Consider the following 61,815-nt stretch of genomic DNA (forward strand, 5'->3'; position numbering starts at 1 on the left):
TAAAATGAAACAGAGCAGAGGGGCCAATTCTGCTGGTCTCTCCATGGAAAGGCTTTGTTTCAGTTTTCAGTTCTGGGAAGCTCCCCTTCCAAGCACTAGAGGGTCACAGGACTTCCTTAGGCTCTGTTTAGGTCAAATGCACACAGGAATCCAACACGTTCACAGTGACTGCCTCAGACATATGTGAACCAAGCCAGCAAGGCATTTTCTAAACTATGTTGGAATTTTCCCTGATCATCGAAGCAACATTTGTTCTCTGTAAAAAATTTAAAAATTCTGGAAAGTATGGAGAGAATATAAAAAGAATTCATAACTTCTCCCTTGTTGATAAACTATATAGTTCTTTTTAAAAAATATGTATTTATTTATTTGACTGCAGTACGTCTTAATTGGGGGCTTCCCAAATGGGATAGTGGTAAAGAATCTGCTTGCCAATGCAGGAGACCCAAGAGATGTAGGTTCATTCCCTGGGTGGGGAAGATCCCCTGGAGGAGGAAATGGCAACCCACTCCAATATTCTTGCCTGGAAAATTCCATGGACAGAAGAGCCTGGCAGGCTACAGGCCATGGGGTCGCAAATAGCCAGACACAACTGGGGGGCGGCACTGAGACTGCAGTTGCGGCACCAGGTATCTAGTTCCCTCACCAGGAATCAAACCCAGGACCCCTGCATTGGGAGCACAGAGTCTTACCCGCTGGGCCATCAGGGAAGTCCCTATACATTTCTTACACAAGAATAATCTGAAGTACCTTCTTCTCTTCCACAAAAGATATATGTAAATAATTATTTTCATTGACTGCCACCAGAAAGACATTTCTGTATGCATGCTAAGTTGCTTCAGTCATGTCCAACTCTTTGCAACCTTATGGACTGTAACCTGCCAGGCTCCTCTGTCTACAGAATTCTCCAGGAAAGAATACTGGAGTGGGTTGCCATGCCCTCCTCCAGGGATCTTCTCATCCGAGGAATTGAACCTGCATTTCCTGTGGCTCTTGCATTGCAGGCAAGTTCTTTACCACTGAGTCACTGGAGAACCCCAAAGACATTTCTATTTGTTCTTTATATGTTAGAGCTAAACCTGTAAAACTCTTAGAAGAAAATACAGGCATGCATTGTCATGACCTTGGGTTTGGTAAAAGTTATCTTGGGTATGACACCAGATATGATCCTCTCCAGCAGCACCAGCTGTCCAGGTATAGGAGAAACAAAGGAAAGTGATCATGTTAAACAGAGACTGAGGCTTTGCTGAATAAGCGTTGAGATAATTGGTAAAGAACCTGTCTGCAATGCAAGAGCCACAGGAGATGCAGTTTCAATTCCTGGGATAGGAAGATCCCTGGAGGAGGGAATGGCAGCCCATTCCAGTATTCTTGCCTGGAGAATTCTGTGGACAGAGGATCCTGGTGGGTTACAGTCCATAGGGTCACAATTGTGGGATGCAAAAGGGGAAGAGGTAGGGAAAGAAGATAAATAAGAAATGGACTGATATCTGAGAGAATGTGGGTAGATCTAGGATTAGAAGTCTCCATGAGGTAGAATGATAAGCGCAGCATGTGGCAGCTGAATAGAAAGGAGATAATGACAAGAGAGCGCATATGGGAATTCAAGACTTTTGACTAGAAAAATTTCAGGTATAAAGAGGATTATGATATAAACAAGAGAGTAGACAGCTGTGGAGAACTGCAAATGTAGATAGATAATTTTTGTGAGTTCAAGGAAGTGTGGGACTAGGATATTGAACGCTAAAGGCACCCCAAAAGATGCAGAACTTAGGATGGAGAGGAAGACTAGGAGACTTAGGATGAAAGAGACAGGGGCACAGTATAAAACTCACAGAGGAACAAACAGTGTTATTGTCTGATGATGTGCACCTCAAAGAAGTAGGGATTTTTACAGATAAAAGGATGAATAAAACCCTCTTTTCTTGAGGGCAGAAACTGAATTTTTAATACTTTTTTAATCTTTTTGACTGTACTGTGTGGCTTGTAGGATCTTTGTTGCCCAACCAGGGATTAAACCTGAGCCACATCAGTTGAGAGCCTAGAATCCTAACCACTAGGCCACTAAGAAACTCCTGGAACTGAATTTTTCATCTTTTATCTCCAGTCTCAACCACAGCATTCACAGACCCAAAGACAATTGAATCATATGAACAAGTAATAGACACATTTAAAATTGTGGTATATACACACATATATATGTATATATAAACATGCTATGCATGCATACATGTATATGTTATGTATGTGTATATATGTACGTGTATGTGTGTGTGTGTGTGTATATATATATAGTTTATATTGTTATTAATCTGTAGATCCATTTTAAGTCTTTTTGTTTAAAATACAGGCACCTAATTCTATAATTCAAACCAGATAAACAGAATAACATTGCATTCACTAAATGCAAGTAAAATATGGTCATTTAAAGCCTGAAGGATTTTTAAAAGGGAAAAGAAAAGTATTATTGCTCAGAACTTTCTACTTCCTTCACCAAACAGTCCTTTCTTTCTTCAACTTTTCTTCTGCGAACAGTCCTTTCTAGAGATAATTAACTAGGTTAAAGTCAGGGAAGTGGCAATATTGCTATTCACTGAACCTAAACCAATCAATATTGCTGTTGAGTGAACCTAAACCAGTGACAAATGAACTCAATCAGTAAGTGAGTTTGATGAGAGACATAATTTCATTTTACTGACTGCAGAGCAGCAGTGGGGGATCATTACCAGGCTTCGTTGACACTCCACCTCTCAGTATCTCAAGTCCTCAGGACAAATATTTAAGCATTTTGCCCTTTAACCAGGTGTCTTGCTTGAATTCTGAGACCTGACAGGCATTAGGCACTACTGGATTAGAAGAGGAAAGTAAACAGATGACGACTAGGCAGTGGTGCTTATTGAACCTCGAAATAAATACCATGCCACATATTTCAAACTCCCAGGGTTTGTGTGCACCTACATTAAAATTTCTTGACCAAATAAAACAGGGGGACAGGGAGGTGTCTCTGTTTGAAGGAAAAGTACATTCCCTTGCTGAGTCTCTGCATCTGGATCATACACAGGTATTTCCTTATCTTAAGGTTTGGATTGATGAGGGGGAAGCAGTGACCAGAGAGTCATAGAATTTTCCATTTAGAAAATTCCTGGGATCCCCAATCTAATCCAGCCTTCTCATGTCATAAAAGTAACAAATAAGGTCCAGAGATTTTTTTTTTTTTAACTGCTTGCCTAAGGTAATTCTATCGCTAGTGAGAAAACTAAAATGAGAACTCTAGTCTCTTGATACCTTTCAAAATACCAAAGGTCAAAAACAAGTTTCTTCATGTTATACAAGTCAGACAGATCTATAGCACTCTTTTCAAGTGCCCTCTGAATAGGAAAGCATGAAAATAAACGCCATAATTAAAAGCACATAGATCAACTAAAAATAAATAAATTAAAAAATAAAAGCACATAGAATGAGAATTTCAGTAATGTGGCAAAACAAAAACGTGTATTTCTTCTGTATAAGTTTCCATAAAGATATTAATGCCTGGCTGGTTTGTAGGGTTTGTATGAATAATTCTCACATGCTGTGTTTATCTTGATAGCCTTATAATGTTATAAGTATCATCTGCCTTCTATGGCATAAACAAAAGTATGTTTTTTCGCCCAAATTCTTTTTAAAATGGGGACACGAAGAAACCAATGCTCTCAAACTCTTTTTGTTAAGAATCATTACTCTACTTTAACTCTGCAACAACATAATTAAAATTTTAAAAAACTAAAACAAAATATTATTTTATTATTGGGGGGGCTCCTTAACTAAAATGAAATATCCAGAGGCACATACCCATCTCACTACACAGAGCAAACAGGTAGCTAGTACTGCAACACAATTTCATAATCATCGCTTTTAAGTTTTGATTATTTACATTAAGTTTAACAACCCCACAGTCACCCCTTCACCCTGTCTCACAAAATAAAGTTGCAGGAGAATGAGTGATTACCTGAAGGTGTTGAATTTTGCTATGGCTGATGTAGAGCTTCTTGGTGGTGGAAGGAATGCCCGATGGCACCTCTGTTAGCCTGTAGCATTGCACCGACTGCTCTGAGTCACAGCTGCATCGTCCAGGACAGTGAGGATCGAGACCATAGCAGAGAGAGAGCAGAGCAAGGAAAGCGTAGAGCAGACACATCTCCCAAAACAGGGCCTCTCACGTAGCAGGCGAGTGTTCAGGCGATGCCTCACTTTTTATACCGTGAAATCTGATCATAGAACCTTATGAATGTGTACTCTGTCAATGTAAGAAGACAGGAGAGAAAAAATTCCCAATTTGCCTGGGTTAAAATGTTAGCAACTATTACAGAGAGGAAGGCACTTAAACATTGATAAGCTGCCTTAATATTTGTAGGTGAGCAAAACCCTATGTTATTTATGGCTTGAAAGGCTAATCTGCAAACACCTCTATTATCTGTAGTTTCCTTTTTTTGTTAAATGTGACACTCGGGAATTAGGGGGAAAAGACAAAGGGCTGTTTTATAGTGGGCTATAAAACCATTGAATTTTCTGTGACCCTGTATTAAAACCATTTTTGTGGGATTGCAATGGGCAGGTGTTTTCTCCTCACATTAACCAGTATGGGAAAATAGACAGGTTTTCTATTTATTATTGTTGTTTTAGTATTTTATTGCTAGTGAAACAATGGGGGTACAATGGAGAGATGTTTAGAGCCACAGGTAACTTATTTGATTCATCTGTCACTTGATCACCCTCATATCACATATAGAAAATATTTTTGTTGTTCAAAAATGTTACTGACTCGGATGAATATAACATCACACTAGGTCTATTATCTTTGTTTGTTTGTAATAATGGAAGAAAAGTTCTTTCGTTTTCAGAGGAACTTGGTCGTGAATTCCTACCAGTGAGGGAAAGCTTCCTATGTCCTGGGGGCCCCACAGTTGTGACTTCGTGTCTTGCTGTGTTCATCCCTGCTGAAGGAATTTGAAAGCGTTTTAAGCAAAAGATTATATAGAGAAACTCTTTCCCCCAAAATTGAAGACCTAAATTTCCCCATGTGGCTTCAGCAGATTGCTCTTAGAAACTCTTCCTAATATTGAAAATCTTCTCTGATCGCCTCTTCAACCTTACTTTGCTACAATTGTCACTTCGAAGGCAAAAGTTTCTTGGCTGTAATAATCAATTCATTCTATTTCCAAAGGATTTTGTGTGCTTTTCCCAAAAGACTTTTTCTTCTCCTCTTTTCTAATTGTTTGTCCTCTGTTTTCTTTTACTATCAGAGACAGGAAGTGATAAGAGATTTCTGTCAATATTCTGATTTTCAAGAAGCTTTATTATTTATTTCTCTTGTCCAGTAATAGAATTTTTAGAATAGAATAGAATTTTTTTTTAATTTTTAGAATTTTCGAATAGCAAAGCAATGCTCAGTAAAAGAAAATTTGGAAAAAGAAGCAAGGAGGAGGAAAAAAGAAACTTTAGTCCTATCTCCAAAACAAACCTTTTTTCCATTTTTTTTTCCTCTGCCTAGGCTTTGAAATGGCAAAAAGAGGGTCTTAATAAATGACAGTTGTAGGAATTCCTTGGCAGTCCAGTGGTTAGAACTCTGTGATTCCACTGCAGAGGGCATGGGTTCCACCACTGGTTGGGGAACTAAAATTCCAAAAGCTGCGTGTGGCCAAAGAAAAGAAATAATTATATCTCTTTAGGTTATTAGTTGCAAGCAATGGAAACAAATTCTGACCAATTTAAGAAGAAAAGGAATTATTGAAAGGAAGTTGTGTAGCACACAGAACTGTAGGAAAACCTGGAGAACCAGATTTTAAAGTGGACAAGAATAAAGGAAGGCTACATACCCAGAGGGCTTCCCAGGTAGTATTAGTGGTAAAGAACCCACCTGCCAAAGTAGGAGATGCAAGAGACCCAAGTTCAATCCCTGGAATCCTGGATCAGGAAGATCCCTTGGAGGAGGGCATGGCACTGGGTCGCAAAAGTCAGATACAACTGAAACGACTTCGCATGCATGCATGTATTCAGCCAGAATCACACACTTCAGTGTGGTGTCCACACAACATAGATGCCCTTGCTTCCACCACTGAACAGGAAATTGGATATGCTTGCTGACACTGTGGCTACTGCAAAAGGATGCTGCTACACTCACCTTATCCTCCCTATCAGCAAGAATTCTGTCCATCCCTGCCTCACAATCTGCATGTTAAAAATTTCAGGTGGATGATTTTTCGGTTAGGTGAACCTGGGTCATATGCCTATGCTCTAGCTGTCACAGAGCTGGGAAAGTGTTATCTGATGTTTTCAGTTCATTATGGAAGGAGGACTAAATTTCCAGTATTCTAGTCACATAAGGAGACAATTCCCTAACCAAAGGAAACTGTTAGTCACTCAGTCGTGTCTGACTCTTCGTGACCGCATGGATTGTAGCCCACCAGGCTCCTCCATCCATAGAATTCTCCAGGCAAGAATACTGGAGTGGGTTGCCATTCCCTTCTCCCAGGGGATCTTCCCAACCCAGGCATCAAACCTGGGTTTGATCTGCATTGTAAGCAGATTCTTTACCATCTGAGCCACCAGGGAAGTCCTGGGGTTCAAATATGGACAGCCCCCCATTTTTTAGTGACAAATGTCCACACTAGAAGTCTTTTCACCTTCATTTTTGCTCATCATGACCACAAAAGTCAAAAGAGTTTTGAGTGAGTTGCAACCACCTGAGGGTCATAGAAATTATACTTTTAACAATGGTTGTGACATGGCTTTTTGAGTAACTGTTTACTATACCTTTTTGACCTGTTCATTTAGAAGGCTAGAAAAATTCTAATGAGATCATTTTAAAAAAAGTTTGTACTTTTAAATATACATTATAAAAAAGATAATTAACGTTAAATGGTGTTCAGAATCCAGTTGTTTTGGGTCCCTTTTGGAACGAATCCAAAAGAAATATAAAGGACAGGCTGATGAGGGGGTAGTCTGTCTGATCTGTGAAGTCTGACCACCTGAGATGTAAACAGTAACTTGCCAGTGGATGAATGAGGAAGAATCAATGATTAGTAAACTCTGATAGCATTGTTGATAAATGGCAGTTTTAGATAGTGCTCACCCAAACCTGGAGCTGTGGTAGAGGGTAAATGAAGAATGTAGATCAGGTAACAGTGGGAAAGCAATTATAGCGAGTCTTCGAGTATGTAAGGGAATAGAAATATAGTAATATGGATTTTTGTAAACTTTATTGAAATATAGTTTATTTACAATGTTGTGTTAATTTCTGCTGTACAACAAACTGATTCAGTTATACCTACATATATTCTTTTTCATATCCTTTTCCATTATGGCTTAGCATAGGATATTAAACATAATTCCCTGTGCTCTACAGTAAGAGCTTGTTACTTATTCATCCTATAAATAATAGTTTGCATCTGCTAATCCCAGACTCCCAGTCTTTCCCTCCTCCATTTCCCTTTGCCCTTGGCAACTACAGGTCTGCTCTCTGTGTCTGTAGGTCTGCTTCTCTTTCCTAGGTATGTTCATTTGTCTCATTTATTTTTAGATTCCACATGTAAGTGATATATGATATTTATCTTTCTCTGACTTACTTCACTTAATATGATAATCTCTAGGTCCATCCATGTTGCTATAAGTGGCACTACTTCATTCTTTTTAGGGAGAAGTAGTATTCCATCGTATGTATCTGTACATGCATGTGTGCTGAGTTGCTTCATTCATGTCTGACTCTTTGCAACTCTATGGACTGTAGCCCACCAGGCTTCTTTGTCTACAGGATTTTCCAGGCAAGAATACTGGAGTCGGTTGCCATTTCCTTCTCCAGGGGATGTTCTTGACCCAGTGATTGAAACTGTCTTTCACATCTCCTGCACTGGCATTGGCAGGCAGGTTCTTTACCACTAGTGCCACCTGGGAAGCCACGTATGTGTGTGAGTGTGTGTATGTGTGTATATATATGATATATGTATTACATATATCAAATTTGGAGATGTATCACATCTTCTTTATTCATTTATCTGTAGATGGACATTTAGGTTATTTCCATGCCTTGACTATTATAAATAGAGCTGCTATGAAAATAAGGGTACATGTATCTTTTCAAGTAATAGTTTTGTCTGGCTATATGCCCAGGAGTGGGATTGCTGGTCATATGGCAACTCTATTTTTAGTTTTTTAAGAGGCCTCCATACTGTTTGCATAGTAGCTGCACCAATTTACATTTCCACCAACAATGTAAGTGGGTTGCCTTTTCTCCACACCCTCTCCATCATTTATTATTATAGACTTTTTAATGATGGCCATTCTGATTCACATGAGGTGGTACCTGATTGTAGCTTTGATTTACATTACTCTATTAATTAGCAATGATGAGCATCTTTTCATGTGCCTATCGCTATCTGTATGTCTTCTTTGGAGAAATGTCTATTTAGATCTTCCAGTCTAAATAGATGGCATCTATTTAGGTTGGATGGCATCACCAACTTGGTGGACATGAGTTTGACAAGCTTTCGGGAGGTGGTGATGGACAGGGAAGCCTGGTGTGCGGCAGTCCATGGGGTCGCAAAGTGTCGGACACGACTGAATGAACTGAACTGAGTCATTTTTTGATTGAACTGTTTTTTTTGTTATTGAATTGTATGAGCTATTTGTGAATTTTGAAAATTAATCCCTTGTCATTTGCATCATTTGCAAGTAGTTTCTCCCAGTCTGTCAGTTGTTTTGTTTCACTTAACCGTTTCTTTTGCTGTGCAAAAGCTTCTAAGTTCGATTCAGTCCCATTGTTTTTTTTTTCTTTACATTTTCTTTTATTTCTATTGCCCCTTAGGAGACTGACCTAAGAAAACATTGCTAAAATTTATGTCAGAGAATGTTTTCCTTATGTTCTGTTCTGGGAGTTTTATGGGGTCAAGTCTTTTATTTAAGTATTTAAGCCATTTTGAGTTTATTTTTGTGTGTGGTGTGAGGGTATGTTCTAATTCCATTGATTTGCATCTGGCTGTGCAACTTTCCCAACACCACTTGCTGAAGAGACTGTCTTTTCCCTCTTGTGTATTTTTCCCTCCTTTGTTGAAGATTAATTTACCATAGGTATGTGGGTTTATTTCTGGGTTCTCTATTCTGTTCCATTGATCCATATTTCTGCTTTTGTGCAGATACCATGCTGTTTTGATTACTGTAGCTTTGTAGTATTGTCTGACATCTGGGAGGATTGTGCCTCCTGCTTTGTTCTTTTTCCTCAGGATTGCTTTGGCAATAATGGGGCTTTCATGGTTCCACATAAATTATCAAATTATTTGTTCTAGTTATGTGAAAAATGTCATGGGTAATTTCATAGGGATCACATTAAATCTTTAGGTTGTTTTGGGTAGTACGACAACATTAAAAATAATAGGCATTTTTAAAATTACTTTTTGCTATGTTTTGTTTTAGATTTGGGTACACAATGCAAAATTAGTATCTTATAAATTTAAACTATAGAGTAAGTAAAATAATTCTTGGGTTTATTAGTGAAATCATCCATCACTGTTAAATGAACTTTTCTCTTTAGCTTGGGAAAAATATTCCTTGGATTTTAAAGGAACATATATTTTATAGATATTCCTAACTGTTGAGCTAATATGAAAATATATTTAGTTTTACTCTCTAGCAGGTGTTAAAGGTATGTCTTAAAAAGTGACTGTCTTTAGAATTTTCTAAGTAGACTATTGTAACGTCTCAATTTTTGAACTGATCACACATATTTTCAGCATTCCTACTAGGTTCAAGGCCCTGTGTTAGGATCTGGGATTCAAAAATAAGCAAGATACCATTACTGTTGCCAAAAAATGTATGGTAAATGCTGTAACAGGTATTTGCAGGAAACTAGACAGGGAACACGTCCACAGCCCCACATGAGAAAAAAAAAAAGAAGGTTCTTCTTGGGAGAGGTTTCTGAGCTAATCCTACATCACTACACCAAAATTCTCAAGTTTTAAAAACAAGAGGGCAAACAGTTGTTCCATTTGTGTATGAAAGAGAAATAACCAGGAGGATGAGGTTAATAAGTCACTTTGGAATGCCCAAACTTCTTCAGCATGTGTATCAGAGAGTTTCAGATTATTAGTAAATATGTATAAATAGTACATATGAGTATGTATGTACTTTCCTCCCACTGCTCAAGTAAAATGCTAGTGGATTTTCCCCCTTATTCATTATACAACTGTTTCCAGTGACCAATGGTGCTTAATACCTTTTTCTTTTCCTGGTAGGATTACTGGAGAATAACTGAAACATGTGAAGCTTAGTACAGGGCCTGGCACACAGAAGCATTCAATAAATGGTAGTCTCCCTCTACAGTTCAAGGTAGGTTTCTAAGTCCATTCAACTACAGTGCCTTTGCAATTAATGATGTGCTAATTAACGTTTGGGCTTCCCTGGTGGCTCAAATGCTAAAGAATCTGCCTGTTGAAATCTATACTAACCGTACAGCTAATTACCATTACCCACCAAAGAAATCTTTAACATCTTCCCTTTTTTCCCAGTTTCTTCAGTCCCCCACTGTATTCTTAGTAACACCTTATGGTAAAACTCTGTAGGGATAAGTTCTTAAAACAAGATTGTCACATTTAAGTTATATAAGAAATTTTTTTTATAACATAAACATGATTCATGAAACAGTTTTTAGAACTTTCTGCCAATGCAATTGCAAATAGAAGTATGAAGATTTTATTATCCCAGGAAATTCAGTCCCACAAATACTGAGATTCTATACAATTCCAAAGACCAACACAAAGCAACGCATGTAGATGGAGCACACTGACAACAGATGGCAGCACTACAACATCAAACCAGGCCTTTCACGTCCGTGGTCGGCTTTGACTTGCCAAAGTGCAGAACCCCAATCAAGGTGGGCAAAAGATAACGTCTACCAAAAGGGTGCTCATGAGCATTTGAAATAGTCACGTAGCACCAAGGAGCAGCACATAGGGATGAGGAAGCTGCTACACAGCATCGTAATGAGAAGGGACAATATGAGATGACAGCGTTCTGAGTCACAAGGGTGTGACTTGTTGGAGTGGTTGTAAAAACTGTACACAGAAGTGGAGTCGGGTTCTTCAGTCCTGAAAATGGAGGTATTCACCAAGGATCAGAGCACTGGATACATATTAATACTTAAAATTCATTTTGGTTGTACCCATACAATATGAAGCTAAATTTTTTTTAAAATTTATTTTCAGGTGTAGTTTATATAAACTAAAGAAAGTGGTAAGCAATAGAATGGGCTTCCCAGGTGATGCAGTGGTAAAGAATCTGCCTGACAATGCAGGAGACACGGATTCAATTCCTGGGTCGGGAAGATCCCCTGGAGAAGGAAATAGCAACCTACTCCATATTCTTTCCTGGGAAATTCCAGGGACAGAGGAGCCTGATGGGCTACAGTCCATGGGGTCATAAGAGAGTCAGACATGACTTAGTGACTGAACAACAACAACAAAAAGCAATAGAAAATGAGTATTACACTTAATTTTGGGGAATAGTTCTTATATATTAATGTTTGTATATGGCTTATAACTGGGAAGGAATTTTTTTTTTTTTAAGAAGCTTTGGGATTGATTTGCCAACTTATTAACTTATACATGAAGAGATGGATTTCTGCATCCTTCTATACCCCATGATTAACAGCTAAGACTTTGGAGAAAAAGACATCTAGATTGAAATCTCACCTCAGTGGATTTTTTAGGTATATACCAAGATACTTAAATTCTCTGTGACTCATTTATAAAAAACTGAGAACAGCTAACTCCCAGGATTTCGTGAGAGTCAAAGAAGCAAAGCAAATAACAAAATGCTTAACACATAGTATGTATTCAATAACTAAAATCTATTATTGTGATTTCATGTGTACGTGGCCCCTCAACTCCAACTTAACGTTAAATTTCTGGAAATGGGATTGCTAACTGTACTATGAATAGGGAAAGTGGCTGGGAACTTGGTGGCTGTAGTAATGATGTTCTTGCAAATTTTGCAGATAAAAATTAAGTTAATTTGGGAGCAGAGATTGGAGGGTGGGAAATGCAAATCTTAGTTTCATATTATTTCTGGGTAAAACCTGTGTGAATGTGCCTAGTTAAGCTCAAGAAAAGGATCTGAGTAGTTTTGCTTAGCCAAGTTTGTTGAAGCCAAAAAACTTTATTGACTGATATGTTGAACAGTCTGCCCTGACCCAGATGGCAAACTAAAGCTATGATTTTTTATTCCTCACTGGCATTAGTGAGGGACCCACAGCGCAGATTTTGATGGAGATTAACTGGGAGAGTCTGTAGTTAGCCAGTGAAATATTCCCTTAGGCAATATCTTGTATGAGAGACAGTTCTCACCAGCCTACCGTATCAGACTACTTTCGCCTTCCTTTTCAAGACTGGGCTGGAAGGGGGTTGAGAGTGAGTAAGTGGAATGGTAAAGAACAGCTGCTCAACACTCCCAAAATTCACATTAAAGTTGTAGCTATGTGCTCTGCTAATGGGAGGGTCACGTCTCATTCACTTTTGTGTCCCTGATGCCTCAACAAGGCTCTGCATTCAATCTGCCTGCTGCTGCTGCTAAGTCACTTCAGTCGTGTCCGACTCCTAGCGACCCCATGGACTGTAGCCTACCAGGCTCCTCCGTCCATGGGATTTTCCAGGCAAGAGTACTGGAGTGGGGTGCCATTGCCTTCGTCAATCTGCCTATGAATATGTAAATCTTCATAATTTTGTTTCACTGCAATGTCACGTGTACGAACACTATCCAAGTTTTTTTGTTTTTTAATAACATCTTTTTAGGTAGTTGCTTTGGAAATGTATAACCTGTGGTGTGATAATAAGGAATATCAAGTGCCAAGCACTGAAGCTAAGCATTTTACCTTATTACTGAGCGAAATAAAATTTGGAAACTGAGGCTTTGAGGTTAAAAAATACAACAAAGATGGTACAGGGAATAGGGGATAGGACTTAAAACTTGAATCCAAGGCTGCCTGACTTTTAATCACAAGAGGAAAGGACTCCTCTTAATTAAGCAACACCTGGTGAGCCGCTGTCCTTCAACTAGCAGTTCTAGGCAGTTTCCGTCCGGAATTTAAGGCTTGGGCTAGTGTGTCCACCCACCCCACCCATATCACCCGTAACAGGAATTGGACTGCAAAAGGTAAAACGTGGCCACTGCGCATGCTCACACGGCCCTTTCTCACTCTTCCCTGCCACAGAATGTTACCGCGGCAACTTTGTCGGACTACTTTAGAACGGTTCCTGCCCACTATGAAGTCAAAGGGGTGGAAGCTGTTCCCCTCTGCGACGTGGACACCTTCTCTTCTCCGGGCCTTTCCAACTTGGAACCCCACACCATGCGTCTCCATGCCTCGGGGATTCAAGCTGGAGTATGCCAGTTCTCAATATGGCCGTTGACAGGCAGGTCTCAAACGGAGGCTTTTCATAGGCCAAGGTCGCACCCTAGCCCCGCCTATTTCGTCCCTCCGGGCTGCGTCTGCTTAGGTCTTTTCTACGCATGCGCGGCGGGGGCGGGCCGAGAGGTGGGACGGCCCGCGTCTTCCGTGTGCCACCGCTGCCGCCTCTGCTCTGCTGCTCTTGCCCCTCTGGGGCTTCGTTGCCGGCGTTAGCCACGCGAGGGGAAGAGAGGGGACGGACGGAGCGTGCGTGCGCGGGGCTTCCCGCAGTCCCAGCAGTTCCTCTCGCGGGGTGGACGACGGGGTCAGCAGCAGTCGGGGGAGGCCCTAGACGGCGCCATGTCGGCGGGCGGTCCATGCCCGGCAGGGGCCGGAGGGGGCTCAGGGGGAGCCTCTTGCGCCGTGGGGGTCTCCCCTGGCGGAGTATCTATGTTCCGGTGGCTGGAGGTGCTGGAGAAGGAGTTCGACAAGGCCTTCGTGGATGTGGATCTGCTCCTGGGCGAGATTGATCCGGACCAGGCGGACATCACTTATGAGGGGAGACAGAAGATGACCAGCCTGAGCTCCTGCTTTGCGCAGCTTTGCCACAAAGCCCAGACTGTGTCCCAAATCAACCACAAGCTAGAGGTGAGCCTTGAGCCCTGGAGGCGGTGGCATTCAGCTCCAGCCATCAGACTTCATTTAACACACCGGTGAAAACTGCCAACTGGGGCACCTGGGCTTCATATGTGACGAGAGAGTGAGTGTGTGTGAAGGAAGAGAGTGACGTTAGGTGAGAGCAGGAATAGGTGTGTAGGTTGACATGTAGGTCTCCTGGGGCCCTGAAAGCCACCTTCCTGGTATCTTTATGAGGAGGAAACAGGAACTAATTACACCTGTCTACTTGTGCCTTTTCGTTAAGAAGCCTAAGACTTAACACAAGCTCAAAGGTGCTCTGTCATAAGAATATTTTAGCTCACCTTTTAACATTTGAGTTTTTAGATCTACTTTCACATTGCAGGTTTGTATATCACCAGTCCTGATTATTTTGGACTATTTCAGGTCAGTTTTCATTGTTGCACACAGACAGCGCTATTACTTGCCTACATGAACTATTTAGGGGAGTTTGATCAAAGCTCTTAGGAAAAAGGGAAAAACAAGATAGGATCAATGTCTGTCTCAGTTTACAGTTAGTCCTTAAATTACAGGCAGATACCTCCAGAGCGCCCTACAGTTATTCAGATGACTTCTAATATTGATGTTGTGTCTGTACTTTACTACATTTCCCAAAGTCTGGATTTAGTTTTGAAAGTATGTGAAGAGCGATCATTTGCTTAAGTCTCTCATCTTGGTTGTGGGTGTGAGTGCAGTAGTAGTAGTTCCCAAAAAACCTACCATGTTTTGCAGAAAATTAGCACATTTTTACGATATTTAGAAATCATGATAGATTAACATTATTATATAAAGAGCATTTTTTAATTATATAATGTAAATAAGAGAATGGGTCTTTCATTTTAAAGTGGATAAAAATAGGATAATAAATGATATGCAAAGCTCTTTGACATTAGATTTCCTAAGAAATCATTACTATCAGTTGTGATGATTGAGAGTGCCCACTGGATCCAGATCAATATGAATATCAGAAATGCATTCTCTCCTTGCTTAGTAGTTAGTTAGCATTCTTTCTGTTTCCTGTCCGTCATGAAAAAGGTAGTATAATTTATCTTTGATGAGCATAGAATTGTATATGGGAGATTTTGTGACTCTTCTTCATTGAAAGAACTGTTAATTTCTTTTATCCTTTTTGAAAGGGTTGGAAGTGTTGACATAAAGCTAATCATTTATTCATCTACATCTGTGAAAATGTCTCTTGATTTCTTGATTCAGCTGTAGTTTCTAGAAGATGATTATTTATTCAGGTAGTGACATTGCATTTGATGGTCTTTAGTAGCTTTTGCTATTCATCCTATAAAACTGAGAGTTTTTACTGAGGACAGAAGAGCCTGGCAGGCTACAGTCCATAGGGTCGCAAAAAGCTGGACACAACTGAGTGAGTATACACACACACACTAAGAATAAACAAGTTTTTTAAAAATGAAACAAAATCTAATTCATTTTTTAAGTGACTTACAGAAACTTTGATGTTTTGATGTCAGATTTTAAAAATCTAATTTTGGAGAAATGATTGTTCTGTGAGCAGGTGATGCTCAGTTTTTTCATCTTTAAATATTTTAAATGAGTATTTAGAGTTATATTAAATTACGCATTTTCTTTTTCAAAAATCATAATTATGTATTCTGATTCTATGTCCTGGCTTAGAAGGTGGCTTTATTTCTCAAAACAAGAAATGCTAGCCCATCACAATGTGAGCATGTTTTTTTTTTTTTTACCATCCTTGAAGCTTTTAATTTGAAGATTTTAGAAAATAGGGGTTGTTTGTGTGTTTTTTCAGTTACAGTTGACTTCTTTGTAAGGCTCTTGTTTCTCTGTTTAACAGTTTCTACAGTTTTCATGGAATTAGTTGTGTGTTGCTGAGGAGAGTCATTGTCAGCAGTGCCTTTCAAAGTAGATCTGCCATTGTATCATCTGCAGAATTTCAGAGGTTGCCCTGTGTACCTTTAGCAATCTTTTGAGATCTTGAAATTTTAGCAAAGATTTCACACTTTCTTGCCCTGTTTCATTTTTTAGTAAGTGAATTAAATTCATTTTATTGCTTTAAGGATATGGACATTAAGACATAATATTTGAGGTCGCTTAAGGTCTGATATAGTGCACCAGACGTGCACCAAAGTTCGGTGGTTTTAGAAATTAATACTTAAAGCATATTACTGTAATGAAATATTTTTATAATCAAGAAACAGATACCTCCAAGAGTAACTTAGATTTAAATTGATTAGATTAAATCTTAGATTTTAGATAAACTTAGATTAAATTGCCCTTCTTCTGCTAAGTTATTGTCTTTAGGTAGTTAATTTAATATTAATATAGTAGTTAGGAAAACGGTTCTGCTACAAAAAAAAATCAGAGGTTGCACTTAAAAGAAATATATAAATTGCATCTATATGACCGCTTTTTTCCTTAAGTTGTATTTGGAGAGAGGGGAAGGGGAGGGCAAAGAATTCAGAATATTTTGAGGTAGTGCCATTTTTAATCACTCACGTCTCTCTCATACTTCCCACCTGCTTGAGAATCCCTGCTATGGTGAGCCACTTGGGAACAGCTGTGCTGGAGTCACAGGTCCTGGTTGGGACAGTAGTAGTGGTAATAGTAGCAGCAGGAGGAGGTGTTGGAGTAGAACAAAGGGCAACATCCTGTGCTTTATGAAAACTCACCTCTCTGCCTTGACACAGGGTTTTCTGCCTGTTCACCCCTTCTTTAAAATAACAGCTACACAGCACATCTTCTCTCACATCCTCCTTTCCCTCAGCAGTTGCTGAGTCAGTATCATTTTTAAAGTGATTTACTGTCCAGAGCCATCTAGAGCTTCATTGAAAATGAAATGATATACTGTCCTTTTACTGCTTTAAAGCTATTCTGTTTTTGTTCTTTTGTTTTTAAGTGCATCAGTTTCATTGTAGTTTATTTAACATTGGCTTTTAACTGCTCATGAACAATTGTAGTGCCATAACATGGTAGGTTTCAAAAATAGTAACCAACTTTCCCCCCACCAAAAAATATTGCCCCCATTCTCACTTGTCCATCCTTGCTCTTTTTTTTTGGTTTGTTTTTGTCTACAAGGGATATTGGTTCCCTGACCAGGGATCAAACCCAGGCCCCTGGCAGTGAGAACACCAAATCCTAACCACTGGACCACCAGGGAATTCCCCATCCCTGCTCTAATTACTACACTGATTTCCCTTTGCCCAAGGCCATTCATATTTAGTTTCTAGTGCCATGTTCCATACTTGGATAAACTGGGCAGCATTCTAGACTAGTGCAGAAGTATTTTGTTTTTAAACAAGCAGTGGGACTGTTTGCAGCATTGAACTTGAAGTTTAATATTGATCCAATATATACTTATTGAGTGCTATGTGCCATGTGCTGTGTTGGGCACTTAGTATACAATGGAGAGCAAAAATAGATATAGTCGTCACTGTTATGAAACTTGGATTCTATTGGGGGAATTTGTTGAAATAATTATTATATAAATGTGAAATTCCAACTTTGAGGAACATAGAGTAATGAGAACCTGTTCTGGGAGATCAAGGAAGGCTTCTTTTGAGGAAGTGACCATTTGGGTAAAACATAAAGGATGAGTAAGAATTAATTAGGCCAAGAGAAAGAGGAGTATCATTCAACATTCCAGTAGAGAGAGCAAGAAATGGAAAGCAGCGGTGATAGGTGAGTGCTAATGCATTTGAAGAACTGAGAGTTGATAAGTGTTATAAGCAGAGGGCAAAAGAAGTTTGCACAAGTACATAGGGACTACATCTTTATGATTTTCTAGACCATGTAGTAGATTTGAGGGCTTTATCATAACAATGGGAAATATTTTAAATTAGGTGGTAATCTCAGGAGATTAGGAATCTCAGATAGGAAATTAGAATAGTTCAGTCTGGCTGTGATAAGGAGAGAGTTTGTGGAAATAAAATGAATAAATGCAGAAAACCACTGGGGACTCTTAATTCTGATCCATGTGAGATGATGGGAGTAGGATAACAGAGACAGAGGAAAGTGTTCAGAACAAGAGAGATTTGAGAAGTGAAAATAAACAGAGCCTAGGGATGGGTTGGAATAGAGGGATGGCAATGGCACCCCACTCCAGTACTCTTGCCTGGAAAATCCCATGGACGGAGGAGCCTGGTAGGCTGCAGTCCATGGGGTCGCTAAGAGTTGGACACGACTGAGCGACTTCACTTTCACTTTTCACTTTCATGCATTGGAGAAGGAAATGGCAACCCACTCCAGTGTTCTTGCCTGGAGAATCCCAGGGACGGGGGAGCCTGGTGGGCTGCCGTCTATGGGGTTGCACAGAGTCGGACACGACTGAAGCGACTTAGCAGCAGCAGCAGGGATGGGTTGGAATAGAGGGATGAGGGAATTCAGGATGATTCCACAATGTTAGTTGGCTGGATAAATGGAAGGATATGATATATTATCAGCAATGACTATATTGCTAACTGTTGGTCAGTTACTATGGGCCCAGCTCTGTCCTACGTCTTCTATGTATATTGATTCACCTATTTCTCACAAGTCATGTGGCGTAGGTTTATTATTCCCATTTTACAGGGATTAAGTAAGGGGCCCAGGACTACAGAATACGAAAAACCAATCGCTCCAAAAACACATTTATCTCTGGTTGGGAAAGGAGGTAGAGAGAAAAGCAACCAGAAACAGTTGAGTGTGGCTGGATGGCGGAGTTCAGGGGACGTACTGTTTTCACTTTTTTTAATGGAAAAATAAAGTTAAACGTGTTTGCAAGCCAATGAGCAGCATCTAGCTGAGGGAAAATCTGGATATTCTAGGGAAAAGAGGGGGATTATCAGTAGCAGTAAGCTTTCTGAATGAAGATGAGGGTCAGAATACAGGTCGAGAGACTGACGTCATATTGCAAAGACAGCTGTTACACTTAAAGGGAAAGAAGAGATGATGAGCACAGAAGCAGGAGGGAGTGTTTTGTGTGATGGTGGCTTTATTCTGTATACAATAGCAGCCTGGGACGACAACTGGAAGTGGTTGAAAGTAAAAGCCCAAGGAGAGTGAGCAAAATCTGAAATAGTAATGAAAGAGTGTGACAGCAAGTTGGCCAGTCAGATAGAAGGACTGCCAGGCAGTGCTGAGGTAATTTAGAGTTACCATAAATTCATGGTACAACCAGTCTGCCCTGTTGTATGACTTTCTCCAGGTATACAAACATAGAAATGAGAGTAATAATTGCATTCATTCAGTGCCATAGCAGGAAGTTTGCTATACACGCAAGAGTGTTACTGAAATGAAAATGGTACTGGGGATGAAGAAGAGGAGATAATCTTTAAAGGAGTATAACCCATATTTGATAATCATGTAGATGGAAAGGATTATGGGTGACATCCCATTTCTGCTTGGGAAATGTATTGGTTGATACCTGCAGTGGCTTGAATGGTGCTTCCCCCCAAATTCATGTCTATGCACAGAGCCTCAGAATGTGACCTTATTTGGAAATAGGGTCTTTGCAAATGTAATTAATGTAAGGATAGAGATAAGGTCATAGCAGATTGTGACAGATTATCCTCAGAGGATGCACAGAGACTCAGAGAAGAAGGCTATTTGAGGATGGAGTCAGAGATTAGAGAGGGACAGGCATACAAGTCAAACAGCCACGGCATTAGGAGACTGGCATGAGATAGTTTTTCTTTCAGGGTCTCCGGAAGTCGTGAGCCCTGTCAGTACCTGGATTCCAGGCTCCTGCATCCTAAGCTGTGAGAAAATAGTTTTGTTTTTTGAAGCCACCTAGTTTGTGGTAATTTGTTATGACAACTGTAGAAGACTGATACCATTCACTGAAGTAAGGAATCCAGAAGACGGAGCAGGACTGGCAGGAAAGAGAATGGGTTGGATTTAGGCGACTTTATCCTTTTTTGCATATTCCTAACATAGTTTCCGGAGAAGGCAATGGCACCCCACTCCAGTACTCTTGCCTGGAAAATCCCATGAGTGGAGGAGCCTAGTAGGCTGCAGTCCATGGGGTTGCTGAATCAGACACGACTGAGCGACTTCATTTTCACTTTTTACTTTCATGCATTGGAGAAGGAAATGGCAACCCACTCCAGTATTCTTGCTTGGAGAATCCCAGGGATGGGGGAGCCTGGTGGGCTGCTGTCTATGGGGTCACACAGAGTCAGACACGACTGAAGTGACTTAGCAGCAGCAGCAGCAACATAGTTTCCTGGGCTTCCCTGGTGGCTCTGACAATAAAAAATCCGCCTGCATTGTGGAAGACCTGGGTTCAATCCCTGGGTTGGGAAGATCCCCTGTAGGAGGGCATGGCAACCCACTCCAGTATTCTTGCCTGGAGAATCCCATGGACAGAGGAGCCTGGTGGGCTACAGTGCATGGGGTCGCAGAATTGGACATGACTCAGCAACTAAGCACAACACAGCAACGTGGTTTCCTAATTACTTCTTAACCCCTCCAAATCATCCTTTTGTTGCCAAAATTCATTCTAAAGTGATTCATATTAAGGTTCATATCAAAAAAGCCAGCTCTGACTCTGTCACACTCTTTGTATACCTCCTTATCACTTACTGGGCTTCCCACGCGGCACTAGTGGTAAAGAACTCACCTGTAAATGCAGGAGACATAAGAGATGTGAGATTGATCCCTGGGTTGGGAAGATCCCCTGGAGTAGGAAATGGCAACCCACTCCAGTATTCTTGCCTAGAGAACCCCATGGACAGAGGAACCTGGCAGGCTACTGTCCATAGGGCTGCACAGAGTTGGACATGCCTGAAGTGACTTAGCAGGCACATTATCACTTAACTGGCTAAAATTCATACTCTGGCACATTGGTCAGTGCCCAGTCTGTCAGTCCTTATCTCTCCTCACCCCTTGTTAGCTGCTTGTCCCTCAGTAAAGCTGGTCTAATTTCTTTTCTCTAAATAGGCTTGCTCTTTCTTGGCATCTCTACTTTGGCATAGACTTTTGTGTATAGTAACTTCTCTGTCCCCTTTGTCTACAGGATCAAACACCCTCATCTTTCAAGACACCGCTTACATCACCATTTGTTTTGAAGGCTTTCCTCACCCAGCAAGCCTTATGACTAACACCTTGAAACTCAAGCTGTTATAAGATTTGTTACATTGGGCTGTAACTAGTGGTTGCCACATTTCTCTACTTCTGTCAAGTAAGCTCCTTGAAGGTCAAGATTTTGTTGTAGGTGAAATTATCTGAACTATCAAATGCTTGTGAAAGCTGACTTTTGAGGGTAACAGTATCCCTTTGTGAATCCATTTTGGTTTCTGGAAATTGGTTGGTAGTTTTTTCTCTCCATGGTTCTTCCCACACCATATTGAAAAGTAAATAATTCCTTTCAGTGTGGTTATCAAATTGACTTATATATGTGGATTACAGAATAGGCCCCTTAAAGGGGACAATTTTTGGAAATTTGGAACTCACACATTAAATATCAACCTTTCTGACCTGCTTGCCTCCGTATCTCACCTGCTGCTGCTCCTAAGTCGCTTCAGTTGTGTCCAACTCTGTGCGACCCCATAGCTCACCAGCTAGGGGTTTTCATATCTCAGACCTTTCCCTTCTCTGTGTATTAGCTGATCTCCATTCAGCATTCCCTTCTTTCTGACTACCTTTGTTTCTTCTTGAATTGGTACATCACACATGCCTCTGTACAGGTGTTTACAACACATCATAATTGGAAATGTATTTTTAATCTCATTCTATTAAATGTAAAATCCTCAAGGGCAGAATCCACGTCTTATCATTTTTTTTTCTCCAGATCCTGGCACACTGTATATACTCTACAAATGTTTATTTGAATGAGTAAATCATTTGAAACAACTTCATTTTGTTCTACCATGAATCCTCAAAGATTACCAGTAATCGTTCTGTAATACAGGTTTCCTGAGAACTGGGATGGTGTCTCTCTGGACAAGTCTGCTATCCATTGTGTCTAAGATGGTGCCCACCACATTATTGAATGACTGAATCAGTCACAAAGATATGATTTCTGAGTTACTATTTCATGGTGTTCCATTTTAAGAACAAGTTGAAACTGACTGAAAGTAACTTTAAACATCACTGTATTAGAGTACTGAGTATGGATTTAATGTACTGGTAATGTTTCTAATATATTGGGTAGGTTCATTCTCTTTACTCCACCTCCAGTTTGATCATAGAGCAACTGAATTATTTATGTTAAAATGAAAACTGAAAGCATTTTTGTATTGTTTAGAACTTCATTTTGAGGTTTAAAATACTTTAACTTTTAAAAATACACCACAGATTTATCTACTTTCTTCCATTTCAGATCCCCTAACTCTAATTCAGTCACATTGTCTCCCATATTACACAAAGCTGCCTTTTAAAAAACATAAATATGACCATATAATTCTGTTTTAAATTCCTCAATTGTACTTTGAGTTAATTCAGACTCTTTATCACTGATGAACTCTCTGTGATCTGATCTCTGGATAGCTCTCCAGTGTCATATCTTATCATTCTTCTGATTTTTTTTCTGTATGGCCCAGTCCACATGGGTCTCCTTTCAGAAATTAAAACAATAATTCTTAAACTTTTTGGTCTCAGGACTCCTTTACATTCTACAATTATAAGGTCCTCAGAGAGCTTTTTATGAAAAAAAGAAATACAGGTTATATCTACTGGTATTTACTGTATTAGAAATTAAAACTGAGAAAACTAAATAATTATTGGGTTGACCAAAAGATTTATCAAGCTGGAATCAAGATTGCCAGGAAAAATATCAGTAACCTCAGATATGCAGATGACACCACCCTTATGGCAGAAAGCGAAGAACTAAAAAGCCTCTTGATGAAAGTGAAAGGGGAGAGTGAAAAAGTTGGCTTAAAATTCAACATTCAGAAAACTAAGATATGGCATCTGTTCCCATCACTGTATGGTAATAGATGGGAAAACAATGGAAACAGAGCCTATTTTGGGGGGCTCCAAAATCACTGCAGATGGTGACTGCAGCCATGAAATTAAAAGATGCTTGCTCCTTAGAAGAAAAGTTATGACCAACCTAGACAGCATATTAAAAAGCAGAGACATTCCTTTGCCAACAAAGGTCCATCTAGTCAAAGCTATGGTTTTTCCAGTAGTCATGTATGGATGTGAGAGTTGGACCATAAAGAAAGCTGAGCACTAAAGAATTGATGCTTTTGAACTGTAGTGTTGGTGAAGACTCTTAAGAGGCCCTTGGACTGCAAGGAGATCAAACTAGTCAATCCTACAGGAAATCAGTCCCGAATATTCATTGGAAGGACTGATGTTGAAGCTGAAACTCCAATATTTTGGCCACCCGATGCAAAGAACCAACTCATTGGAGAAGACCCTAATGGTGAGAAAGATTGAAAGCAGGAGGAGAAAGGGAGAACAGAAGATGAGACGGTTGGATGGCATTACTGACTTGATGGACATGAGTTTGAGCAAGCTCCAGGAGTTGATGATGGACAGGGAAGCCTGGCATGCTGCAGTCTATGGGGTCGGAAAGAGCCAGACATGACTGAGCAACTGAACTGAACAGAACTGAAAAGATTCATTCAGTGTTTCCTGAATGAACCTTTTGGCCAACCCAGTATTATATGAGTTAAAAGTAGCAACAGTATATAGCACAGGGAACTAGTCAACATCTTGTAATAACCTATAATGGAAATAATTTCAAAAATAATATTTGTGTATGTGTATAACTATATATACATATGTATATGTATAATCTTGCTGTGCATGTGAAACATTGTAAGTCAACTATACTTCAATAAAATGTATATATTTAAAAAATAGCAACAGTAAACCCATTGTGTGTTAATATAATTATTAATTAAAATAACTATACTTCCCCGCAAATTATGAGTAGCATTGTTTTACATTAAAAAAAATCTGTCTCAATAGATAGCTGGACTCTTGTATTCCCTTTTACATTCAGACAGTTGTGATATGTGGTTTTGGTTATAGAAAGAAAATTTGACCTCACAGAGATAAGTACTTCGATAAGGGAGCAGTATTTTAATAGCTATTTCAGATAATTGTGGATATTCTTTGATAGTAAAAGGTAATTACTTAAAGGTTAGTTACAATGTGGAGTATGAATCTGTCAGTGAACTTTTTATATACCGTCACATTAAAATACATTGGTCTGTCTTTATAGCCTTTGAATGAATCTTTTACCAAGGCATGATTTTAACATTGTGTGTGGTCATTTTGCAAACATTGGTTTGCTGGGTTATCCAGATTCTTCCAAATGTGGAAACACCTCATAATACAATATCAAAAAATCACATTTGTTAATATCTCCAATCACATGAGAAATATTTAAATATTGGGAAGCTGTCAGGTTTATGGTGCTGGATTCAGATTTTCCAGAATTCTAATTTTCACTTGAAAGTGTAAATTTTTACCATTGGCAACAAATGCTGTCAGTTGTTTTCCTTGGAATAACAGATTCACTTTATTTATCTTTAAGAACATGTCTGCCAGATATATCAGTCTTAATAACCACAGTTTGTTCTTCTTTCAAATAAAAATGATGTTCCAAGAAAAAAGTGTTCAGCTTTGCAACTCAAGCAGTTGCATAAGTGCTTTTTCTTGAGAAAACATAGTTTGACGTGCAGCAAACTGAAAATGAAAAGGCAGGTTTTAGTTGCTCAATCGTGTCTGACTCTGTGCAACTCCGTGGACTGTAGCCTACCAGGCTCCTCTGTCGAAATTTTCCAGGCAAGAATGCTGGAGTGGGTTGCCGTTCTCTCCTCCAGGGGATCTTCCCGACCCAGGGATTGAACCCAAGTCTCTGTACCATTTGAGCCATCAGGGAAGCATCAGGGATGCTTTATGCATGCTTCCCATTTCATCCCACAGAACATTAAAAACTTACTCAAGGGTTGAGATTTTTAGAAATTGATAATTTTGCTGCTTTATTGGGACATTCTGAAATGCTTTTTGTTTTGTACTGGGAGTGCCTGTTAGTGAAGCATTCATTGACTACTGGTAGTTTGGTGCCGCTGTCTTGACGTGTTGTCAGCCTTCTAGTCATTATTGCTTTAACATCTTTGGAATAAATGTCAACACAATGAAAAAGGCAAATCATACTTTATTATTATGAAAATAGTTTTGGCTCTGAAATGGTCACACAGACCAGTGAGAACTGCTGCTCTTATAATAACTGCAGCTGTTCCCAGAAGTGTTCCCAGAAGGATAGCCATACACTCCCACCCCACTAATTGTCTTTGTTTAGCTCCTTTCAGACAGCTTATTATGGCTTTTAATTATGTAAATTGCTACTGACTTTGTAATGACCTTGGACAAGTTACCTAATCTCTCTGCTTCACTTCCCTTCATACAAAAAAGTATCTTTGAGGATTATTGTGAGGATTAGGACAATTAAAACATGAGTTTGTTCACACCAGTGCCTGGCACATGGTTAATGCTATTATATATGTCATTCATTTTCTGTATGAGCCGCCTCCTGCGCAAGGCCACTGAAGCTTTGAACGGCAGGATCCACGTTTGTCTCATCTAGCAGTGTATCCCTTGGGCCTAGCCCACTGCCTGGCATATATTGGTGCTTAATAAATACTTGTTGAATAAATGTGTGATGATGTGGGAAACTAAAAATAGCTGTAGAATACTTTGGGGAGAAATGATGACAGATGAAGTTAGTGGTCTTTATGCTTGGATTGGAAATTGCAGCAGAGAGGTAGAGTTTTCTCACAGAACTTTCATAAGCCAAATGAACATACTATTTCAAGAGCTGATATATAATTAAAAAAGAGAATATTATTTCCTATCTTGAGTTAACAGATCTTCATGTTTAACCTTTGAATATATTTTCTGTTTGGTCACAGTCTTTGCTTTAAAACAGGACTCATTGGCTTTTTATAATCTTGGATATTAGAGCAGCGCCAAGAATCCTGGTCACAGGAAGAAAAGAGAAAATAGAGAAAGAGTCTTTATAAAGGTGTGGGTTAAATTAAATGAGCTGTAATACTTTGTTCAGCTTTTTTGAAGAAGTAGAAGAAAAGAAAGAGAATGGATCAAAATGCTTTCATTAGTAACATTATTCCCTCGATTCTTGTCACAGAGGGGAAACGGCTATGTGAAGCAATGATGCTCTTGTCTGGCAGGTAGCTTATGACCTTTTGTATAAAGAATGATAGATTCTTTTAAAAGTTTAGACCCTGGGGGGGAAAAAGACAGTCTTACAAACAAAATAGCATTGTTTGTTTAAATGAGGCAAGGAAAGTTATATAATCTGTAAAGTTTCTCCTATTAATAAGAAGCTCAATATTTAATACTCAATAAACTGTAGTAAGGCTTTTATCTTTACCAGTCATATACCACCATCAGTGTATGGTTTTTATTTTTTACATTTGTTTGATTGATCTTATGAGCTTTAAAACCTTTGAGGAAAGTAGGTGGGTATAGATGATAAATTTTAGATATTGACATTAAATGGTGTTATTGCTAGAGATTTAAATTCCAATCTGTACTTTCATCCTAAATTGCATTTCCAAATAGTAAAAATATGCATTTAAAAGCATAATTGTTTCTTTTTACTGATGTAATTACATTTTATACATGTATTTTAAAACAAAAGTATAGAAGCGTTTGCAGGGAAATGTCTTTATCAGCAGCTTTGTATGCTATGGTTCATAACAGTCAAATTGCTATTTGAAGTCAACTGTTTTCTTTGTAATTCTTACAAAGAACCACTCTGAGTGTGTGTGCTTTTGTGTGCATGCCTGTCAGTGCCTACACGTGTGTTTGTGTATGTGTGTGTGCACATGCATCTGGATGTTTGGGGGGTGAAGCTGGCTACGTGGTGTATGTTCAGAGTAGTCTCTTGCTTAGAGCTCTAATTCTGAAATTTGGGATGTGATCTCGTTTGGAACTCATGGACTCCTTCCTTTCCATTTTTCCTATTACTGCCAGAATTATAAAGGATGTCAGGAGGTCTTGAGTTTTAATCCCATACAGTTTGTAATTTAGGACAACTCACCTAATCTCTTTGGACCTCAAAGCTTCATGTGCAAAATAAAAATGTTTTACCAGATTTTTAATTTAGATTCTTAGCTTAGACTCTGTAAAATTCTATCAAAAGAGCTGTACAAAATGCCCAAAGTGATGAATGACCTGGATCCAAGTTCCCTGCTGTTGGATATTTGCTAATTTCTTGTCTTAGTTTAATCCTTCCCAGAACAGGAGATTTGGGGGTATGCTTAAGGTAAAGTAATTGCCTTTTTTATCCATAAGACAGTTAAATAGAAACTAGCCTACGTCTAGAAAGGAAAAGTACAGCTGTTGTACATTTTTACAAAATTGTGTGGACAGAGGATTAAAGTCTAGACAGTGTGAAATAATAGGAAACTCTGAATAAAAAATTGCTTCGATTTTTGGTGCCACAGAATGGAATCCAGTAGTTAAGAATTAGAAAGGAATTAACTTGATGGAAAAGAATTTGAGGTAAGAAATAGAATAGTAATGACTACATATACAAATGAATGGTAATGATAATCCTAAAAAAATCCTAAGTTATTTAGGTACCCTGTCTTTCTGTCTTTTTCATTCCTGAGAATACTGCATTCCTATGTTGCAAAATATGCCCAGAATGCTCATACATCTCCCCACTCCATTCTAGCTGATGATGGAGATCCAGGGACTATATTTGAGAATCACTGCCTTAGAAAATCTCACCATTGGTTGATTTAATGACCTTTAAGTGAAAGTCAAGGACCTAAGGCTTAGAGATCCTCCTAGAGTGAAGTCTTTTTGTTCTTTATGAGTTCTAGGGAAAGAATATCCTGATGGTCAGCTTTTTTTTTTCTCCCACAAATGAGTCCAAAATCAGATGTAGAAAGTGAAAAGAATGAATCCCAAATAAAGTCTATATGTAAGGTAGTCTTACATATAACTGGTTTTGATTTTGCTTTTTAAAAGACTTTTTTAGATATCAGTGTAGAAATGGAAGAGTTGAAGGTTGAAATCAAATATTTTTTAATTTTCATTCTTTCCTGGTTATTGCATGGCCAAGGTTAGTGATGTGAAAGATGCTCGGGTGTTTTTTTATGGTCAAGCTAGTTTTGAGTCTTATTTACTAGCTGTGTGATCTTCGGCAAATTGCTTAAACTCTGATTTCCAGTTTCCTTAACTATTAAAAAAGAGAGAGAAAGAATGATGATGAGAATTACAAATGACACGTGGTACATGTACACCTGCCATATGGTAGGTAAATGCTTGTTTTGTGGTAACTGAATATTGTTAGTAAGTTAAACAGGTATTGTAGCAGTAGAAACATTTTTTCCTTACAGCTAACTGCTTGATAACACATCTGCTTCCTTACCCCAGGAGTAAGGATTGGGTTCAAAGGGCTGTTCTACCACTGTTCGGATAGCCATAGAAAGAAAATCAGTTTTGATAGGCGTTGGTTTTGTTATCTAAATAGTAATCATCATAATCGTAGTCTTTATGTTCTCTAAGATCTCTTTGATTATAAAATCCTGTTGTATTAGGAGGGTAGCCATTGAATAAAATATGGAAATTTATAATCTTCACATAAAATGTATCACTAATTTTTCTTAGCAGCTAAAATGCTTATATCATAGACAAGACTTATTCAAATATTACTAAATTTAGAGTAAATTTGAAACACTCTGTTTCAAAAAAATTAACTTGAGCTTTGAATTTTGTTACTGCATCCTTGCTTTGTAAAGAATTTTTCCTTCATTTTTTTAAAGTTGAGCAGTCTCTTGAGAAATTATTTCATTTAATGAGTGTTCCTGTTTATAGTAGGCCACTTTCAAGAGACCTCCATACTACAGGAACAACAGGGTAGTATGGAGGTCTTCTGAATATTAATCTGCTAACCTAGGGCTTCCCCAGTGGCTCAGCAAGAAAAGAATCCGCCAACCAATGCAAGAGATGCAGGAGACCCATGTTCTTTCCCTGGGTCGGTAAGATCCCCTGGAGAAGGGCATGGCAGCCCACTCCAGTATTCTTGCCTGGAGCATCCCCATGGAGAGAGGAACCTGGCAGGCTGCAGTCCCATGAGGTTGCAAAGAGTTGGACACAACTGAAGTGACTTAGCGTGCATGCACAGTATCCCAAGATATCCTGCTAAATTAATTCATGAATACCACTTATGCCTCTTTGTATCTTTATTAATGCCAGAAGTTTTGCTCAGCTATTAATAAATAATGAGGTTTTTTATTTGAAACATAAATCATAACAGGAAAACCAGACAATACATACCTGTTGAAACACATAATGTACTTCTTGCCACAAACATTTAAGTACTGTTATGAAGAAAGCTGAGCACCGAAGAATTGATGCTTTTGAACTGTGTTGTTGGAGAAGACTCTTGAGAGTCCCTTGGACTGCAAGGAGATCCAACCAGTCCATTCTAAAGCAGATCAGCCCTGGGATTTCTTTGGAAGGAATGATGCTAAAGCTGAAACTCCAGTACTTTGGCCACCTCATGTAAAGAGTTGACTCATTGGAAAAGACTCTGATGCTGGGAGGGATTGGGGGCAGGAGGAGAAGGGGACGACAGAGGATGAGATGGCTGGATGGCATCACCGACTTGATGGATGTGAGTCTGAGTGAACTCCGGGAGTTGGTGATGGACAGGGAGGCCTGGCGTGCTGCGATTCTTGGGGTCGCAAAGAGTCAGACACGACTGAGCAACTGAACTGAATTGAACTGAACTGATTCATCAGTATTTGTAGGGGATGGTTCCAGTCCTCCCCAGCCCTCCCCTGCAGGTGCCAGAATCCATTGATGCTAAAGTCTCCTATATAAAATGTTGCAGTATTTGCATATAAGCAGTGCACATCTTCCCATGTATTTTAAATCATTTCTAAGTTAACCTATAATACCTAATACAATGTGAATGCTATGTAAATAGTTGCCAGCATGAAGCAAATTAAGTTTTACTTTTTGGAACTTTCTGAAGTTTCCCCCTGCCCCCTTCCCCAGCAAATATTTTTGATACACAATTGGTTGAATCTGTAGATGCAGAATGCATAGATACAGAAAGCTGACTGTAAATCTGATTAAACCTTTAGGTTTATATTATAAAAATTTATTTCACATGTTTAATGTTACTTTTCTAAATGTGGTTACTGGAAAAATTTAAATTACACATGTGGTTCATATTAACTATCTTAGGCAGTACTGATCTAGCCTATCACAGCTTTTCTGTTGCATTGAAAATGTAAGATAAAGATTTCTGGTCTGAGAAAGATCGCAATGGATTAAGTTTTAAATTTTAAAACATCTTTTGTAAAAACAGAAGAACTAGAATTATGAAAAAAATCCAGTCATAGCCTCTTAAGCAAAACTAGATGAAGAGAGGGTGTCTTCATAAGCCCCAGAACATGGATGGGTTGAGGCAGCAGGACCCACACAAATCATGTGACTGAGCACCTGTGTGGCGGAAGGAATGAATAGCAAGGGGACCCAGACACAGAAGTCACTAACAGAGCCCCAAAGGAGAAGACATCCCTTTGGATGGGAAACTTGAGCAGAGGGCCTGAGAACAACTGGCAAAACTGCCTCCAGATTGCAGAGGAATGCAAAACAACCACGGGCACACACAAAGAAGCTGCAGGAAGAAGATTACAGAGTACTGGGCTGGACTCAAAGAATCTCAGAAATTTCTAACACAAACCGCTTTTGAGAAAGACGGTCCAATTGTAAAGAAACATTGCTAAAAAACAGAATCCTGTTTGTGCTGGGCAGAAACATGAAGTCTGAAGGGAGGAGAGTTTATATTCAAGTTAGGGATGGAATACATATATAGGTGTCTGATTTCAAAACAGTGGTTCTGGCTACAGAGGCCATGGTTTTAAGTTCACTTTAAGACCAGGGGAGGTAGCCCACTAACCTGAAGCTAGGAAAGCTACCCATGCTCACCTTAAACCCCCACATGGAAGTCTCCTCCCTGACAGGTGCTATATGAAAACCCATTTCATTTCAACATGAGTAACAGAAAAGGATTTTCTGTAAACCCCATATAAATGTACTATATGCAAAAAAGATAGAAATAAATAGAATAATATGACAAGAGACAATGAAAGCATGTTAGATAAGGCTACAAATCAATTGGAAACTGTAAAATATAAACTAAAGGAAATTAATAATGTTAATTCACCTATGAATAGACCAGAATGATTCAGAAACAGGAAAACTCAGAAATAAAGTAATAAAAAGAATACTTGCGGAACTTTGGGGGAAAATTATTTTAGAATGGAGCCTAATTTGGAAGGAACATAAAAAAAAATAGGCAATACAGTAAGTATAGCAAGAGGAAAACAAAAAGAATTTAAGAGGAAATTGTGGATATAAAAGATAGGGAAAGAGTAATTCATATTAGTATAATTAGAGACCCTGAAGAAGCATGTGAAAGTCACTCAGTTGTGTCCAACTCTTTGTGACCCCGTGGACTATACAGTCCCTGGAATTCTCCAGGCCAGAGCACTGGAGTGAGTAGCTGTTTCCTTCTCCAGGGGATCTTCCCAACCCAGGGATTCTTTACCAACTGTTGCAAGGGAAGCCCTGGAGAAGCATGAGACAAAACATATATGCAAAACTTCTGTCAACAAACCCTCATTTATTGCTGGTAGGAATATAAAGTGGTTCAGCTTCTGTGGCAGTAATCAAGAAGTTTTCATTAAAACCACAATGAAATGCCACTACATTCCTCCCAGAATGGCTAAAATTAAGAAGACTGACAACACCAAATGAAGGCAAGGTTCTGAAACTATCATACGTGGGAGGCATGTCAGTTGCTACAGTCATTTGGAAACCTGGCCTTTTCCGCTGAGGTTTAACACAGTTATACTCTGTAACCCAAAAGTTTCCTTCCTAGGTATATACTCATTAGAACTGTATTCCATATAAATCTGTGTAGGATATTGCTTGTGTCCCTGTCTTCACCTCCTACCTACAAATATCATGTGGCTGAAATGTCACTGAGAGAAAATGTTCCAGGGTTATATGGTGTTGATGGCTGCATAATTCTGTGATTATACTAAAAATCACTGAATTGTACACTTTTAAAAAGTGAATTTTATGTGGATTATATCTCAAAATGCTATTAAAAACAAAAACAAAATGTCATTGGGAACATGTAGTGATTTCCTGTCAGATTCAGTCTCAGTTTTGGTTTATCAGTCAAAGCCATTCGTTGTATCTAGCCTTGCTTTCCTCTCCAGCCTTGTCCAGTCTTTCGTGTACAGTCCACTCAATAGTCTTAATCTTGCTGATAACGTCTTCATATTCTAATAAGTGCTTTCATATATACGCTTAATAATATGAAAATAGTCAAAGCATGGGTATTATTCCTGTTATATTTACTTAAAAATTCTATTGAAGTATAGTTGATTTATATCAATTTCAGATTATTCCATAGCAATTTGACATTTTTATAGATTATATACTCCATTTAAAGTTAGAATATTGTGTATATTCCTTGTTGTTCTATATTATATCCTGTATCTTATTTATTTATACCTAGTGGATACTATACAATTTTAAAACCAAGGAAACTTGAGGCAGAATGATTTATGTGAAATCACAAGGCTAGTATTAGAATTTGTTTCAACTTAAAGATACTTCCTGGGCATCTTCTATATACTAGGCACCAGTTGGTGCAGTTGGGAGACTGAAGCAGACCCCTGTCCTCCGGTCTCTGTGCTCAGGGAATTTACCTGTGTTGCTTCTAGTCTTGGTCTGTCCTTGCTGGTCTTCTCATCTCTTGTCTGCTTTATTGCTTCTATTTTGTTGTTGTCCTTTAACTTCAGAGCCCTTCAAAGCTCACTTTTCCTCACTAACCTTCTTTAAACCTTCCTTTACTTTGAATTCCTGAGGACCTGACCAATTCTAAATATATCTATAACTTGCCACATTTTTTTTTTGATTGGTTCAAATGCATATTTATTACCTCAGTTGATAAGAAAGTTTCTCAAGGGCATAAGTAAGTATCACCTATAATTTAGAAAGTATTCTCCACCGTTTTAACTCATTGGGCCAGCATGTTTCTTGGCTTTTGAGATGCTTAGTGGTAAAATTTATGTTAAGTAGAAAACTAAGGCCTTGCCTTGGTCTTTCATCTACTTGTAAGCTGGAAAGATCAAACACACACAAGGGATATATCCTGTGTGCTATTGTAAAACAATGTATCAGTTGTGAAAAATGGAAAACTTCAGATTGAATAGCTAAGTGGTTCTGATGAGTGGTTCTGCTACGCTGTAACAGTTAACTCTAGCTTGCAGTTAACTCTGGTCTTTGGACCCACTGTAGCTCAGTAGTTTGTATGGAAGCACCTAAAATAACTGCTAGATGGTGGTTAGGCTGATTTGAACCACTATTCACTGAGGTGAAGGCGGCACCACTGATTGGGCTCTCCACTGATTGGTGACTGGTTGGTGTTCAGTCACTTAAGTTGTGTCCAGCTCTTTGTGACCCCATGGACTGCAGCATGCCAGGCTTCCTTGTCCATCACTTCATAGAGTTTCCTCAGTCTCTGTGCATTGAGTCAGTGATGCTATCCAATCATCTCATCCTCTTCCACCCTTTTCTCCTTTTGCCCCAGTCTTTCCCAGCATCAGGGTCTTTTCTAGTGAGTCGACTGTTAGCATCAGGTGGTCACAGTATCGGAGCTTCAGCATCTCCTGTAACATACTATTAATGTTAGTAAATGACTATAGCACATGTTATCTCAATAGGATGATGAATCATCCCATACCTGTGTATTTTCATAAACTTTGCAGATAAAAGTGAAACAGTGAAAAGCCTTCTTAAAGTGAGCAAAGTAAAATGGAACTAGCCTATTGTGTTATTAAGAGATACTGTTTATGGTAGGGTTTTCTTTCCACTCAAATATCTTACTTGTACTGTTGATTTTATGTCAGTTTAGGTGGATATCCTATAGCTTGGTCAAATAGTGGTCTTCCAGTGTTCATCCCATTGCAAATAGTCTCTCTGTGTCATTCTTGAATAATATAATCAAAAATAAAGAAAACTAAACATAATGTTTTTTATTGTTGCTGTTTTATTTTTTTAATTTTTTAAATTCAGATATAGTTGATTTACAATGCTGTGTTAATTTCTGCTATTGTTGATGGTTTTTAAGGCACAGTTGGTGGATCTGAAATCTGAACTGACAGAGACCCAAGCAGAGAAAGTTGTATTGGAGAAAGAAGTACATGATCAACTTTTACAGTTGCACTCTATTCAGCTTCAGCTTCATGCTAAAACTGGCCAAAGTGTTGACTCTGGTACCATTAAGGCAAAATTGGTAAGTAGTTTAGAGGAAACACATACTTATGTGCATTTTAGAGGGTGAAAAGGACAGTCTTTAATGAGGCTTTTTAATTATAAAAATTGGTGTGTGCTCCTGGAAAATTTGGAAAATACAGGAAATGTGAAGATGGTCTTAATCATCCTTGATCTCATTACCTGGAAATGACCAGTGACAACATCAATAACCAATTGGTACTCAGAATAGAATCTTATTCCTATTTAAAAAGGTCCATATAAATATATTTAAAAGATATTTGTGATTGTAACATGTAAGCAGTTTTTTTTTTGCCAGTCTACTGTATCAGATAAGATTTAGTTTAGCTACATATAAAACAGATCCCAAGTAACATGAGAATTGTTCTTAAATAGTCCACGTTATCAGTCTTTTCTCTCAGTTGAAGAAGCCTTGAGACAGGCAGTCCAGAGCTGGTAGAGCAGCTCCAGAGATACCAGGGATCCAGCTTCCTTTTGTTCTGCTCTGTCATCTTCAGCTCATGGTTTCTGCCTTCAGGATTTCTTCCTACCTGCATTCCGGGATCTTGCATTCCAAAATCTAAGGGGAAAACAGTGCTTCCTAGCTGCGTTCATTTTCTTTAATGACCTTTTCATGAAATCCTCCTCAGCTTTTTGCCAGTTGTTTAGCTGTCTCATTGGCCTTCCCTAGCTGCATATCAGTCCCTTAGTTGGTCACATGACCACCTCCAGTAAAATCTGAGTTCTTTTAATAAGGGAGAAAATGGAGGAAAATGGAGTTGGGTGTCAGCCAGTGGCACATTTTTTCTTTTGCTCTTAATATAAGTGTTTTCCCTGCCACTGAGTGCTTTCTCATGTTTGCATAATGTTCATTTTTATAAGTGTTGCATAATTAACTATTGCCCTCTTAATAAGTGTAGGTTGTTTAAAGAGAATTTTTTTAAAATCTCATTTTGATTTAGCCTCATATGTATTAAGTGTACTATAGGGAACACAGCAGTAAATAAGATATACAGCTTGGGAGAGGGATGAGATAAGATGATGTTGATGATGACAACAATGCAGCTTAAAGTTTTATTCATTTTCAGTTATTTCTGTTTAATTGGTTGATTAGTTTCTAAGACTGATATGTTAGAATTTATTTAAATGAATATTTACATTCTCTTAAAGTACTTTTAAGTTTTGAAATTCTCTAAATATAAATTGTTAGTGTTTTATTTAACTGAGATGAGTCAGATTCATAACTGCTACTTTGGAATATTTGATATTAACATTCAGAAACAATGTACATTTTCACTAGAATAGAATTCATCTGACATATTAACATTAGTTTGGAAACATGGTGCTTTAGTGGAAAGACATTTATCCAAACTGTGTTAATCAGTTTGGATAAAACAAAAAAAAAAATAATCTAATCCTGTACGGTTACCATTGCTTATGGATTTGCAAATATATTTATTTTAATTAACTTGACCCGAGTGATACTCAACATATAGGAATTTTCCTTGTAATGATTGTACCACTAAATATGTTGTTTGATGTTTTTCTAATTATAAAACTTTTTTCTTATATCTTAAGTCTGTCCCCTCTGTGGAGGAGCTGGTAAGTATACCATTTCTGTTTTGCTTTAATATGTTATGCTGAAGTGTTCTTAGTGCTTTTTTTGCATAGTACATGTTGTCACCTTGTACGTATCTGAAAGTGATGTTAATGATGATAATTTTTTTAATGTGCCAGTACCTGAAAAATTCAGTCAGTAGCCCATTGCTGTTTTCTCACCTCATGTTATTAAAAGATTTTTCTGTTGTTGGTGATTTATTGCTATTATTTGTAGAACCCGTCACTTTTGACAACTTCTGAGCTTTGTACTTTGCTCGTACCACTATTTCAAAAGAAGACTTGGTTTTCCTTGTGCGGGCCTAGCTCTTTCCTCCTTTTTTATTTGAATTTATTCCCAGAGAAAGAATGTGCATGTTGGTTTCTTATTCATCCACTGCATGTGTTATAACTTTTCAGCAGTCTTGAGAATAATTGTGTGGCCTTTGAAACAATTGAATTTTGAAACCCTTTATTAAATTTACCTTAGAAAATAACAGTATAGATAAATTCTTAATATTTTTCCCACTACCTAAGCCTAATCAGGTTCTGAGTAGTCATATGACTTTTCTTCATTTGGAAATATAGCATGTAGATATCAAAATACAAAATTAACTTCTTTGTTGGTATCTAATGATGAACAGGTTAACTGAAACAAAATTCTTCCCTTTAAATCTAAAAGTATTCTTAGTCCTGTTTTTGCTTGCATCTGTTCATTTCAGGCTAGAAAGTTTGTCTGATTCACTAGGAGTTTAAATCTTTAAAGCAAAGTAGTGACTTAATATGTTTCTCATATTTCATAAATATTGTATTAATAGCTCATTAAAGTGATTGTAAGTAGATAATCCTCAACATAAAATTTATTTAGCCCATAAACAATTTTTGGTCTTCTAGGAACTCTTTTTTCCTGAAACAAAAGTGTTAAACTCCATAAATGTCATTTAAAAAGACTTTGTTCATGTTGTCCGAACCATGGTTTCTTTTGGAACTGATAACCTGCCCTTTTAGGAAAGAGATTCTGAAATAAATTGAGATTTTAAGAGTTCCAAAGTTGTTGTAAAAGAAGGATTCTAGATTATTAGTTCTTCAAATTAAAAAGAAAAAATCTAGACAATTGTGTTCTGGTTGTTACATTTGTTTTTTTATAGAAGTTGAAAAAGCATGCTAATCTTCCTTCTTATCACATACATAATGACAAAAGTTTAATCAAGGAAGTGATAAGTATATTCAGCATTTGGTAATTGTCATTCATTTTAGGCTATATATTTTTTTTATTGTTTTTAAGATGGTGGTACTCACTGCCTTGTATTTGAATATATCATATATTGATGTTTAAATATATTGTATATTGATATGCTTTTGTTAAAACAGTAGATCAAAGCAGACATCAAAATTAGTATCAAAATACATTCCATTAATTGTTAAAAGTTTGCTTACATTTGTTTCTCAGTTTATTATTTTTTTTTACATTTGAATATAAAATTTATTATTTTCATTTTCCAAGTGTTTTCTTTTTCTATCAGGGGGAAAAAAAAAAGAAATCTTAAGGACAGTTGTGACTTGCTGCCAAATTCAGGGTAGTCTTTCTCTGGTGGTTTAGTCTCTTAAGTTGCATCTGACTCTTGTAACCCCATGGACTGTAGCCTGCCAGGCTCCTGTCCATGGGATTCTCCAGGCAAGAATACTGGAGTGGGTTGCCATTTCCTTCTCTCAGTTTATTATTTATAGTAAAAGGGAAATAATTACAGTATTTACTACTCGAATATTAGAAACAATATCCTGTGCCATTCACTCAAGAGAAGCATTCTTCCTGGTGCTGAGGTGGAGCTTTATTTAAATCTCCTAAAGGGGGACATGGTGTAGTGAACAGTGTCTTCTGCATGTCATCAGTAAATATAACTACATTTTCACAGGATTTATAGATTCTGTACATTAACGAATCTGTGAAAGTAGTGCTGTAAGTCAGTAAACACTTCCACTCAAATTTGGGATGGTTCTCTTGATCCAAAAATAACATTTAAAAGATCTCTCAGGGCCCACATCCAACTCTCAGAAAGGTTTATTTAGTCCTACTGTGTGTGTGTCTGTGAGTTCAGATTTGAATTTGACTGTCTTTAGGCAGGATTTTTACCTTCTGTTTTCCCCTCCGCTTTCCTTTGTACCTACCTGCCTATTCTGTGCTTGGATCCCAAAGGTATTTACATTTGTAACCCTTGATGTATAGGAGTAGGTACACCGTACTTTATACTTTGAAAGTATATTGAAAATTATTTCTCTCACATGTGAGTTGGTGATAAAAACTTGGTGGCAAAAACCTTAAGGTTATATTCTCTGGCTGACACCTATAAATTCATATATATGAGTTATCTACTAAGTGAAGCAAAGGATAGCATCCTTTTTTGAGAGATAAAAATGGATATCTATCCAACCTCATAGTAGGCAAGGGAGGCCAGTATTTTGTCTCAGAAAACAGTTCTTCAGTCACTTTAACATTTGGACAAATAGATGATTCATTCCAGATCCCAGAGTTCAGTGATAATCTGCATCATGGATATACTTATCTATAGTTAGTTTTCCCATAAGCTATATTTTTTATTTAAGTACAGTTGATTTACAATGTTGTGCTAATTTCTGCTGTGCCACAAAATGACTCAGTTATACACATGTATATATTTACTCTTTTATGTTTTTTTCCATTGTGGTTTATCCCAGGAGGTTAGATAAAGATCCCTGTGCTGCACAGTAGGACCTTGTTGTTTATCCATTCTAAATGTAATAGCTTGCATCTACTAACACCAGACTCCCCATCCGTCCCTCTCATTCTCCCCCTCCCTCTTGGCAACCACAAGTCTGTTCTCTATATTGACATTTTTTAATGTGTAAATATTTTTAATGCAGTTATTACCAGCATTTCTCCATTACCATAAAATGTTTTTAAAAAATTGGAATATCTGTTCTAATTTAAGCATTGTAAGTTTCTTACAATCCTCTAAGATAAATTGGCTTAAAAATGTTTCTCTTTGTAACCGAATTTATAGTTTATAGAATTGCTGCATTAAAGTTAATGAAATGTTTGGGCACAGTCACCAGAGTGATTATTTTAGTCTAGTTTTAGAGTCATTTTAGAATGTAGAGAGTAGATTCAATTATCCATTGAAGCCATTACTATTAGTATATGATAACATGTGCTTAGAGAAGGCTACTAATCTTAGTATCCTCAGGATCAGGATGCCTCAAGCTATGTTATCTTACCTAGAAGTGGTTCTAACACCTCTGGTATTAGTTTTGAAAAAACTGGATCCAAATCATTGTGCTCCATTTTATAGAAATAAAGTGGTAATTTTTATCATATGCTTTCATCGTTGGTATCATAGATTGTGTGCTTTTGTGTCTTTTAAGGAGCATGGTCTATTGCTAGAGAGTCTTGAAAGTATTTTCATTGCATTTTTTAAAAATTGCAACAGGAGAGAGAACTCGAAGCAAACAAAAAAGAGAAAATGAAAGAAGCTCAGCTTGAAGCTGAAGTGAAGTTATTGAGAAAAGAGAATGAAGCCCTTCGCAGACATATAGCTGTTCTCCAGGCTGAAGTTTATGGGGCAAGACTGGCTGCCAAGTACTTGGATAAGGAACTGGCAGGAAGGTGTGTGGAAAATGGGTACCATTGTACCCTTGAGCTCTTAGGTAACCAAGTGCATAGTTACAGAGGTGGACTTTACCCCTTTTAGTAAACAATATATTAATCTTTATATAAAAGTGATTTTATGGTTGATTGTAGCTTACTGTTGTTAACTTCATAGCATTACATGTTGCAGATTTAGTTAGCCATACTAAATAGGTGTTTCTGGTTGACATACACACTGCTAGTAAATTACTGTGAAATGCTAACGACTCATAGAGCTATACTTTTCACCATTTCCTGTCTTCACACCATAACAGATGATATTCCCACGTACAGCAGGACTTTCGTAGGAATTCTTTGTGTGATCATTGAAACCCAGTCTCTCTTGTCCCTCAAAAACATATTGGAATGACAGTGATTTTATCATAATATAGAGTTCTGCTTTCATTAACTTTTATGGTAAATTATTCACAAACTCTGGTGATTCACTATTACTAAATAATTTTGTGCTTGTTGGTTTAATGTATTAAGAATTGATGGGGAGCAAATAAAAATAATTTACATTATCTCAGAGTACACATTTCTAATAATTTTACCACATTTAAAAAAGTAATCATTTTGTAAAAAGAAACTGTCATTGGAAAAATGTTTTGTACAGTTAGCCTCATCTGAAGACCAGTATGATTGCAGGGAAGACATGAAACATGTTGACATTAGCCTCCTAAATTGTTTCTAAGATGTATATGAACTAAAGTATGTGATTAAAGAAGGTCATAGTCATTCTTTTTTTAAAACTAGTTTTCCCTTGAAGACACCTGTCTTTTTCAGAATTTTTTGTGTCTTTATAAATCTGAGAGACATCAGGAAATTCCTATTAGTTTCATTACTAAATTAAATTTATGTGAAAGCTACTTGTGTTCAGTAATTCTTCTGAACACTTTATATATATTTATGTATATGTGTGTATGTATGTATGTGTGTATATATATACATATATATATATAATGAAAAACTAACTAAATTCTTTTCCCAAATGAAGAGTCCAACAAATACAGCTACTTGGACGAGATATGAAGGGACCTGCTCATGATAAGCTTTGGAACCAGTTGGAAGCTGAAATACACTTGCATCGTCACAAAACTGTGATCAGAGCCTGTAGAGGACGCAATGACCTGAAGCGACCGATGCATGCTCCACCAGGCCATGTATGTTTGCTTTGCTACTGTTTCTCACTCAGTCTTGTCCTTTCTTTAATCACAAGTCCGTTGCATTTTTAAGAATTCTAGTAGAATTTGAAACCTTTATTTAAAAGTGAAAGTGGGATTAAACTTATTTTAAAATAGATACATATTTAAGGTTTCAGCTGCCCATATAGCTCCTACACTAATACCCCAAAAATGGTATTTCTGAAGACACTGAACTATTGATAGCAGATGCATGTTGCTTCAGCTCATATTTCAGAATTTTCCTGGATCTCGATTAGGCATGTTTACAGAAGTTCTAAGCTTAGCAGAGTGTATTGATAAATTGGCAAAAATTGGGGGGTAGTTCTTTATAAGGGGACTCTTGGTAACTAGCTTTATATATTGTTTCCAAGCTAACATTTATACCTGTTTGGTTTTGGATTAAGCTGGAATTTGAGATCTGTGTCCAGTTGTCTGTTTCTGTAGCCACCACTGTACAGGAGCTTTTCTTTCTACCTACATAAAAATGTATTAAATTTCACTGCAACAGCAGCCTAATGGTATAAGCCTTAATATAATAAAATCGTATCTAATTCCTGTCCAGTGGATCACATATTTTAGTATCAGGTAAAGCCTGGCCTCGAATAGTAAAATTATTTGTTGCCTTTGAAAAGATAATTGTAAGAAGAATTGATATGTATGTGGCGTCCATGGGAGAGGAGTGGTGACTGCAGTAAGCGCTCGCGCCATTGTCTTCTTGGGGTTCTCTTGGTTCCCATTAACTTCTAGGCAGTGGCCAGATGGTAAATGTTATCTTATGCTAAATAAAGGCATTTGAATCTTAACCTGATGGTCAGGATTTTAAAATAAAATAGTGGACTTAATAAGAGTTAGCATTTGTTTGACAGTTGCTTTGGGTAGTGAGGAGGATATATTGGAAGAGGGCCTAGTTGAAATCAGAGAAATACATGTAGAAAGATAATGAGGAGAAAGGGATCAGAAGAAGAACAGGTTTGAGAGAATTAGAATCAAAAGGAGTTAGTGACTAGTTGCTTTTGGTTAAGTAGGTGAGTAAGAAGGAAAGTCTCAGTTTTGGTTTGGGCAATCGAGTGAGATGATGGCATGCATTGATAAACCAAATATAGGGAAAGGAAGGTTTTGGTAGAAAGATGATATCAGTTTTAGACATGTAGTGTTTGAGGTGCCAGTGGACAGCCAGTTTATATCCAATTATATATATGACTCTAGAATTCTAGAGAGAACTCTTGAGTTGAAGATTACTAGGTAAATCATCTGTTGAAGCCATGGGATTGATTAAGTCACCCAGGAAAAGTATAGAGAAAGTAAAAAGATGGAAGGAAACCACTAAGGATTCAGGGAAGGAAATGAATCACCAAAGACAGAAGCCTGAGATAGAGCTGTCAGATATGGGCCTTCTAGGAAAGTAGTGTAATGGTTCAGTTCAGTTCAGTCGCTCAGTCGTGTCCGACTCTGCAACCCTATGAACCGCAGCACGCCAGGCCTCCCTGTCCGTCACCAACTCCCCAAGTCCACCCAAACCCATGTAATGTAATGTACACCAACGTGTAATGGACACCAAAGAAAAGAGGTTTCAGGGAGGGGACTGTGAACAGTATCAACTTCTGCAGGGTTCAAAAGGGCAGTGACTAAAGAGTATTCAGTGGAAGCAGCCACATTGGTTACCAGTGACTGCAGAGAAGACAGCTTCGGTGGAGCAGGTGGAGCAGAACCCTAATTACGGGTTGGAGTACTTACTGAATATGGGAGGCAAGGAAGTAACGACAGTGAGGATTAACTTGTGTAAAGGTTCAGGAAAGATGGAGGGTGGATAGAAGGTAGCCACGATTGTGGATAGTTTAAGGGTTTTTATATGTTTTGTGTTTGTACGTGGTTTGTGTTTTATAGCTTGGTTAGGCTTGGCATTTTTTCATTTTAGGGAATGAGCTTGTAGAGAGAGGTAAAAAGTAAAGGTCCCAGAGAAAGAATTATTGGTGGAGCAAGGTCCTTTAGTTAAGAGGTAGATTCCAGAGTTCAAAGAAATGAAAAAGAGTTAATGACCAATTGACATTTTGTTTTTTCAGTTCTGTAAATCAGTTGAAATGGTTATAGATCTTAAAGCAATTTTCCAGTGAAGCTAAAGTTGCCTCCTTTTATTTCTTAAAGATATTATTTATCAGTTCATGGCAGTAGTTTCTTTTGTAATGTCACGTATAAATATTAAAGAAATTAACAAGAGGGTGAGAAAATCATGTACATTCACTATATTAATAGAACCACTATTTTTGCTTTCCCATGTTATCTGTTTTTGTTTTTTCCATGTTATCTGTTGATTACTTTCTTAACATTATACTGTGTATCCATTACAGGAAAACAAACATTTCTAAAAGCAAGTTACTCTATATGGTATATAGTTTAAGTACTACTAATTTTTCTTCTTTTTTTTTTCTCCAACAAGGATCAAGACTCTTTAAAGAAAAGCCAAGGTGTTGGTCCAATTAGAAAAGTTCTCCTCCTTAAGGAAGATCATGAAGGCCTTGGCATTTCAATTACAGTAAGAAGTAGTGCTTCCAGTCTCCTTTTCTCTACACTTCTCTAGTATAATCACACTCCTTTGTTGAACATCATTGGGAGATAAAGTATTCCGAATATATTTTCTAAATAACTAAATTTATCCCCATGGGTAATAGCACTTTTGTGTAAACACTTTTTTTTTTGGTATGGAAATCTTCCTAATAACTGTTAAGTATTACTTTAAAGTATTTTTTCAGTAATCATTGTTTATCATTTTCATTATGACTCATATCGTAGTTCTGCACCACATCCTGTGATGCCTGTAAGAGCCTTTGGGATTGGATAGGACTCTTTTGTTCTGTGTTAAATGACCCCAGATTGTATTGTTCTTTTCTCTAGAGTATTTGCTGTCTTTCTCTTGTCTCATTTCTTGGCTGTCAGATTTCACTGGCTCTTGGGTCCAAGTATTCCTCTTTTTAAATGTTGATTCCGTTACAGTTGTCTTAGACAGCCTTCTTGAGAGCAATCTATTTTGAAATACATATAACTAGAGCATTTTGGAAAATCCCATGGACGGAAGAGCCTGGTAGGCTGCAGTCCATGGAGTCGCTAAGAGTCAGACAGGACTGAGCGACTTCACTTCACTTTTCACTTTCATGCGTTGGAGAAGGAAATGGCAACCCACTCCAGTGTTCTTGCCTGGAGAATCCCAGGGACGGGGGTGCCTGGTGGGCTGCTGTCTCTCAGGGGTCGCACAGAGTTGGACCTGAACTATTTGGAACAGTGCTTTGTTCCAAATCAATAAATAAGCTGGCTTTTTATACTTAGTCACTGCAGAAGTTTATGTACTTTCTGGTATTGTTTACTGTAGAAATGTTTCTTATAATAAAAAGTTTATCTAATAGATCTTTATTGAATATACCTACCTTTTTGAGTATACTTCCCTCAAACAGCATAAGTTTAGTAAGAGAAATAAGACACACACATAATTATGATTACAGCTAGAAAGTGAAAGGTACCAAATGCTGTATTTCATTAATTTTGCATTGCATATTTTTTCACATTTTAACGTCTATGAAATTCAGATTCATCTTATAGTTATTTTTGTGGAACATAAAATAATGGTTTTTTTCTTATGGTTCATTGGGACTTAGGTTTGATAAAATCTGATAATACTATGGACTACTAATACATAAAATATTTATGTTTAAAAGAGAGTTAAGCCAATTGTTCTTTTGGTTTTTCAGGGTTTTTTTTTTTAAATTCTGTAATGCATTTTATTTTATTTTATTTATTTTTTTTTCTGTAATGCATTTTAAAAAGCACATATATATTATTAATCATTTTACTTAGAGGTAACTCTTTGATATTCATGATAGTTTGATTTACCATTACCTAAGTAGCAAATAGGATATCACTCAGCATTTATAGAGACAGTATAGGTGCTTATTGAAATGTTTTTAGAAAAATATTTTATCAGAATAGTGTGTGACTATACAAAGGTAAACTAGTTTGCTGCTTTTTTTTTTTTTTTGACTAGGGTGGAAAGGAGCATGGTGTTCCAATCCTCATTTCTGAGATCCACCCAGGGCAACCTGCTGATAGATGTGGAGGGCTGCACGTTGGAGATGCTATTCTGGCTGTTAATGGAGTTAACCTCCGGGACACAAAGCATAAAGAAGCTGTAACCATTCTTTCCCAGCAGGTAAGTTCCCTTTATATAATTAAAATTGGATCTCTCCATTGTTCCTTTTTGAGTCTATTGAATAGATGATAACTTCCCGAGGAGTTTTCTCAGGTAGTAAAGTGTTTATCTATAGATACTAGTTTCCTTTGACTTGACCCTTTTATAGAAGACATTCAGCCAGATTTACTGAAAAAGATTTTGTTTGCTCTTCTTCACAGCTGTATAGCTTTGAGCAAGTTACTTAAGTCCTTAGTGTTGCAGTGTCCTCATCTGAGAGCTGGAAGGATTAAGTATGTTAATACATATAAAGTGTTCAGAACAGGACTTGGTTCTTGGAAAGCAAAACATCATTAATGACTAAAACACTATATAGATATGAAGTATTATAGAAAAAACAATGCTGGAAGTAGATTGATTTTACAGTTGTAAATGTTAGAAGTCAAGCATTGTTAGAAATCTTTTAACCAGCCCTCTTATTTAAAATGAGTGAAATAAAGTTCTTAGAAATTAATTTGCTCAAGATTGCAGAACAAATAGATTAAAGAATTGAGATTCATATACAGGAGTCATATTTGTTATCCAGAAAAATTAAGATATAAAAAATGTTTTGTTTTTTCTTTCAAGAATAGGTATGAGGGAATTAGAGAGGTGTTGGTTAGTACATTGAGATGTTCATTGGATCATCAGTATAGTATGCCAGAGCAGACTTTAATTTCAGAATTGAAAGTGAATTTCTAGCTCATTTAGTTTAATTCTACTTAATGCATAAATAACTACAGTATCACTAAATGAATGTGTGTGTGTTGCATGTTCAGTCGTGTCTGACTCTTTGCGACCCAATGGACCCACCAGACTCCTCTGACCATGGAATTTTCCAGGCAAGAATACTGGAGTGGGTTGCCAGTTCCTATGCCAGGGGATCTTCCCGACCCAGGGATCGAGCCCACGTCTCTTGCATCTCCTTCATTGGCAGGGGGATTCGTTACTACTGTGCCACCTGGGAAATAATTGTATTCAGTATTAAAGGGAGGACTTGTTGGTGATAATGCAGTCTATTTCATTGTTTTAGACTGCTGATTTTTAGAAAGCTCTTCCTCATATTAAACCTAAAATCTGTTTCTTCATGAAAGCTACCACAGACCTGATTCTGTCATCTAAAGAACTTTACTGAAGACCACTACAATGTGGGAGACCCAGATTCAATCCTTGGGTTGGAAAGATCCCCTGGAGAAGGAAATGGCTACCCACCCCAGGATTCTTGCCTGGAGAATTCCATGGATAGTACAGTCCATGGGGTCGTATAGAGTTGGACATGACTGAGTGACTAACACACTGCTTTTACCAACTCTCCAAGTGTTTTTTTTAAAGCATTATCTGATGAGGGAGATTTAAGAATGCAGCACTAGTTTCTTTAAGTTGGTGTTTTCTCAGTCCAACTTGGCTGTCATCCTGTAGTGTAAGAGTGGGATGAATGGCTGCTGAGGCAAAGGGGACATAAACAGGCAGTTCATGAGATACAAAATTTTATGGAAATGCTGAACACATGTTAAAGTTCTGAAGGATAACCTTAAACTGCTGGGAAAGAGGAGCACCAAAGAGACTTAGTGGGTAGCAATTAAAAAAAAAAAGGCATACTTTCTTTTGAGCAAAGGCAGGCCATAATTTTCAGAGAATTGCAAACACTGGTCTTGTGTGTAGTGATTGTAGTCTCTTATTAAGTGACAATTATAGCTCGGAATTTTTTTAACATAAAATCTATAACTTTTTACTTGAACATTAAGTTGTTATTAAAGAATAAAATATAAATATTACACATTTAGTCTAGTATAGGAGAGAAAGAGGAAGGACTTCGGAGTCAATTTCTGTTTTTCTATTTTACTTGTTCATCTTATTGAGAGTTATCAGCCCTCTCCAGGACTCACTCGGGTTTCTCATTCATGTACAGGGGACTACAATAGAGTTGTTCTGAGAATTGAAGGATATAATTTTGAACAATACACACAGTAATTGGTATTATTACTCAACAGAATACCTTGACCAACAACTATGTCTGGCTCTCAGTGACAGTTAAGGAAATGCTCAAGACCTATTGAGTAAGAAACAAGAAATCATTGTGTAGAGGTTTCTTGAATTAGTCAAAGAAAAGTTTGTGTGGTGCCCTTAGGTGCGACTTTAATATCTGACTATTAGATAGATTTTCTGAATTGCTACTATGTAAAGTATAAAATGACAAAATGACTTTTAAGCTGAACATTTTGTTCTGAAATTCTGTAAATTGAATAATCATCCTTTTTTGTTTTAGGTCTTTTGGGGAAAATATTTTGATCAGGAGAAAGATCTGTAGTACTGAAAGGAAATTATGTGTACCTCTTGAGAGTCTAAAATTTCACTATTTGTTGTCTTGAAAGGAGCTACATCTGAGGCCCAACTGTTGCTTCTCACCCCGGAGAATTTGGAAATCTTTTAAAGTTACAGTAACTTGGTTTTCTCATTTTCTTTCCCCCATTTTAGAGAGGAGAGATTGAATTTGAAGTAGTTTACGTGGCTCCTGAAGTGGATTCTGACGATGAAAATGTAGAGTATGAAGATGAGAGTGGACATCGTTACCGTTTGTACCTTGATGAATTAGAGGGAAGTAGTAATCCTGGTGCTAGTTGTAAAGATACAAGTGGGGAAATCAAAATGTTACAAGGTAAAAATCACCGTGAACGTTATAATTAATGTATTTACTCTCAATAAACTTAAAAAATATAAAAGACTTAGATGTTCTTTGTAACACTGTTTTAATGATGGGGAAACCAGCATTAACAGAGTAGATAGCTTTCCCTTGCTAAATTATAGCTTTATTATACACCAGTAATTATGCCAATATTTTATTTACATGTCAGTTCTTCTAGATTCACCTTGGACAAATATATGAGCAGTTACTAAACTATAGCTAATCCTTGAAATATAAATAAAATTCAAGTTTTCTAGACAGAAACAAAGGCCACATGCCTTTTAGAGTAGATACATCTTAACATCTTGCTGTTTTAATGCACATTCTTCTCTCATAATGCAATGATTTTACAGGCTGAATTTGAATAAGTAATTAGACTGTTATCTCATGATTGTTATTGGAATCAGGATATGTAATCTTGAGGATGTTGGGTTTAGTTCCTTTACTATCATCTATACATATTTTAAAGAACAATTCTAGCACTTTTATATGGAGGCCTGGTGCTTAAATTGTGATCCATAGATCTGTAGGGGACCCTGAGACCTTTCAGGGAGTTCTGAGATCCAAACTTTTCATACTAATAAATACTAAGGCATTGTTTGTCCTGTGTTGATACTTACACTGATGGTACAGAACCAGTGGTGGTAAAACCGTTGGTGCCTTAGTATGAGTCAAGGCAAGTAGCACTGCTTTACTAGTGATCACTGTGTTCTTCCTTGTCATCTGCTCAGAATAAAAAAGAAGCAAATGCCAGTTTCTTAAGAATATCCTCTGTAAAATAGTAAAAGGTATTCATTTTATTAAATGTTGAGTATATGACTTTTTAATTATTCTGTGTGACGAAATGGGAAGTATGCATAGCATTGAGTTTATATGCTGGACTAAGATGCTAGTCTTGAGGAAAAGTACGTAAGTGATTAATTTGCTAGCTGAATGAGCCATTCTTTTCATGGATGACAATTTTTACTTGAAAGAATGACAAATTATGGTTGTTCAGACTATTTGGTAGCTGTTTTCTTTAAAATGAACAAGGTGAATCCATCACTTCAAGAACAACTGACAGTATTTATTGCCAGTGGTAAAATGTGAACTTTCAAGTGGAAATCAGAATTTTGTAAAACACATATCAACCACCATGAGCTTGACAGTTAAAGAGCTTTTCTAATAAGATTGGTGGTGATATTAATGAGTATGATTTTTTTGATACAGTAAAATGAAATGTGTCAGCTTTTGCAATTGTTGCATAACTCAGGGATCTAATACTTTTGAAATGACCAGCGTGTGATATTACTGAATCCTGCTTGGGTGAAAGAGCCATTCAAAAGTGCAAGGCAGACAAATGATTTTAATGCATCCGAGTGTGAAAGTTCTTTGATATAGTTTTAGATTCTATATTGTAAATTTTGGTATAATATCAAAGAAGAATATTGACAGTTATTTGAAAAGGCTAAGTTACTCTCCCCTCTTCAGAGTTATACATCTACGAGAAGTGAACTTTTTCACGTGCTTCTAACTGATTGAGTGAAAGCAGATATGAGAATCTAGCAGTCTTATGTAAAGCCAGACATTGAAGATACTTGCAAAATTGTGTCATTCCTCTGACTAAGTTTTTAGAAATTAGAATTATTTTCACTAAACAGATACTTATGTTAACATTTATGGAGTTTATTACCATTTTTAACAAAGTAATTTTTTTTTAGATTTCTCAATTTTAATCACTAATGTGATAAACGGCATTACATCACTTACTATTAAAAACCTACATGAAAAAAAACTCTTTGCAGTTCTCAGTTCTTAAGAGCATAAAGGCATCCTGAAATCAAAAAGTTTGAGAACTTGTGGCACAGAGTGTTACAGCAGACTGATGAACTGTTGTCCTTTCGGTGAGCCTATGTGTTGTAAAGTATCTGTACAAAGACAGCAGTCGCATTTGGTCTCCCTGTGCTTCTTGAACAAAACCATTGTGTCAGTATGCCAAAACCTTGCACTATTGAGCTGCTTTTCTTTTGATTTTGTTTTCTTTTACCTTCTGGTTTTTTTTTTTTTTGGTCAGGATTAGAAGGCTTATCCCTTCCTTTTTGCAGCGGAGCCTTTTTTAAAGGGTTTCCCTGTCACGTATATAAATTGCAAACCATTTAAAATGTGACCCAAATAACCAAACATGTATACTCTTAGGATACGTTACTATTAACTGATCACAAATCACAAGAAATGTATCCATTGGTTATCTTTTTAGCATGTATCCATGTTTCATAGCTCACTAAGCAGATTTCATAGTCAACTTTCATTTATTTGCTAGTCTGTTATCTGTTTTGTAGATTAACCAAATTAGTTTTAAATTTTATCTGGACATTGTCTTACCAACAGGTTAGATTTAGTAAATAAACTAGTATGTGCCTCGGTGAGCTGAAGTTAAATAATTTGAAAACAAAATGTGAAAGAAAAATGTACAGTTCCATAGGTATTTGTGTTAAGTAGAACTGATTGAATCCTGCAGTTGTGTGTATCAATTCTGAATTTCATGAATAATTTGGTGGGAAATTTTATATAATTTTTAGATAAGTCCAATAGATAATATTAAAAACATTTGTACAGTGTTTGATATCTGCTATAAGGAAGCATTCCTTTGTCAGAAATTGCTGTCTTGATTAATCTAGGGCCCCATTATTTGCTTCATATTACTATTATTAGTAACAGTGGACTTTCCTTTGTTATTGCTCAACAAAAGTATGATTTTTTCTAATTAGGAAGTTTCTGCTTATTTTCTCTTTCAGGATTTAATAAGAAGGCAGTTACTGATGGACACGAAAATGGAGACCTAGGAGCTTCAAGTGAAACTCCTCTAGAAGACAATGCTTCTAAACTAGATGATCTACACAGTCTGTATCATAAAAAGTCTTATTAAATTGACTGTATCTTCAGACAAGATTGTTAATCAGACTATTCTGAATTTGGGGCACTAGGGAAGATGGTGACAAAGACTATACAAGATTTAAGGAGGCTGTTTATTGCCTAAATGAAAGGCGGGTACCTCAGGGCTTCATGTGAACAATTCTAAATGCATAAAACTCCCTGTTTTCTGTAGTATACCATAATTAGCTATTGCATGAAAAGCAGTTTTGATTTTCTTCAAATTTATAAAGTACCAAAGCATGTGTTTTCCAAAAGGATAGTATTAGGCTCTGAAGTACCAAATGAAGCACTGCTGTTTTATTTGATTCCTTTTCCATTTAGTAGAAGGACAGTGCTAACTGGAATTTTTTTTTTTTTTTTTCAAGGAATAGCCTTTAAATAGAATAAATGAATTCATATCGTATGTTCCAGAATGTTAAGTGTGATGTTTCAAAGGACAGAACTTGACTCAGTGAATTGCAGAAATGTAGGCTTGACTTAAATTTGTTTTTTAACTGAATGGTTTTAGTGTTTTTTTGTAATTTAATGTGTTTCCTGATGTCTAAATCAGTTCTTAATGATCATTTATTATAATGATTTGCTTTTCAATGTTATTCACGCAGTACAGAATAGTTTTCTTTAAGCAATCCTGTATCAATCAATGCTGCACTAGAAATAGTTTCAGTTATTGTACTTTTCAGGTTTTTTAAAAGAAATGCAGATGAGTGTGAAATATCTGTTCTCAATTATGTTGATTTGTGTGCGCGGTATTGGAGCATTATGTTATTAATGTTTAGTCACAAATGCTTTTTTTCTGGAATCCACGAAAGGCAGTTTTATACATTTTGAGTTGTTCATAATGTTTGTATTGCGATAGTCCTAGCACTTAAAGGTATGTTTTTTTTCTGGCGGTTAAAGCTCAAATTTATTACTATGTCAATGAGATACATTTAATTCAAACAGCAGTTTTCTCTCAAAGTATTGATAACTAACTGGTTTGCCAATAATCTATAAATCTGAAGCACTGGTGGTGGGCAGGATAAAGTGAACACGTTTTGATATGATAACTTTTTGGTTGGCTTTTCAGTGTTAAGTTTGACTAAAGTGCTTTTCATATGCAAACTAGATTTGCTACTTCTCTTATCCCAGGAATAAGCTTGGAGTGCCTGCTCTCTTCTGTGCTGTTCCGCAGGCCACTGGACCCTGCAGGGAAAAGTGAGAAACGTTGCATTTGAAGAGATGATAGTTTTGCCAATATCATTGTTTTAAAGAATATACATTTGAAGGAATATAAATTGGGAGAAGGCTTTTAGAGTATTATCAGTATCTCATTTCTAATACTCAGATGTTATGTGATACAAAACACATTCTCTTGTCTTTCCTAGATGCACTATATATTTGTTCATAGGTAAATCTACAAAATGTATATACTTTATTTGGTGGTTTTGCTATTTATAAATTTTATGTTTCACCTGTTACTCATTTATGGTTTGTTTTGGTAGTTTTGTTCATCTGTATATCACCACGTTAATTTGTAATAGGAAATGCACTTCGTAGTATATGTGGTTACTGATATTAAAATACCTTTTAGCATAATATTGCCTCTGAGCAAAAACTAGTATTTAACTGTACAACTGAATGAGGAAGCCACATGTTATTGTTTGCTCCTGACAGGCTAGGACTCTTAAAAGAAAAATGTTTCCTCCTCATGCATTCCCCCTACTCTAGCACATGCCCCCATGCATGATATGAGATCTATAAACTGGATTTTAACCAGTGTATTCATTCAGTCAAAAAAAATTTCCATTGTCACATATCTGAAAGCTTTTTTGTTGTGACTTGAAACTATGTTATTCTTATCTTTTTAAAAGACTGTCTAGGATGGGATGGCCTTGGCAGTTTTTCAGAGAGTATCTTTTATCTACTAAGACTGAATCCTTAGGAAATATTAACCAAAGCCTTTTGATTTTCAAGAGCTAATATGTCTATAAAGAGTTTTTTTAAGAGCCTTGAGTTGGCATTTCTATGAGGACGCTGTGTAATGTAAAGGGTTGTATGAGATGGTTATGATAGAAACTCCCTTCTTGGGCTGATAAGCAAAATGAAAAATGTTCCAGTTAGCTTAAAATTACAGAGGTCAGTTCCCATTTCATTTCTGCTTCACCTTGGTTTGCAGCCTATGTGAGAGCACTGTTGCTCAGGGATTACTGTGAGATTCCCATCTGGTGTTTAGAAAGTACTTGGTTAAAAGTTCCTTTTAGAATATATGGTCTTTGGGAGATGAACTGAGAATTACAGACTCTTTCCAAAGGTCTAAATGAGAAACAGTTTTTATGTTTTCACATTTGTAGGAAAGAAACTTATTTCTAGGACAAAACCAGATAAGGAGAGAACTGTTGCAAAGCCATTACAGTTAAAAAAAAAAAAAAAAAAAGTATACAGATGCACACACAAACAGAAAGCTGAGAAAAAAAAATTTAAGAGTATGAGGGTTGTATGTATGTGTGTATATATTTACATTTAACTTCTACAGTTCTAAGTGTCTGTGACTTTGATGGCAAACAGCATTTGGGTTATGAGACTTTAACACAGATTGAAAAGACATGAAAAATTTGAGATCCTTGGTAATATAAACAAATGGTTTTGGCTGACTTAACAGTTGTCAGAAGTTAGCTCAGCGTTTCTTTGGTGCTGGTTCTACCCTCCCCTCCTCCCCACTGTAGACTTTGTTTTCATGTTTAGAAACAAAATATATTGATTCATGTGTAAGTTGCATATTTCTGATGTGCTTATTATGTAATGTGCTATCCCAGCTACCCAGTTTTCCATGTAGGGTTGGCCTCAAATCTATAGGATTTTTGACAAATGTACCATATGTAGTTGCATTGAGTTTTAGTATTTTTTTATTAGCCTGTAAATAAAGATGGCATCTCTCCTATATTAAAATGGTATTAATCTCATTTAAAAATAAACATTTTACAAGTCTTTCATGTTAAGGCTTTTCTTTATTTCCAGTAGCTTCTGTCATTTGTATCAGTGTCCATGGTTGAGACTTCCATGCTCCCAGTGCAGGGGACTCAGTTAGATCCGTGGCCTGGGATATAGGGTCCCTCATGCCATACAGTGCAGCAAAAAGAAAAAGAAAATTGATAGCCAATGTTGTCCTTGAGGATAACATTGATAAAAATTAGACAATGAGGGATTTCCCTCACGGTCCAGTTGTTAAGACTCCACACACTTACCATGCAGGGTATAAGGGTTCAATCCCTGCTCGGGGACCTAAGATCCCACATGCCATTCAGTGTGACCCAAAGAATAAAATAATAATAATAATAAAATTGTTTCTTATTAGATACTGTGTAAGAGGCTGTTCATCTATTTTATCATCTAAGCATATATAATTTAGAAGTTCTTAAATTGTGTCTAATAATTTTTAGACATATCTATAAACTTTGTTCAGTTTGCTCCTCACAAGGTTTATATGTGGTCATTTATAGTCAACCTAAGAACTAGGTGTAAAATATGTAGGAATGCTATTTCTTTGTCAAGGGTATTTGAGGTCAGTCAGGAGGAAAAACTCAAAATGGTATTTTATTCTTAAGTATTAATTAATGTAAAGCATATTTCAGAAATTTACTTGCATGATGAACATTTGGGGCTTCCCTGGTGGCTCAGACAGTAAAGAATCTGCCTGCAGTGTAGGAGACATGGCTTCGATTCCTGTGTTGGAAATATCCCCTAGAGAAGGGAATGGCTACCCACTCCAGTATTCTTGCCTGGAGAATTCCATGGACAGAGGAGCCTGGAGGGCTATAGTCCATGGTGTCTCAAAGAGTCGGACATGACTGAACAACTAACACTTTTACTTTATGAACATATAAGCATACTTATTTATTTTTTTGTCATTGAGTAACTTTGATTCAGTCCTAATACTGTATGCTATGTGTCAGCTCCCAGTTCACCAGTTTGGAAAAGTCTTTTCCCCAAAACTCATCTACATAGGATATTGTTCAGTTCATGAAATAAAAAAGATTATTTGTGTTTTCATTATTAATTAGTATTCTAGATTAGGGGATTTTATAATTAACTTTTTTTTTTTTTTAGCTGAGAAGTATTAATGCAAATTATTATGTGCTGTTGGTGCTAAATATTTGTCTGATAAATCTTTTTCAGGTGTATTTTGAGAGCTACAGACATGGTTGTAGCAGCCAGGTGAATGCACCTCTCATCTCTTTGGTGGGAGGGAACATAAGGGACCAAAGGCCCTGCAGCCGCTGCACTTGGTCATCCCCACCTTAACGCACAGTCTCTGCCTCTTGCCAGCCAGGGACTGAGCCTGGCAGGGAGATGACTCCTTCACTTTGGTTTTAAGACTACCTGACGGTCTTGCCATACTCCCTTAAGATTGTGTTACAGTCTCTAAGTCACTTTCACTCAACCTTCCTTCTTTTATTTACCTGCATCAGGGCCGGGTTGCCTCCCACCAACGCCAGCACCCCCACTGTTTTTCCTCACCAGTGTTGCCCCTGGTAAATCTGTTCCATAGCTGATCCCTTCTTAGTCTACGTGTCTGCTTCCTGGAAGATCCAGACTAACACAAGTAGCCCAGGAGTGAGATCCAAGAAAACCGGTTAATAGAATAGGAGCTGATTCATCTCTGTTCCAAAGAATGAAGAGGATGACAACCTGGCTGGTAAGTGGCGTCCATATAGGCCCAGGCACCAGGTTATGGTCAGTTACTAAGTATGTCACAGATGGTGTGCAGAAGAGTTGTCAAAGCAGGCCTGAATCTGTTAGCCTTAGAAAGGCCTGCTTGCAAGGTTCACATACGTCCAGCAGTTTGGATTTCATGGGTGTTCCCCCATTCTCTTAATTGATAAGGGTGGTTTACTCTGCGTGAAGTGTTTGTACAGACAATGGGATTTATGTTGAATGCCTGCTTTCCTTCTGAGAATCATGCATTTTGGTACATGTTAGGCAAAGAATGCCTGCTTAACTGGGCACAATAAAAACCCTGGACTCCTATGCCCAGGCTCAGGCCAATTTCCTTGGTGGACGCTATTTTATACATATTATACATCTTTCCTGGAGGAATTAAGTTCATGTGTGACTCCATGGCTTCCTCTAGACCTTGTTCATGTACCTTTTCCCTTTGCTGATTTTGCTCGGTGTTCTTTTTCTGTAATAAATCATAGTTGTGAGCACAGGTCTGTGCTTAGTCCTGTGGGTACTTCTAGCAAGTTGCTTAACCTGAGGATGTTCGTAGAGACCCCAGACATAGGTGGTTCAGTTCAGTTCATCTCAGTCACTCAGTCATGTCCGACTCCTTGCGACCCCATGAATCGCAGCACGCCAGGCCTCCCTGTCCATCACCAACTCCCGGAGTTCACTCAGACTCACGTCCATCAAGTCCGTGATGCCATTCAGCCATCTCATCCTCTGTCATCCCCTTCTCCTCCTGCCCCCAATCCCTCCCAGCATCAGAGTCTTTGCCAATGAGTCAACTCTTCGCATGAGGTGGCCAAAGTACTGGAGTTTCTGCTTCAGCATCATTCCCTCCAAAGAAATCCCAGGGCTGATCTCCTTCAGAATGGACTGGTTGGATCTCCTTGCAGTCCAAGGGACTCTCCAGAGTCTTCTCCAAAACCACAGTTCAAAAGCATCAATTCTTCGGCGCTCAGCTTTCTTCACAGTCCAACTCTCACATCCATACATGACCACTGGAAAAACCATAGCCTTGACTAGCCAGACCTTTGTTGGCAAAGTAATATCTCTGCTTTTCAATATACTATCTAGGTTGTTCATAACTTTCCTTCCAAGGAGTAAGCATCTTTTAATTTCATGGCTGCAGTCACCATCTGCAGTGATTTTGGAGCCCCCCAAAATAAAGTCTGACACTGTTTCCACTGTTTCCCCATCTATTTCCCATGAAGTGATGGGACCAGATGCCATGATCTTCGTTTTCTGAATGTTGAGCTTTAAACCAACTTTTTCCCTCTCCACTTTCACTTTCATCAAGAGGCTTTTGAGTTCCTCTTCACTTTCTGCCATAAGGGTGGTGTCATCTGCATATCTGAAGTTAATTCATATTTCTCCCGGCAATCTTGATTCCAGCTTGTGCTTCTTCCAGCCCAGCGTTTCTCATGATGTACTCTGCATAGAAGTTAAATAAGCAGGGCGACAATATACAGCCTTGACGTACTCCTTTTCCTATTTGGAACCAGTCTGTTGTTCCATGTCCAGTTCTAACTGTTGTTTCCTGACCTGCATATAGGTTTCTCAAGAGGCAGGTCAGGTGGTCTGGTATTCCCATCTCTTTCAGAATTTTCCACAGTTTATTGTGATCCACACAGTCAAAGGCTTTGGCATAGTCAATAAATAAGAAATGGATGTTTTTCTGGAACTCTCTTGCTTTTTCCATGATCCAGCGGATGTTGGCAATTTGATCTCTGGTTCCTCTGCCTTTTCTAAAGCCAGCTTGAACATCTGGAAGTTCACGGTTCACGTATTGCTGAAGCCTGGCTTGGAGAATTTTGAGCATTACTTTACTAGCATGTGAGATGAGTGTAATTGTGCGGTAGTTTGAGCATTCTTTGGCATTGCCTTTCTTTGGGATTGGAATGAAAACTGACCTTTTCCAGTCCTGTGGCCACTGCTGAGTTTTCCAAATTTGCTGGCATATTGAGTGCAGCACTTTCACAGCATCATCTTTCAGGATTTGAAATAGCTCAACTGCAATTCTGTCACCTCCACTAGCTTTGTTTGTAGTGATGCTTTCTAAGGCCCACTGGACTTCACATTCCAGGATGTCTGGCTCTAGGTGAGTGATCACACCATCGTGATTATCTTGGTCATGAAGATCTTTTTTGTACATTTCTTCTGTATATTCTTGCCACCTCTTCTTAATATCTTCTTCTTCTGTTAGGTCCATACCATTTCTGTCCTTTATCGAGTCCATCTTTGCATGAAATGTTTCCCTTGGTATCTCTAATTTTCTTGAGGAGATCTCTAGTCTTTCCCATTCTGTTGTTTTCCTCTATTTCTTTGCATTGATCGCTGAGGAAGGCTTTCTTATCTCTTCTTGCTATTCTTTGGAACTCTGCATTCAGATGCTTATATCTTTCCTTTTCTCCTTTGCTTTTTGCTTCTCTTCTTTTCACAGCTATTTGTAAGGCCTCCCCAGACAGCCATTTTGCTTTTTTGCATTTCTTTTCCATGGGGATGGTCTTGATCCCTGTCTCCTGTACAGTGTCACGAACTGCAGTCCATAGTTCATCAGGCACCCTGTCTATCATATCTAGTCCCTTAAATCTATTTCTCACTTCCACTGTATAATCATAAGGGATTTGATTTAGGTCATACCTGAATGGTCTAGTGGTTTTCCCTACTTTCTTCAATTGCAGTCTGAATTTGGCAATAAGGAGTTCATGATCTGACCCATAGTCAGCTCCCGGTCTTGTTTTTGTTGACTGTATAGAGCTTCTCCATCTTTAGCTGCAAAGAATAGAATAAATCTGATTTCTGTGTTGACCATCTGGTGATGTCCATGTATAGAGTCTTCTCTTGTGTTGTTGGAAGAGGGTGTTTGCTATGACCAGTGTGTTCTCTTGGCAAAACTCTATTAGTCTTTGCCCTGCTTCATTCCGTATTCCAAGGCCAAATTTGCTTGTTACTCCAGGTGTTTCTTGACTTCCTACTTTTGCATTCCAGTCCCCTATAATGAAAAGGACATCTTTTTTGGGTGTTAGTTCTGAAAGGTCTTGTAGGTCTCCATAGAACCATTCAACTTCAGCTTCTTCAGCATTACTGGTTGGGGCATAGACTTGGATTTCTGTGATATTGAATGGTTTGCCTTGGAAACGAACAGAGATCATTGTGTCATTTTTGAGATTTCATCCAAGTACTGCATTTCGGACTCTTGTTGACCATGATGGCTACTCCATTTCTTCTAAAGGTGGACTCTTTTGTTGACCATGATGGCTACTCCATTTCTTCTGAGGGATTCCTGCCCACAGTAGTAGATATAATGGTCATCTGAGTTCAATTCACCCATTCCAGTCCATTTTAGTTCTCTGATTCCTAGAAGGTCGACGTTCACTCTTGCCATCTCTTGTTTGACCACTTCCAATTTGCCTTGATTCATGGACCTGACATTCCAGGTTCCTATGCAGTATTGCTCTTTACAGCATTGGACCTTGCTTCTATCACCAGTCACATCCACAACTGGGTATTGTTTTTGCTTTGGCTCCATCCCTTCATTCTTTCTGGAGTTATTTCTCCACTGATCCCCAGTAGCATATTGGGCACCTACCGACCTGGGGAGTTCCTCTTTCAATATCCTATCATTTTGCCTTTTCATCCTGTTCATGGGGTTCTCAAGGCAAGAATATTGAAGTGGTTTGCCATTCCCTTCTCCAGTGAACCACATTCTGTCAGACCTCTCCACCATGCCCGCCCGTCTTGGGTGGCCCCACAAGGCATGGCTTAGTTTCATTGAGTTAGACAAGGCTGTGGTCCTAGTATGATTAGATTGACTAGTTTTCTGTGATTATGGTTTCAGTGTGTCTGCCCTCTGATGCCCTCTTGCAACACCTACTGTCTTACTTTGGTTTCTCTTACCTTGGACGTGGGGTATCTCTTCATGGCTGCTCCAGCAAAGCGCAGCCGCTGTTTCTTACCTTGGATGAGGGGTATCTCCTCACCGCCGCCCCTCCTGACCTTGAACGTGTAATAGCTCCTCTAGGCCCTCTGGCGCCCATGCAGCCACTGCTCCTTGGACATGGGGTTGCTCCTCCCAGCCGCCACCCCCGGCCTCGGGCGCGGGTAGCTCCACTCGGCTGCTCCCGCGCTGTCGCAGCCTGGCACTCTCAGCCGCTGCCCCTGACCTCGGACACAGAGTAGCTCCTCGACATAGGTGGTAACTTAGGCAAATATCCCCATAGAGAAGAATTCTGTAGAAGTTCAATGAGGCATTTCATAAGTATGGAAAGAACAATGTCTACGAGAGCAGCAGAATTGGCTGGTTACTGCTAGGTTGTACTGATGACCTACTGAAGGATAATGAGAGACCCCAGACTGTTATCAAGCTATTAATACTGAAATGACAGCCAAAGGACCCCTGGGGAGCTCACAGTTCAGTTTAATTCAGTTCAGTCGCTCAGTCGTGTCCGATTCTTTGCGACCCCATGGACTACAGCACGCAAGGCTTCCCTGTCCATCACCAACTCTCAGAGTTTACTCAAACTCATGTCCATTCAGTCAGTGATGCCATCCAACCATCTTATCTCTTTTCCCACCTTCAATCTTTGCCAGCATCAGGGTCTTTTCCAGTGAGTCAGTTCTTTGAATCAGGTGGTCAGAAAAAGCGACAGCATCAGTCCTTCCAATGAATATTCAGGACTGATTTCCTTTAGGATGAACTGGTTGGATCTCCTTGCTGTCCAAGGGACTCTCAAGAGTCTTCTCCAACACCACAGTTCAAAAGCATCAATTCTTTGGTGCTCAGCTTTCTTTATATTCCAACTTTCATATCCATACATGACTACTGGAGAAACCATAGCTTTGACTACATGGACCTTTGTTGGCAAAGTAATGTCTCTGCTTTTTAATAAGCTGTCTAAGTTGGTCATAACTTTTCTTGCAAGGAGCAAGCATCTTTTAATTTCATGGCTGCAGTCACCATCTGCAGTGATTTTGGAATGCAAAAAAGTCTGTCACCATTTCCACTGTTTCCCCATCTATTTGCCATGAAGTGATGGGAAGTTTTAAGCCAACTTTTTCACCCTCCTCTTTCACTTTCATCAAGAAGCTCTTTAGTTCGTCTCCACTTTCTGCCATAAGGGTGGTGTCATCTGCATATCTGAGGTTATTGATATTTCTCCCGGCAATCTTGATTGCAGCTTGTGCGTCATCCAGTCCAGCATTTCTCATGATGTACTGTGCAATAAGCCAGGTGACAATATACAGCCTTGATGGACTCCTTTCCCGATTTCGAACCAGTCTGTTGTTCAGTGTCCAGTTCTAACTGTTGCTTCTTGACCTGCATACAGATTTCTTAGGAGGCAGGTCAGGTGGTCTGGTATTCCCCTCACTTGAAGAATTTTCCACAGTTTGTTGTGATCCACACCATCAAAGGCTTTGGCATAGTCACAAAACAGAAGTAGATGTATTTCTGGAACTTTCTTGCTTTCTTGATGATCCAGAGGATTTTGGTAATTTGATCTCTGGTTCCTCTGCCTTTTCTAAATCCAGCTTGAACATCTGGAAGTTCACAGTTCATGTACTGTTGAACCCTGGCTTGGAAAATTTTGAGCATTTCTTTGCTTGCATGTGAGATGAGTGCAATTGTGCAGTAATTTGAACATTCTTTGGCATTGCCTTTCTTTGGGATTGGAATGAAAACTGACCTTTTCCAGTCCTGTGGCCACTGCTGAGTTTTCCAAATTTGCTGGTATATTGAGTGCAGCACTTTCACAGCATCATCTTTTAGGATTTGAAATATCTCAACTGGAATTCCATTACCTCCACTAACTTTTTTGTAGTGATATTTCCTAAGGCCCACTTGACTTTGCATTCCAGGATGTCTGGCTCTAGGTGAGTGATCACACAATCATGATTATCTGGGTCATGAAGATCTTTTTTATATAATTCTTTTGTGTAGTCTTGCCACCTCTTCTTAATATCTTCTGCTTCTGTCAGGTTCATGCCATTTCCGTCCTTTATTGAGCCCATCTTTACATGAAAAGTTCCTTTGGTATCTCTAATTTTCTTTAAGAGATCTTTAGTCTTTCCCATTCTATTGTTCTCCTCTGTTTCTTTGCATTGATCACTGAGGAAAGCTTTCTTATGTTTCCTTGTTATTCTTTGGAACTCTGCATTTAAATGGGTATATCTTTCCTTTTCTCCTTTGCCTTTCACTTCTCTTCTTTTCACAGCTATTTGTAAGGCCTCCTCAGACAGCCATTTTGCCTTTTTGCATTTCTTTTTCTTGGGGATGGTCTTGATCCCTGCCTCCTGTAAAATGTCACAAACCTTCGTCCATCGTTCTTCAGGCACTCTGTCTATCAGATCTAATCCCTTGACTCTATATGTCACTTCTACTGTGTAGTCATAAGGGATTTGATTTTGGTCATACCTGAATAGAATGGTCTAGTGGTTTTCCCTACCTGGTTCAATTTAAGTCTGAATTTGGCAATAAGCAGTCATGATCTGAGCCACAGTCAGCTTGCAGTC

General features: G+C 38.0%; 2 protein-coding genes across 3 annotated transcripts in view; one reads left to right on the forward strand and one right to left on the reverse strand.

Annotated features, from left to right (window-relative positions):
* LOC109563494 (nephrocan-like) overlaps nucleotides 1-4,189 on the reverse strand; it is a 23,414-nt gene extending 19,225 nt beyond the window's left edge. The window contains exon 1 of the mRNA XM_070795620.1: nucleotides 3,989-4,189. Coding sequence (XP_070651721.1) covers nucleotides 3,989-4,177 — 189 coding nt within the window. The 5' untranslated portion in view covers nucleotides 4,178-4,189. The remainder of the gene's footprint in view (nucleotides 1-3,988) is intronic.
* A 9,351-nt stretch (nucleotides 4,190-13,540) lies between these two features.
* Nucleotides 13,541-53,568, forward strand: GOPC (golgi associated PDZ and coiled-coil motif containing). 2 transcript variants are annotated; one of them, XM_019967153.2, is made up of 9 exons: nucleotides 13,541-14,059; nucleotides 34,212-34,376; nucleotides 35,933-35,956; nucleotides 39,415-39,590; nucleotides 40,609-40,774; nucleotides 43,230-43,325; nucleotides 44,826-44,990; nucleotides 47,484-47,664; nucleotides 50,466-53,568. In XM_019967153.2, the coding sequence occupies exons 1-9, from the start codon at nucleotides 13,772-13,774 to the stop codon at nucleotides 50,594-50,596; spliced, it is 1,392 nt and encodes a 463-aa protein (XP_019822712.2). In that variant the 5' UTR covers nucleotides 13,541-13,771; the 3' UTR covers nucleotides 50,597-53,568. The 2 variants fall into 2 exon arrangements, with proteins under 2 accessions (XP_019822712.2, XP_019822713.2); XM_019967154.2 differs by lacking the exon at nucleotides 35,933-35,956.
* The last annotated feature ends 8,247 nt before the right edge of the window (nucleotides 53,569-61,815 follow it).

The sequence above is a fragment of the Bos indicus genome, chromosome 9 (genome assembly GCF_029378745.1).
Source record: "Bos indicus isolate NIAB-ARS_2022 breed Sahiwal x Tharparkar chromosome 9, NIAB-ARS_B.indTharparkar_mat_pri_1.0, whole genome shotgun sequence".
Lineage (NCBI taxonomy): Eukaryota > Metazoa > Chordata > Mammalia > Artiodactyla > Bovidae > Bos > Bos indicus.

What these genes read in the sequence shown, in the direction of transcription:
- GOPC (XM_019967153.2), top strand. Translation starts at nt 13,772, where the DNA reads ATGTCGGCGGGCGGTCCATGCCCGGCAGGGGCCGGAGGGGGCTCAGGG. An exon ending in AAATCAACCACAAGCTAGAG is followed by an intron (nt 14,060 to 34,211) that starts GTGAGCCTTGAG and finishes ATGGTTTTTAAG; the next exon opens with GCACAGTTGGTGGATCTGAA. An exon ending in GGAAATCAAAATGTTACAAG is followed by an intron (nt 47,665 to 50,465) that starts GTAAAAATCACC and finishes TTTCTCTTTCAG; the next exon opens with GATTTAATAAGAAGGCAGTT.